At 37.9% G+C, this 57651-nt stretch overlaps 5 protein-coding genes and 1 long non-coding RNA gene across 8 annotated transcripts; 3 read left to right on the forward strand and 3 right to left on the reverse strand.

The window, feature by feature from the left end:
• Window positions 1–7756: 7756 nt before the first annotated feature.
• On the reverse strand, window positions 7757–10126 carry LOC122654964 (exopolygalacturonase-like). Its single transcript, XM_043849218.1, has 4 exons — window positions 10036–10126; window positions 9262–9350; window positions 8865–9173; window positions 7757–8503 (listed from the first exon to the last, which is right to left on the reverse strand). The coding sequence occupies exons 1-4, from the start codon at window positions 10124–10126 to the stop codon at window positions 7757–7759; spliced, it is 1236 nt and encodes a 411-aa protein (XP_043705153.1).
• Window positions 10127–12766: 2640 nt separating this feature from the next.
• Window positions 12767–20267, forward strand: LOC122654492. The gene is made up of 2 exons (XM_043848608.1): window positions 12767–12879; window positions 19862–20267. Exon 2 carries the CDS (start codon window positions 19901–19903, stop codon window positions 20189–20191), a length of 291 nt encoding a protein of 96 aa, XP_043704543.1. The 5' UTR covers window positions 12767–12879; window positions 19862–19900; the 3' UTR covers window positions 20192–20267.
• Window positions 20268–21104: 837 nt separating this feature from the next.
• Window positions 21105–50658, reverse strand: LOC122654491 (protein TIFY 10B-like). Its single transcript, XM_043848607.1, has 6 exons — window positions 50638–50658; window positions 23642–23833; window positions 23449–23557; window positions 23173–23305; window positions 21500–21557; window positions 21105–21317 (listed from the first exon to the last, which is right to left on the reverse strand). Exons 2-6 carry the CDS (start codon window positions 23827–23829, stop codon window positions 21197–21199), a joined length of 609 nt encoding a protein of 202 aa, XP_043704542.1. The 5' UTR covers window positions 23830–23833; window positions 50638–50658; the 3' UTR covers window positions 21105–21196.
• Window positions 28703–29315, forward strand: LOC122654493. The gene is made up of 2 exons (XR_006331921.1): window positions 28703–28746; window positions 29124–29315. It is a non-coding gene; the product is annotated as an uncharacterized LOC122654493 (long non-coding RNA).
• On the reverse strand, window positions 29141–34348 carry LOC122654489 (probable sodium/metabolite cotransporter BASS2, chloroplastic). The gene is made up of 7 exons (XM_043848602.1): window positions 33933–34348; window positions 32455–32595; window positions 31777–31932; window positions 31567–31688; window positions 31318–31479; window positions 29570–29630; window positions 29141–29326 (listed from the first exon to the last, which is right to left on the reverse strand). Exons 1-7 carry the CDS (start codon window positions 34323–34325, stop codon window positions 29141–29143), a joined length of 1221 nt encoding a protein of 406 aa, XP_043704537.1. The 5' UTR covers window positions 34326–34348.
• LOC122654490 (rRNA-processing protein UTP23 homolog) lies at window positions 37052–54243 on the forward strand. Of its 3 annotated transcripts, XM_043848604.1 has the most exons (8): window positions 37092–37139; window positions 37414–37466; window positions 37679–37869; window positions 37974–38054; window positions 38263–38383; window positions 40280–40585; window positions 50388–50453; window positions 54055–54243. In XM_043848604.1, the coding sequence occupies exons 3-8, from the start codon at window positions 37679–37681 to the stop codon at window positions 54145–54147; spliced, it is 858 nt and encodes a 285-aa protein (XP_043704539.1). In that variant the 5' UTR covers window positions 37092–37139; window positions 37414–37466; the 3' UTR covers window positions 54148–54243. The 3 variants fall into 3 exon arrangements, with proteins under 3 accessions (XP_043704541.1, XP_043704539.1, XP_043704540.1); XM_043848606.1 differs by lacking the exon at window positions 37414–37466 and having other exon boundaries at window positions 37052–37123; XM_043848605.1 differs by lacking the exon at window positions 37092–37139 and having other exon boundaries at window positions 37387–37466.
• Window positions 54244–57651: the final 3408 nt, after the last annotated feature.

Genomic DNA, 57651 nt, shown 5'->3' on the forward strand with positions numbered 1-57651 from the left:
AGGACGCCATCTACACAAATAAGAGTCACAGATAATGGTCTATGGTCATCCAAAACCCTACACCAATCTATCAACTCAGTCATACAAATTACCATCCCTAGCAAAGGTAAAAGGGCCAATTCACTTCTTACTTCATCTACTTGGAGAATTTTTTATTGCAAGAGGTCTAATTTAGGCATCAGAGTGATTCCGTCAGTTCAGACCAACACTCCTTGTCTAATTCTGTTCTTCTATGTTGATTAGCTCAGGCACAGAAGAGCATGGTTCGAATCTTGCAGCAACACCCTTACTAAAATTTTATTATGGGAAAACAAAACTCGATCTTTTCCAAAGAACCGACGATGAATGTGGAGAAAAAACTCGATCCCATTTCCTATGTCCTATATATAACTAACGAGAGTTTGTATTAGAGTTGAGTGGTAAGTGGTAAAGGGTAAGCAGGGATTTAGTAAGCATTATCGATATTGGTATCCTTCTTTATCGATACCGATCCAGATCGGGCATATCGATCTAAATCAATCCTGTTTTCTTAAAAAAATAAAACTTTAATTATATTTTACTTGTTAACCGATCAAACTGATATGGGATCGGTTAGATATCGATATCTCCACCGATGACGATACGAATCGATCAATCAAACCGATGTGATACCGATTCCTCAAACCATGCTGGTAAGTGGTACGTAGAAAATAACCAATGGTGGGTGGAGAGTGGGTGCGAAGAAATTCATCATGACCACAACAGCAACTTCTATAAAATTGATTTGAGGATCAGCTTTGTTTTGAGCCACAAAAATTAAACTCCTCAGTACCGAGGTGTCAGTATCGCTGCAACTCCATGTGCAAACCTGTTGCGGCAATTGCGAGGAACTCTTCCCTTTCTTTTTTCCTGCTCAAAGAGATGCTCTATTTATATTTATATCTCCCCCTGTTCTAAACCACCGTCAACAAAACAGAGAAAACCATTTTGAATCCCTGAAAAAGAAAGAAAGAGAATCCATGTAAGGAGATCTCAGTAGCTATGACAGAGCTATATGGCTGGGCCTCTTCCCCTTCCTCTGCCTCCCCTGGGTCTGTAGATTTATGGGCAAAGCAAGAGAACCCCTTGTTTCCAGAGGAAGTTGTAAATAGGTAACCAAGTTTTTATTTTTCTCAGTTTCTTTTCTTTTTCATATTTTAATGAAGAAACTTATGAGATCTGTAGTGTTTTCTGGTAGAGAGTTGCTAATTTTATTTCCGATATTAGAAAACTTAGGGTTGGGTTTTGATTATGAGTGATTTTCTGGTTTGGTGACTCTTCTTTTTTTTTTCATATCCCTCTCTCTGGTTTTCCTAGTTATGTGATTTCTCTCTGTTCAGACTAAATTTAATTTAATTAGTTTTTGAGCTTTGTTTTCAATTCTGCCAATACTAGAAACTTGAATAGAAAAGGATCTGCATCTCCTCTTTGTGCCTTAAGTAGGTGATCTCTATCATTCTACTTGTATTACTCAGATCCCTATACCTATCAATAACATCTCCAACTTTGAAAATGCATTCCAGTCAACCTTCATTCCACTGATCTAACTGGATATGTGGATGTATCTATAGGGCCTCATAAAGCTCTGTGAATCCAGCCCATAATAATTGGTGTTAAAATAACCAGTTTGGTGAGGAGCTTTATAAATGCAACTTTTTAAAAGAAATTTGTGGTCCAAACCATTAGAGGTTTGGGCTAGAAATTTCTTGCTTTACTCTTAAATATTTTCTAAATTTAGATTTCAAAATCATCTCAAGGAAACCAGTTAAAAGGAAGATCCACAAATCGAAGATTGATTTCTTTGATTACTGCTTGAATGAGTAGAATATCCTATGACCAAAGCAAGCCATTAGCAGTCCCAAATTTTTAATATTGATTTGGTTTTAGTTTTATTCTTGGTATGTATAGCTGATTTTCTTGGTTTTAGTTTGGTTTCTTACTTTCTTTTATTTTGTTATCTATGTGTCTTTGATTACCATCACTAATATTAAAAGGATTCGGTTCATCAATTTCATCCAACTAAATCTCTTACCATTTTTTAAGATTAGAAGTAAGAATTTAATATTCGAGTTTGACTACCCTAGCTTCTTTTTTTTTCTGATTTCCTTTATGCTTTTACTATTTGCAGGGACCAATCGAAAATTGGTATTGAAAGGGTATGTAGTAAATTGAAAAATGCCTCCATGGTTGATGTCAAGGATCTTATCACAATCAAATCCATGGTAGAACAATTATTACCTTTGTTGAATTTCAATTCTATACATGTCCAATTTGTGGTAATTTTGGAGTGGGTGGACTCGGCAAGTGAACTAATGCAAAAGCTGTCTATAATCAAATCTTGAGAATCTTAAAAGGAAGTAGCTTTCTTACAGATATCTTAAGAAAGTATAAAAAAGATTCTTATTATTCTTGATGATGTGACAGTTGTTTGTTAAAGTGCGTTGGCGGATAAGTGCAATTGATTTGGTCCAGGAAGTAGGATCATCATAACAACTAGAGATGAAATCAATCTCTTTAACTCTAAGTTGTTATACGAACTTAAGAAATTCCGCCTAAGAATGTTAAAAAGAAGTTGAAGATAAGCTATGATGGACTAACGTGCATATGAAAAACAATATTTCTTGATATTGCATGTTTTTTCATTGGAATGAATAAAGATATATTATTTTGCTTATGGAAGCTTCTTTCTGTCATCCAATAATTTGAATCATCATTCCATGCATGATCAAATTCGAGACATGGGAAAGATCATAAGGCATGGATACATGATCAGATTCGAAACCCATGGGAAGATCAGACATGGATGCATGATCAGATTCGAGACATGGGAAGAAACATAAAGTGTGGATGCATGATCAACTTCGAGATCTGGAAAAGAACGCACGACCAGATTCGAGACATGGGAAGGAAATAAAGTATGGCTGCATGATCAGATTCGAGACATGGGAAGGAAATAAAGTATGGTTGCATGATCAGATTCGAGACATGGAAAAGAACATAAGTATAGATGCATGATCGGATTTAAGACATGGGAAAGAATACATAAACTAAGGATGCATGATCAGATTCGAGACATGGGAAAGAACATATAAGCTATGGATGCATGATCAGATTTGAGACATGGGAAAGAACATAAGGTATATGGCTCTTGAGAAGTGTGATAAATAATTTTTTCTGCTTGTTATTGTTCAAAAGAAGTTAAAAGTAGGTACGAGGGATTAAATACAAATGGAATCAATATTTCTTGATATTGATTCTCATTACATTGGAATGGATGAAGAAGATACAGTTTACTTATTGGAAGCTCGTCCTTGTCTTCAGTCACAAGTTTTTACCCAAAAGGCCTTTGTAAATGGTGATCATGATGCATAATCAACTTCAAGACTTGAGAATACAAGTGGTCTAAGAAGGCGGCCTTGAAGAATCGTGCAAGAGTATTAAGTTATATTCTCATGATGAAGTCATGGAGATGTGGACATGCATGGTAAGAGCTAATGCACGGTTCTTATTTTTTATTTTTAATTTGCAAAATCCTAAAAATAATGCAAATAAAAGATCCATTAATAAGAAGTTTCTTCATCTTCGTGCTGTTTATTTTTTGATTTCTAATTTACTTCGTTCATCTTCTTATTTAGGATACGTCATTGAAGAAATTCTCCTTAACTTCAAGGGAGGCATCCATGGGCATTAAGCATTGATCACTTTGCAGTCATGTAAGGTTTTTTTGAGTTAATGGTGAACAGTTGGTGAGATTATTTTTGTATCTACCTTGGCATGGTTTGCAAAATGTCCTATGGAAATCCTGCCATTTGATTGCTCCATCATGATAAACTAATGATCCTCAATTTACCCTACAGGAAGGTTTTAAGGAAAAGGTATTGCTATGTGGTTATTTCTCTGTCATTTGATACTTATGTACTATAGACAGATTGGTATCTTATGTTTGTTGCTTTGTTTCACAGATCACCAATGAGTTGAAAGTTGTTGACCTCAGCAGATGTTTATACCTAGATGCAACTACTGGCTTGGTTTTGTTTCCATCCTTTGATTAGTTCTTGAAGGTTACTCTTGGGTATTCCGGTTAATATCTGTAAGTGATGATCTTAAAAATCTCTCTTTCTGTGGTAAATCAAATGTTGAAGTAAAAGATTTGAGGAATTACCTGATATAGTGGAGGAAAATGTGAGGAATCAAATCCATTATAACATTTACAGAATGGCTGGGTTTTCAATCTTTATGACATTTACAGAATGGTTGGGATTACCTGATATAGTGGGAGGAAAATGTGAGGAATCAAGTTGCTGTCTCTAGAGAAAACTTTCCAACATGTCGCTTCTAATGATCTGAAATACTAGAATTCTATTTATGATTTCTTCACATCCAAATAGAAGCATGGGAAAAACCCTTGAACATGCAATAATCCCTTAAAATATTCATTTATTGCGACACTGACTATATTGGTAAGAAGAGGGTGCCTCAATCAATTATAGACCGTTGATTATTAGGGTTATCCCTGGTCATGCTTTTCAACCATTGTATGGTGGTAGGGACACTCCATCTGGTCGATCCCTCGCCACCAGCCCTAGCGATTCCAGAACACGGGCTGGAACCCCTTGCAGGAGGCCCTCTACCACTGCTACTCCAACATAACCCTCTTCCTTTGCATCTTCGCCTGCTCTTTGTAATAATTCCACCATCAAGGATTCTTTTCCCGTTTGAACCATATGATAACGGCAGCAAAAACAAGGCATCAAAAGGATGCCGTATTCCTGTTTGCACCCATGTATGTTGGAGAAGACCCGTTAGATTTCCCCACGAAAGACACGAACAAAATCCTTGATTGAGGTTGTTCACAATTACAATCTTCTTGTTCCACTAGCAAACAGATAATGAGATCAAGAAAGGATTAGTATACCAAATAAGTTAAGATATAATTAATTAAGCCCAAAATTCTAGTAATATCTAATCTTGACGAATACCAGAATTTATTACAATTATTGTGGCCATTGGAGAATGAGCATTGTCTTTTTCACTTTTAGTGTTGTCTTGCATTATTAGGGTTTAGGCTGCTTTAAGTATGAAAGCACAATTCTTTTAATCTCACATTGGCGACTCTAACATACCTGATTGATCAAGAAAAAGAAAGCCGAATCATGGCCGGGCCACAAAAAAATAAATTAAGAAAAAAAAGGTATAAATTTAGAATTGAGAAAAAAAATTAGAAGTGGAAAAAAACAGTGCCACAAAAAAAAAATTATATTATATTTTTAAGGGAAAGTTATCATATATGGTCGTGTAAACCGTGTATGTGAGGGTGGGAGTTTCAAGGCACTAATTAATGAGTAAGGATTTATGATTTTTCCAACTTTTTGTGAGAGACCCTCCCATATACACGGTTTGAACAGCCGTGTATGAAAACTTTCCCTATATTTTTATATTAAATAAATAAATTTTAGCTACTGTAAAAAATTACCGCCACTAAAAAGTGTACATTTAGAAGTGAAAATTTCCTACACCCTCTCATAGGGCACCATGAGATGACACCTCTGCCCCTTGGGTACCTAGGCGTGTACAAACCTTTAGTAAGGATCAATAAATAGCTTAGTATAGTTGCTGTCTCTAGAGAAAACTTTCCAACATGTCGCTTCTAATGATCTGAAATACTAGAATTCTATTTATGATTTCTTCACATCCAAATAGAAGCATGGGAAAAACCCTTGAACTTGCAATAATCCCTTAAAATATTCATTTATTGCGACACAGACTATATTGCTTCATTCAATTATAGACCGTTGATTATTAGGGTTATCCCTGGTCATGCTTTTCAATCATTGTATGGTGGTAGGGACACTCCATCTGGTCGCTCCCTCGCCACCAGCCCTAGCGACTTTGATGGCTCATTCCAGAACACGGGCTAGAACCCCTTGCAGGAGGCCCTCTGCCACTGCTACTCCAACGTCACCCTCTTCCTTTGCATCTTCAATCGTTTGGTCTGTTTCAAGTGGCACTACAGCCAACCCCCCTCCCCCACCCCCACCCTCACCCTAACATCACCCTCGTCCTCTTCCACCATCAAGGATTCTTTTCCCGTTTGAACCATATGATAACGGCAGCAAAAACAAGGCATCAAAAGGATGCCGTATTCCTGTTTGCACCCATGTATGTTGGAGAAGACCCGTTAGAATTCCGCACGAAAAACATGAACAAAATCCTTGATTTAGGTTGTTCACAATTACAATCTTCTTGTTCCACTAGCAAACAGATAATGAGATCAAGAAAAGATTAGTATACCAAAAAAGTTAAGATATAATTAATTAAGCCCAAAATTCTAATATAATCTTGACGGATACCAGAATTTATTGCAATTATTGTGGCCATTGGAGAATGAGCATTGTCTTTCACTTTTAGTGTTCCTCTTGCATTATTAGGGTTTAGGCTGCTTTAAGTATTAAAGCACAATTCTTTTCATCTCACATTGGCGACTCTAACATACCTGATTGATCAAGAAAAAGAGAGCCGAAAAACGGCCGGGCCACTAAAAAAAAGAAAAAAAGAAAAAAAAGGTGTACATTTAGAATTGAGAAAAAATTAGAAGTGGAAAAAAACAGTGCCACAAAAAAAAATCATATTATATTTTTAGGGAAAAGTTTTCATACATGGGCGTGTAAATCGTGTATATGAGGGTGGGAGTTTCAAGGCACTAATTAATGGGTGGAGATTTATGACTTTTTCCAACTCTTTGTGAGAGGCCCTCCCACATACACGGTTTGAACAGCCGTGTATGAAAACTTTCCCTATATTTTTATATTAAATGAATAAACTTTTAGCTGTTGTAAAAAATTACCACCACTAAAAAGTGTACATTTAGAAGTGAGAAAAAAAAATTCCTACACCCTCTCACAGGGCATCATGAGATGACACCTCTGCCCCTTGGGTACCTAGGCGTGTTCACTCATTGATCGAAACGCTTGTGTATTTTCCCATTGTGCCGCACTTATATTATGAGCACAAACCTTTAGTAAGGATCAATAAATAGCTTAGTATAGTTGCGATGAAAATTTTCTTGCTTAGAGTCTCATTGAAACATTTAAGGTAGGAGGGATTTGTTTACCTTAAAAAAGTGTCTGCCACGTACAAAGTCAATAATACCCCTATTCCTCTTCCTGATACCCTCTAAACATCATCCAAACTTTTCCCTTGAGCTTGGCTAAGGGAAAACCATCCTCATTTTAATTTCATCTAATGCCGCTTACTAAACTAAAGATGATGCTACCTTTGCTTTATAGCCGAGCTTCGGATCAATGCCCACAGAAGAAAGGAGTATGCCCTCATAGAAGACCTAAGCGAATTCAGCTCCTGTTGAAAGAGAGTACTTTATTCAAGATCAGACCCCTTGCTATGAGCCTAAAACGAAACCGAGGTTTAAGTAAGCAGATGAAGTCATTACACGAAAACTTTTAGGTGATGATCGCCCACAGGTTTCTGTTCGGCCCGAGGATCAACCTCATGACCCCAAAAGGAGTGGTACCTCAGTCTGCACTCTATGAGTCTTACATTTAAGTTAAGATTGCATATATAAATAAAACTTCACAATGAGAAAACATAAGAGAACGTCCCTTAACCAGTATGGGCCGGGCAAGTTTCATTGCTTGTTAATAAAGGGCAATACACGCAAGAGCCAGCCACGGTTTTACAGAAAACTGATTACAAAAACTATAACCCATTCATTGGTCATTACCTAAAACTTACAAGTAGGAGGGTTTTGCCTACCAGAAAGAACAACCTTGGCATTAGAACATATTGATGTAGCACCACTTCCATCCTTTCCATAATACAACAAATTGATATCTCCAATCTCCAATTCACATGGCACAACTCTGCTACCCACAATATTTGCCACAACATTTGAAGATGATGTCCCTCTGATGTTCTTGAGCTTAATATTTTTCAACTTAACAAGTGATGGTCCTTTCTTATCACATTTCGAATAAGGGCAATACTCTTGATCTACTACCACTGGATTGTAAACATTTTTCATTATAATGTTCTCAAAAGTAAGATCAGAAGCAAGACCAGGAGGAGAAGAAGGCCATGTCTTAATCCTAACACCATTTGAAGTTCCACTTAAGATACAATCCCTTACTGTGATTCCTACAACATCTTCTTCATTTGGGTACTTACCTAAACTACCAACACTAATGCCATGTCCTGGTCCACAGAACACATTGGTTATGGTTATGTTGCGGCTTCCTGGACCAAGGGAGATACAATCATCGCCGGTACCAATCACTGAATGCGTAATAGTAATGAAAGACGAGACTCCGATGTGAATTCCATCTGTATTGGGACTGTTCCCTGGTGCTATAATCTTAAGGTTTTGCATTGTCATACCTTGACATGAATAAACATTCATGTGGAAATTTTTACTGTTCAAGGAAGTTATGTCCTTCACCAATGTGTTGTTGAGGAAGTCAAATCTCAAGTTCTGTTGTTAAGAGACAATACATAATACACAACATTAAAACCCTAAATTGAACATTTAGCCAAACCCTTGTTGCACCATTCACTATTTGGATGGGAATTCAGATTCTCTATCCATGTGGGGTGTGGGGTGAGGGTCAATGAAATGGAATCTCCATCACGTTGATCCTTCCCTCAACGTGGGTAAGGATCCAAAGTTGATGGATGAGTCCAGTTTCTCTACCCATGTGGGTTGACACCCCTCACCCCACATGGTGAGAACAAATGAAGATGAATCTCCACCCACAACGAACACAGGGTTGAATGGGTGGATATTCCATTTCTCAAACTGAAGAGTAGAGGAATTAAGCAATAGGAAAGCTTACAACAGGGTATTGTTGGCAATGTGAGTTTAGATGACAATCATTTTTAGTCCAAGCAATCTGTCCCTTGCCATCAAATGTTCCTCCACCAGAGATCGTCAAGCCATTGATGTACCGGAAACCAACCCAATTAACGCTTTTGAAGGCGGCGGGATCCATCGGAGCCACCACTGTGCCTTCAACCCGAAGCTCAATTTGATTCCGGCATGGTCCAACCAAAAGAACCGGACCCAAAAAATAAGTCCCTTTAGGGATTAGAACTGTAGAGCCTACATTTGAAGCACACCCATCTTTCCAAGCATTTGTGAGAGCCTGATTCAAGTATTCACCACATAAGCTTATATTATTGCTTATACCCAACCAAAAAAAAAACAGGTTTTTATAGGTTCAGAGTTCTTACCTGGCTGATATCTGTTCTGCCGTCAGCCTTAGCACCATAGTTAATCACATTGAAGAAAGGTCTACTTGATAAAGCTTCAACAGTAAATGCTGAAAGACACAATAAAAAGATGGCCCAAATGTTTGATTTCAAACCCATTTCTTCTTCTTCTCCTCTGTTTCATCTTCGTTAGGGGGTATTTGTAATTTATAGTGTAAATTAAAGGGGAGGAATGAGGAATAATTTAGGTAGGAATCCTTAATGATTTAGATTATTTTTCTAATGGTGTAATAGAAGAAATTTAAGGGCGGATTTGATTCCACTACCATAAGTAAGAGTAAAATGGTGATTTCTTATGGTATGGGTTGCTGATTTCTTTCTTTTTCACTCATCTACGTGAAATCAGTCAATGGATAGAGGTGAAAGTCTACCTCTATTATTTCCTTTTTCCTTTTTCCTTTTTCCTTTTCTTTTGGGGATTACATACCTTTTATATCATTGGGGTTTCTTGTTTTGGATGAATGACTCTTATAGTATCACGTTTTTTAGTTGCAGGAATATGAGAGAGAGAGAGAGAGAGAGAGAGAGAGAGAGAGAGAGAGAGAGAGAGAGATGATGTGGGCGACCGAACCCGGCCGGTCCTGAGAATTGGACCTCATGAGCATGTAATGGTTCCCATTTATAGGCTAAGAAACTCGGATTGGGCTCCTCTCCAGCGCACCCGGCACGTGGGCAGATGTCGACATGTGGATGGGGTGTTGATCGAATAGCACCACCAAGCTGGGAATGGTGCACATCGCATGTGCATTGCATGTCCATCATATGTGCATGTCAATGCGATGTACACAATTCCCAGCTCGGGGGTGCCGTTCGATTGACCTCCCATTCACGTGTCGACATCGACCCCCGCATTGGAGAGGAGCCGGATCCAAGAAACTCGGAAGATCGAAAATTAATCAATGGATCTACATAATATTATTATGGGAAAGCGTTCTTTGTGGGGGAGTGCAAAAACTACACATGCACGTTGGCATCTCGATGGTGGAATTTCCACCTTTCATGGGGGCGGTCATGTTGCCCCCACTGTGTTTGAAAGTGGCCTACACCCCCACAGAGAATATCTTCTCCTTATATTATATTATATATTTTTTTCATATCACTCACAAAATCTACTAAATTTTATGTTTAATATTTGGATCCTATCCAGTTATTATAGATCATGATCTTATATATTAGGAGGATATAAGTGGCAAGGTATCATTACCAAAAAAACAAAAAAGTGGCAAGGTATCGGGTGACCAAAGATTCTTCCATTCACACCCTTTTAGAACCACACATAAGAATATAAGATTCTTCCTAGGGCTGTAAACGGATTGGATTCGGTTCGGATAGTGCTATTTTCGCATCCGCATCCGATTAGCTATCGAACGGATTCAGATAGTGCTAAACGGATACGGATACAGATCGAATATTTTATCCGTTTATATGTAAATATAGCTTTTCGGATAGCTATAGCCTATCCGTATCCGCATCCGTTTAGTTTTTGAACGGATTCGAATAGTGCTAAACGGATACGGACACGGACACGAAAATGGATTTCGGCTATTCATTTATACCCCTAAATTCCTTCCTACTGGCTTGAAGTTGGAAGGCTATGGGTAGGGGTGACCATATGGGAGGATAAATTGTTTAAAGTTAGGGGCGCTGTTCTCTGTGCCACAGCGCAACCTGTGCCCAGGCACATGGGGATGGACGCAATGATCATCCTACCCTTTTGCACAGGCTGCCCATGTGCCTGGGCGCAGTCTGCGCTGCGGCACAGAGAACATTCTCCCTTTTACACAACAAAGAGAGTTTAAAAAACTTGGGAGATGCCTCCCATGATCAAACCAGACCTTCTGCTTTGGACACTATAAATTGCAACTCCAGAGAATTTTCTATAGACTGGGTTATGACAGTACATATATGCCCTATAGTCTATAATACAATATTGCACTCTAGAGGACTGATGCATAATAATCTACTTAAATTGAGAGTTATTGGTTACACTTGCTTGGCCGTGTACATATTGATAAATTCTACATTAAGAATATGATAGTTGATTGATACTTGGTATACTAGGTGGAATCCCAATGGAAACCTACTCTTTTTCATTTTGTGTAACCTATTATGGTAGCTTACAACCTTGATTGACAACTTTTATAGATGATTTCATTAAAAATGAAATAATGGTACATTGGATAAAAATCTTATATCTCATATTCGGTGGGAAGAGAGGAATTGTCTCATTACTCCTATTCAATTTTGTTTGAATATATGCCATATATGAGATGGGATCTCATAAGGAATGATTAGATTGTTTGACATACTTTTAGATAGTATGTAATGCAATCCTAATGAGTTAGGATTATTGAATGAGATAATTTAGTGAATCAACATCATTAACTTGAGGCTGCAAAAGGAGAGGTTTGATGACCCAACTCGAAATGCTTATTGATCATCAATTAAAATCTCTCATATTATCCAAGATGATTGGAGGTTCTTCAATTCTTGACTGTCATGATAATAATAGGTCATATCTAGGGATGTAAATGAATCGGATTTGGCTCGGATAATGCAATATCCGTATCCGCATCCGTTTAGCTTTCGGATGGATTCAGATAATGCTAAACGGATACGGACACGGATATGGATCGGATATTTTATCTATTTACATGTAAATATAGCTTTTCGGATAGCTATAGCCTATCCGTATCCGCATCCGTTTAGCTTTCGAATGAATTCAAATAGTATTAAACAGATATGGAAACGGATTTTGGCTATTCATTTATACCCCTAGTCATACCATGAGGTTGACATTACTCAAGCCAATTACTCAATAGTGGCATTTTTAATTTAATGTCTTAAACATGTGACCGGTTACATCTAATGTAAATAATGGTGGAATTGAGTTTTAAGAAAACCAAGACAATAGTATATGGTGTCGATTGTGATCTCATGTGGAAAACGTTTCATCCAATGGTGTGAGTTCGATTGACCCAATTTTTTTCTTTCTTGCTTTCTTCTCTAGCTTAGCATAATTGGATGTTGCGTCTTGGACATGTCTTGAGCTCCAGACCCCGAACTATACCGCACTCTAAGATTACAGAATTGGAGAAGATTTTTTCCCAAAAATTTCAGAGCCTGATTTGAACTTCTTTTTTTTTTTTAAATACTTGACTTGACTTGAACTCCCATTTGCCATTGCAATACATTTCTTTTCTATCTTTTCAATTTCAGGTGCACCTTCACCATCATTTCCGATTGACTTTTCCATGAAAAGGATGGGTGATCTCATCACTAATCACTCATCACTAATCACTCATCACTATCACTTGCTCTATGGTTGTAATACTAATACTAATACTAATACCAGGTAAGCTCTCTACCCAAAAATTAAAACCAAAGCATGAATGATTAGATTGGCATACGTTAAAGGAATCGTATCTCAAATCTTATATTTTTATACACTTCTTCTTCTACAAATACTGATACGATCTATTTCTCTTCTCTTTTATGCAAATTCGTCTCACCTCCGTTTAACTTTCTCTGAAGACTTCCGCAGAGACTCAAAAAAAAAAACAGTTGCCGGGCAGTGAGGTTTGTTCTCAGATCTCTCTCTGAATCTTTTGAGCTTCAATTATTTTGAAGAAAATCATTGATTTTATTCTAGTTCTTATACGAGAAAGAGATTCTACGGCTTCAATACACATAAAAGGACTTTTCTTTTCTTCGTAGTTAATGTGAGTCTATGATTAAATTGAATATGAATTTACTAGGTCTCGTGATTTCCGAGATCTGCTTAAATGATGGGAAATTTGTTCCTCGCTTTCTGTCATTAAATTGCATCTGTTCAATGTAATATTTTGATGGGTTGATGAATCTTGTAGTTTAGTGTTTCGTATGAGCTTGAATATTTGGTTGTTCTAATTTTGGGAAAGCATGTTTTTTTTTTCTTCTCCCAATTCTCTGTTTCTTCTGTAATCTTTTTAGGTTTGAAATTCACAGTTTGAAGATTCGTAGACAGTTGGGAAGGAGTTGGTCCTATTAATCTTGGCGACTGTACAAGGTGGTCGATTATTCGATGTATGCATATGGGTACAGTCATTGTGCAGGTTGTGGAAGATCTGCAATAGAGAGAATTTGCAGGAAAGTTGTGATTTGCAACACTCACTTTCAGGGTGCGGCCACAAGTAGATGTGTATTGGCTTAGATCATTAGCAGTTGGGATAGAGGACATGGTGAAGGTCATTACTTGTGCTTGCGTGTTTCTTGGGTGCATTCTAGATGAGGTTTGCTTAGAGGGTTGTTGCTGTGTAGTAGTTTGCTTTTTTGTTTTTTGGCCAAAGAATTTTATTTTAAGGGTTTTTTTTTTTTCATAGATAAATTTATTCCATTTTTCATGCTTTTTTGCTAGTCTTGGTTTCCTTGGTTAAGATGCTTCTACTAAATGGAGAGGGTGGGTGCATGGTTGATATAACTTTCCCATTCTATTGGCACTTCACTGCTTATAAGTTTGTGTCAGTTTCCTAAAAGTCAGAAGCTAATCATGCTTGATAACATCAATATGAATTTGGACTTTTAGGGACTGAGTTGATTGAAATCCCAATCTTCAACCTCCTTTTGTATCATCTTTCCAATGCAAAAGAAAAATCCTGGATGGGTTTTGGTTACACACTTATTGGCTGTGTTTGAAAGACCAGCTTGAAGAGCTGATAGATAGATAGAAGAGTGTTGAGAATTGATGTCTTGTTTTCTGAGGAAATGGATCAGCCATTTATGGACACTCTTGTGGACAAGGGGTTATGAGTCACCTCCAAACGGTCGTGGACATAGGCATCTTGCTGAATCATGTATATCTTTGTGTTGTGGTTGTATTTTGTTTCCTTTCTTTGTGTGTTTCTTTTTTTTTTCTTGCTTCGTGGTCAGGTTTTCAGTTTTCAACAAAGTGATATATATATGGGAGAGGGTTCTCTGAACAAGTGGCATAGAGGAGCACACCAATGAGGTGCGACAAAACGGTATCATAAATTGGAGGGCAGCAAGGTCATTTCATGTGAGGAGAGAGATAGACACAAAGGTGTTAGCGTTCCCTGCCCCAGTGGCTCAGAAAACCTTTTTCCCCATATGTTGGGCTGTCATACAAGTGTAAATGTGCCAAGCGTTGAACAAGGAAGAAAATATTAAAATTCATATGGGCGTCGGGACCTAACCTCGGCGACTCTGGTCCCCCAACCTCTTCCCTTTGCTTGGCAGCTTTTAGGTGGGCTGTTCATAGTAGATTGAGTTCTAAGTTGTTTGTTTTGATCCAAAGATTATATGTTTATATCTGTTTGTTCTTGGTATTTTTGAAATATTAGCTGAAAGACTTGGGATATTGGGATTCGTAGTTTAGGCTGTTTCAGTTGTGGAGACAGAACATAAATTGATGTCAAAAACATGAGCTACTTGTGGCCAGAGGCAGGGCATTCGAGTATATATATGTATGTAGGTCCAGAGAAAGAAATAGTTTTGGCAACTCAGCAGATAATAATTTATCTGATTGCAAATTCAATAAACCTTAAGAAATAGCATTCGAGAAACTTTTCCAACATCCTGATTCAAAGATCAGGAGCTCCTACCTAATTTTTGTTTGATCGAAGATTTCATTAAAAAGGTGAAACTAAAATTCTGCGTATAGGTAGAAATTTCAGAGTCTGACTCAGAACTCTCATTTGCCATTGCAATACATTTCTTTTCTACTTTGTCATTATGAGGTGCTGTTTTATAGTGCTGTTTTATACTCGTCTTTATTCTCTAGACTCTCTTCTTCAAAGGTCCTAGCACGTAAAAAAGTGTGTACCCAGTGCAAAAGTCCTAGCACGTATTGAGGCTTTTTTTTTAACCATCAATTCATGTTCATAGTGCAATTGTATCAGAATGCTTTTTTTTTATATATCCTTGGCCCTGGGATATATAACTGTTGTAGTTTCCTTGCCAACCAGATATAGAGAGATAACTGAGGATTAAAGCTTCTGCATTTCCCCCGGATAAAATTATTTGTTTCCATCCTCCTTTCCCTAATTAAACAAGAAAAGGAAAATAAAAGATCGAAAGTTGGGTCATGGAGCTACATAAAACTTCTAAAAGAAAAATGTTAAAAAATAAAATAAAATAAAATGTTAATGCATATTACAACTATCAATTGCTTTTTGGATCTAGAAATGCTTGTTGATATTCTTTCTCATATTGCTCACTTACACACAGGCGTGTTCTGCTATAATAGCCTGTTGGTAGCTTGCTAAGGCTACTAGTGCATGACAGTGAACCTCGTTCTTATGGATATTGAATGGCCAAAGAGGTGGCTGAACATGAATTTTCTTGGTCATCCAATATTAAAAATAGTCTTATATTTTTCAGTTTAGAACACTAGAGTCTTAGATTTTCACTTTGGTCATTTATATGAACTTTTGTCTTGAAGAAAGCAAGTAGGTGTATTTTCTGGACAGAATCTCTAAATGTTTTGACCACTTTAATGTTTTTAAATCTCAGACCTTGAACTGTATTTCTAATCTCGGAAACATTTTAATTGAGGAAGAAAATTTTCTGCACCAGGTAGTCGGGAGCAATCAAGTACCAAAATCTCCCCCCACCATTGTTTGAATTGCCCGAAAGGCCCCTCCTAAGAATCTTGACTCTTCATTTCTTTCCTCCGCCAATGAGAGAATTTCCCCACTTTAATTTATAATGGAAATGGATAATTAGTTGGGCATGCTACAAAATTCTTGATGATGGACTGATATTTTGCAGTTAAAAGATCAGTAATTTGTTGGAGAATTAATTATTTTCTGTTAGTGGAGGTCCCAAAGAAATTAATATAATGGTGGAACTTGCGAAATTGCTACAATTTCTGACTAACGCCCTGTGACATTTCCATGCTTTTTGAGTGGATCTCAAGTTAGAATTTTTATGCAAAGTTATTGTTTCGAGGCAGTGTGTGAATTATGTTACAACCTTCGATTTTTTAATGGTTGTGATTGAATCTAAAGAGTAGTGCAGATTCTCTGTGAAGTTCTTACTTTAAGTAGTCCCTTGGGGGAAGGGGAAAAAAGGTCTTTTGGAGGGGGGGGGGATCATACTAAATATTCAATGGCTAGTGGTTGGATTGGATGCATATCCATGGAATGAAAGCACACAGAGATAATTTGTTTCCTGCAATTGGAATTTCCAGATTGGCATGTAACATAGTTTAAGGGAGCAGGACAATTAGTAACCACCCAAGTGAAGTAATGGGGAGTACGTATGAGGCTGTGACCTACACAAGCTGAACTAATGACATAGGCCCTCTAAGCTAAATGCCTAGAAATCTCATGTAGCACAATCATGGTAGAAGAAGATATTAATGTTGATGGCTCATAAAATTATATAATCCTAGTCGAGTCATCCTGGTTCAACCATCAGGCTGAAGCAGGTCACAACCCAAAGACATCAGCAATGAGTACATTCACCTATAGATGTTAATATGTCATTACAGTAGCCCAACAGTCCTTGACTTTGGTGAATATATGTCACCATTTAGGAGAAAGGCAATAGATTTGGAAATTTTGGACATCACCAATTTAAATAATTTCCTTGAAGGATACTTTTATTTTCGTTTATGAACTGGACTGGTTGGTGGAGTCTTCCATACTTTATCTTCTTTATCTCCAATATTTTCTCCCTCGCAACTTTTAAATTGATATCTTCTCTCCCCTCTATTTTCTCTATCCAGCAGCTTCTTCTTCCATACTTTATCTACCCCATAAGACCTATTGCTCACCCTTTTCACTCTCTCAGTCTACCTCTTTAAGCTATTTTATACCTCAATTTTATCTTGGAAGTAAACTATTGAAATCTGGAAATTATCTTATTAAATTCTGGCCATTAAATCGGAGCAATCTTAACTATTACATTTGATTGGTAGATCTGGGCTATCTCAGCCCTTGAAATAGAATCTTAGAGATTGGAGCCCATCACCAGAAGATTGATATTAATCAATCTGTGCGTATCACTTTGGAAATCAATCGACCTTCTGAGGGATTACTTTAGTCCACCTTGACAAGAGAAGGGGAATTGCTTTAGAGATATGTAATTTGGCAGGGATTTGGACTATTTCAGGGAGAGCTGCAATAGGATGTTCAGAGAATGGTGTGACTGTGATGGCGGAGCATCTCAAGCTTCAAAGATTGTCGAGCCATTATTTTGGTGTATTTTCATCACCCGGCTTTGGGTCACTTTTTTGAGGCTGAAAACCAGTTTGATTGGCATGATTTAGGTGCCATTTGGAAGTTTATTTATCTAGCTCTCCAGCAAGACGACATGTCGCAAATCAAAGCCGTTTTGGGAAATTTATGACCATGTTATTGAAACCGTATCATACTCTGGCGGGGATCCTATTTTAGAAACCAGTTGATGGAAAGTTCTAGCTTATTATTATCTTTACTTGGGAGCACTCTAGGGAGTTGCTAATTTGTAGTTGGAGTCTAAATAGTAAGTTTGCCATATGGATCACAATAGAAGTAGTCTTGGAGTTTGGTTTAGTGAGAGGGAGTCTAGAAAGTTTATATTTTACTGGTTTCTATATTTCAAGAGTACTGTTTAAGCTAACTGCTATTTGCTTCTTCTAAGGTTTGTGTAATGGATCACAAATAAAAAGTGGTCTTGAAGTTTGGTTTAATATGAAAGAGTCTAGAAAGTTTCTGTTTTTCTGGTCGTCTTCTTCAGATTCGACTTGTGTGTGGACTCCCCCCCACCCACTCCAAATGTGATTAAGTTGAACATTGATGGCAGCTAATTGGATAATCCAGGACCTACAGGTATTGGAGGGGATCTTCTAGGCCATGATGGTAATTTTAGGATGGTATTTTCGGGTCTGATTGGTATATGTGACTATATCATGACAAAAGTTGAAGGGTTGAAAAATCTTTTAAATCAATGACGGAATGATCTGAACATTGAACGGGACTCAGGTTTGCTCATTATGTGGTTACCTACCAATGATGGGGACCCATGGAGGTAATTGCATCTCATCAGGAAAGTTAGAACCCTTAGTTCTACTGGTAATATTTTTTTGGAGTTGATGTCTGGAATAGTCCAGCTGATGAATTTGCTAAGGCTGGGGTGTCTAGGCCGCAATTGTATATGGGGACTTGTCCTATTTTGTAGTCCATATGTCATGTTCTATGGTCCTTCATGCCTCTTCTTGTTGTTGATCTTGTACTAATGGTGCTTGTTTGGATAAGGTTCTTGGGCTTCTACTCCCTGACTTCTAGAAACCAACTTCTGGTTAATATAGGGGTTAAAAAAATATATAAATAGGATTATTTCGTTTGGAATCTTTACTGCCAAAAGCTGGAGAAGCTCAAGAAGCATCCTTCCCCACCTTCTACAGATTACGGTGCTTCTAGCAGTAAAGATTAAAAAATAATTATCTTATTGCACACTAGCTCGATTGTAATGTCTCTTGAAAAGCTGGTTGAGTCAACTAGCTGTTTGGTTGTGGAACATTTTGGTTTAATAGCTAGACTACTACCCATATGCATGCCCGGATGAAATTTGTCCAGTTTGAACCATTGGTGTCAGTCCAGGTCATACAAAACTGGTTCAAACCAGTAAAAATTGAAATGCATGTTGGTTGATAAGAATCTAGTTAAAAGCTATCCAAAGGTCTTTCTCTACATGGGCAATCATATGCACATGCACAAAGTCAAGACTTTAAGCACTACGACCTTCTTATTTTTGGGGTGAGTAAGCCATCTGGCAGAGGGTGGACCTTGGTGCAACGGTTACGGTGTTCCATTATGACCAAGTGGTCACAGGTTCAAGTCTCTGGAAACAGCCTCTCTGCGAAGCAGGGGTAAGGCTGTGTATATTATGACCCTACCCAGACCCCGCAGTGGCGGGAGCCTCATGCATTGGTACGCCCTTTTTAGTAAAGCCATCAGGCAAGGTTTTTAGTAGCAGAAAAATACATTCGTGTTGCCAACACACGCCAATATGTTTTATATTGTTAATGTGAGGATTCCCTTTTGGTTGGAGGGTATGCTTGACTGCTTATGCCTAAAATTAATTGTACAACCAATCTGGGATATTAGAGATTTTTTGGGGTAAACTTAATTGATTTTTTAATTCAAGAATAGAAAATAGGAAAATAGTAATAAAGGATATGTTTCTTTCGTCTTCCCCTTTTGTGACAGTATGTTATGTAGTTTTTCTTCTCTTTTTTCTGTTGTTCATCAAGACTTGTATATGCATTGCTGTTCTGCTTGCCGGGCAGGTCACTACCTTAAGTTTCACATTCTTTGAATAATGGTCACTTGGATATGCCTTGTCACAATGGTATGGCTTGCTTTCTACAACTTCAAACAGAAAACATAACTATTATATTCTCTTTTGCATAGCTGGTTTATTCTGTTCTATTACTTGTTCCCTTCTCCTCCACAAGGAGTCTATGCTTTCTATCTGCTTTTGCGTTACAAAACCCTCCCCCACAAAAAAAAGAAAGAAAGAATACTGTTTTGCTTATAATATGTTTTCTTTCTTTCTGTTTGCATTTTGATTGCAGTAAGCTAGTTTTGGAGTTGGGGTTGCTCCAAGATCTACAATGAGTCTAGCTTGTCTTGTTTGTCATAGTGCTGAAAGTCCTTCCCAATCTTTTAGGAGTTACTCTGTTTCAAGTTCAGATAATGAGGGACGTTGTTCTATAATCATCAATTGTTTGAACAAGAAGGCATCTCTTGGACCAGAGGCACCAAGTAGTGTGATCACATCAGCCAAGGTAAGCCCATACCCAATTATGGCCAACAGTCAGGGAGTCACAGGAACCCCAAGGCTGGTGCGGAGCCGTGCTATCAGGAGGGACTGGAACATTGATGAATTAGCAATGGAGCTTTAATTTGCACCTGACAGGGTAAAAGATTAGAGCGTTGTTGTCTTGGTAGACCTTAGAATGAAATAGAAGTTAGGACTGAGCATTTGTGCATATTTATTTCATTCCATTCCAAACTTGTGTAATGCATGGGCACTTGGGCAGAGTATTATCTCCTTGGTAGGAACTGTACAGGTACTGATGACTGGAGCAGCTTGTGTTATTCCTCTCTCTCACACGCACACACTCTGCTTCAATTTTTCTAAGGACTCCAAAACAATAATGGCACTATCATTGCAAAAGATGTTTCCCAGTTGATTTTTATGTTTCATGCCATTAGTCCACCTGTCCAAACTGATTCTATAGCTGTGACACCGGAAGTGCCTCTTGTTGTGTGACCCTTTTGTTCCATTTGTTTTTCATGAAATAATTGCCTCCACCATGGGTGAAGGTAAAGTATTTCCATCTAGAGTCATTATTACTCTGCCCCGTACTATGGTGAGTGAACAAAAACTGTATCTGTAGTTTATTGAGTTTGAGTTTGGTATGCATTCTCATAAAACGTTGAGGGTCTAGAATGATGCGTTCTAGAGTGACAAAAATATTAAGCGCTGCACCCATATTTGCTTCATTTTGAAAAAGCCTTTTTTTTTAATCCCTCAAACAGTTTGCGGACTACGGATTGCACATTATCAGGTTGACTTAGCCAATGAAACTATAGGGATTAGGGATAGCAAGCAACAAGCCAACCACCATTTGGTTTCCTTCAAAACACACCTCTTTGTGCTCTAGATGCATGGTCTTATTTAATCCCCTATCTTCATGTAAGAAAAATCAAGGTGAGGATTATGTGAATTTACATTATTCACCATAAAGTTCTGTTAAAAAAAAAGTTGTTTTGATCTCATCACATGTTGATCAAACATTAGGAGTGGTTATGTAATCCTAAAACACGAATGACCTAAACCAACCAAAGCAGAGGAACAATCTAATGAACCAATTTGATCAGGTGAAAGAGGGAGAGAAGGCATTCTAAATGTGAAGGGAAGTTGCTGCAGAAAAGGTTTCATTGTCAACCATGCAATCATCGGATGTTGGGTTGCCATTCTCTTGCTGTATAATGGGAAAGCCACAAGTAGACTTGTTTATGAACCTACAAAGTAATAAGCCAAAGAGAATTACTTTTCAACATAATCTACTATTGTAGTAAATCAATTCAAGATTCAACCAACTGAGTTGACTTTAATATACCAAGCAAATTCTGTAAGAGTGCTTTGCTTACAAGCATTATTTATTCAAATTAGTTACAATATTATTGTCAAGGCTTTAATGTACCTTTGCCGACGTTTCTCAAGGAACCGCTTAAGAGAATACTTTCTTGCAATGTCAATGCCTGCCAGAATTTGCAACAATTAGTACATGTTTATGATCTTCTTTCTGTTACTACTAAAGAAACTAAGTTGCATTCATGTTAACTTTATCACAAATGATTTCCTCTTGATCTGATACGGGTTAGAGTTTTCTTATAATATAGAAATTAAAAATTTATGGGTGTTTGTTTGAAATCTGACCAGCACTGACCCAAAGCATCTTCTGAACTCTGAAGTGAAGATAATAACACATTATATAGAGTTTACTTCGGATCATCAAGGATTCTACACCTACTATTTCCAACCTGATGCTGAGGTTGATGAGGACTTACCTATTTTTGAGCTTTTCTCTCATGAGAATCATGAGCTCTTTTGTTTGTTGGGTTTGGATTAGTTTTAGGCTCTTATTTGGACCTGGTTAGAGTTTTATAGTCTGAATAGAATAAAACCATCAGTCTTCTTTGCTCTAAAATAAATAAATGAACAAATAAAAGCAGTCTGAGATCTGTGTAATCCATCTGCTAAAATGTGAAAATGCCCAAAACTTGTTTCATTTGAGTAATAAACTCTAGCATCTGTAACACACAATCTGATTCTGTGTAGGGTTTATACATCAAAGTTGAGACTTCTGAATTACATTCATTATTTATGTGATTATAAACCCCAAGCTGTTGTTTATCTTGGTATTTCTTCTGTTTTTGTAGGTGCTGTTATTATTTCAGGACCATAGCCCACATTAATTTTCAGTTTGCTCTTAAGGATTTTTGAAGTCACATCACATTCTGTTTCTCAACATATGCCCATGCCATGCACAACACTTCTATTTTAGATAAACAACTCATATTGCAGTATTTTCAAGCTTCTGGTCAGACTAAGCTTATGCAAGTGGGGTGCACCTCAAGCCAGGCCAGTATGGGTAATTGATGAATTTTTGGTAGTCTTATTGCAGTTAACATTTCAACTCCAATATCTCATGGGCCAGCCCCAGTTGCAGCTCAAATTTCAGGTGAATCTGAATGAACCACTCTTGATTCAAAGCACAAGAAGGTGATAAAATTCCTCCCTTTTTCCTACCCCCCAAAAAAATTAGAAATATGAAAAGTAGTTACAGATTGCAATATTACTTATATTTACCTTTATGTATTTATTTTAGGGAGTAATCTCTCTAGTCTAGCAGGTCTAGAGAGTATCCCAAGACTGGGAGCAAATATCTCCCACAATATCTGTCACGTGGCAGATTAGATAGATAGAGTTGAAATTTTATGGACAGACACTCTCAAGGTCCCCCTGTTCACATGTCCAAGACAGGATTGGCCAAGTGAGAAAATAAAACTTTCAAAATCCACTGAAAAATGGAATTTTTCCATAAAAGAATGATTATTTTCTGGATAACCATATGGTTGAAATTGCCACATTGCCCTTCCATGCGGCAGAACTTAATTGGTGCTAGATTGGAGATGTACTAGTCTTGACAGACAGAAACTTTTTCTTTGTTATTTATTTTTATATAAACTTGGGTAGTTGCCTGGGGTGGTGAAGTTGAAGTTAGATATATGTAGTTCAGTCATGCATTCTATATGTTATCTAAGATAGAAATTTCCTTTGGAAAGAAAAAAAAAATTGAACAAGAAACATCACCTCCTTGAAGCTTGCAAATGGATAATAAACTGGAATTAGGAACAGATGGTGTTGTTACATGCATGTCCGGTGTTTCCGTGGTAACTGAATTCAACAAAGAGCTTTCTCCAGCAAGAAGTATAATTTCTTGGGCCTGCCATGTAAACCTATCAGCTTCCCAGCTAAGTAAAACCATAAAAAGATAGTTCTAAGAATAGATGAAATGGGACTCAAATCACAGCAGTTAAACAGAGGACATTACTCTAATACTGAAAGTAGGAGATGACACTTCAGTACCTTATCAGCAGGAACATTGTCATACACATAAACCATCCCTTGGTAGAAAATGGTGAGTTGTGTCTTTGAGGAACTAGAGTTAGACGATTCGGGTAGCATTATACTTGAACTGTGTAGATAGGAACAGATATTTGCAGATTACAAACATCAATAAATAGTTAAAACAAGTAAGAGATCTATAAGAAATGTTTACCTATCTGTGGGGAATGACCCTTGTTCCAGAAAGGGTGTGCATTGGGAAGTACCAATGACTTCAGGTTGTAATAAAGGGCAAAGTGGTATCCTTTTGATAGTGTCAGATCCTTGAGCATTTGTTCTTGCTGTATTATGTAGAGCTTTGTCGATGAGGTACTCTCTAAACAAGCAACTGCTCTGAGGCATGTTCCTAAAATAGATATCACCCAAAATATGTGGGATGTTTATGCATGTATTGCACAAGGTTCAGCAAAGAGTATTAGAAATTAAGGTGAGGGGGTAAACCTGTCCATTTCATATGTGTACCGAAATGTGACTTACCGAAGAAGAAGTTACATTCAAAAAAAAATTTAAAAACCCTTTTTTACCCTTGATTTAAAGAACTTTTGAGAATAAGACAAGGGGCAAACGAAAGAAGGTTATATGTTCGAAATACAACTATATAGGTATCATCCAACAATCCGTGCAATAATGATGCATTCCTTTTTCCTTTTCTTTTGGTCAGCAAACTAGGAAAATATCTATTAAGAAAATGGTATTATTAATAAGCGAATAATGTGGAGATGTTATTTCAAATGGTAAACTATAATTGTCAGTAGATTAGAAAAAAAAAAAAATTACACTTCAAGGCATAACATCAAATCTCTCATGATTAAGGTAGTATGAAGTTATCTAAGAAGAAAGGGGAGCATTATCAGGTCAAGCTGTTGGAGATGCCATTTTAGTAAATGATTGATATAAAATTACATAATTCATAAAAAATAAAAAACATTAACTAAAAGGTAGCTTTAACCTTCGATAATTAAGATAGAACATAAGTGGTGATCCAAGAATAGCCTAGCTACCTATAGTATAAGTAAAAATACTCATCATAAACAAATGAATTATTACTCATTTTAAGTTGAAATGAAATATAAATATAACATAAATATGAGAGCACTAGTGAGTATAGAATTTTTATTTATTTGACAAGTAACCAATAGGAACTATAGGGATATCGATCGGTCTTGGACTGATGGTTGGGACCACTAGTCGTAGTGATGCCTGGGATATGTTGGTCTCGAATTCATGACACCTCCTCCCGTATCACCTCTAGCAAATCAGGTTTTTTGTGGAATAAGTGTTGGTCCTTCATGGGGCCCTCCTGATCACTTGAGGACCCTTAGTGGGCTAAATTCTAGCCCCTCCCAAAAAAAAAAAACAATAGGAACTAGAAAGGAATAAAATATAAATTAATCTAATTACCTTTAATTAATGAGTTATGTAAGATTGAATGACATTTTTACAAGAATATTATTGTTCAACTGGATGTAGGTAATCAATCTTAGTAACCACCATAAAAAAAAAAGAAAAAAAAAAAAAAGACATCTTATGAATCAGTCATAGAGTTGTTTGGTCTCTCTTCTTCTTTATCAAAAAACAGGAAGAGATTTATTTGAGGTGGCTAGATGAAAGAAAAGGAAACTAAATTTTGACAGTATTAGAACTGAAATAACTGTTTGACTGCTAGTTTAAAAGATAAACTAAAGAATGAAGCATATAAGGAAATTGAAAAAACCCAAAAAGAAGAAAATCGAAGTAGAAGATTGAGAGAAATAGTGGGTCAAGTAGGCATAACCCAATCCAACTAGTTAGTTATTAGCTATAAATTGAGCTTGAGCTTGGTTTTATTTATCTTGGACAAATGGGCCAATTTTGTTGTGGCTTTCTATTAGAACCCAATCAAAGCTTGAGCAGACCAAGCCCATGAATGTATGAGATGAACCTTCAACCAGACCAGAGTTAGGCCCATGATTAGATAGCCTCAGCCCAACCCAATTTCACCACCTTCATGTGGGTGTGTATCATTCCAATTGGGATTATGGCTTTGAACTCACACTCCTATTATTCAGCCTATTTTATATTTTTAATCGTTTGAAAGGAATTTAGTTTGAGCGAGAGGAATCCTTAGAAAATTTAGAACACGGATTGCAGTGTAGACAACACTAAATTTTATTTTTTTTTTTGAGGGGGGGGGGGGGGTTCTAAGATAGATAGACAACATTAGTTACTCTTTATCTTCTTGTTGAATTGTTAACTCTAGGATGGGCTGATCATGAACTAAGAAACTAAATGATTCCTCAGACAAATTTAAGCTGGGTTCTCAAATGCTAATATTGTGTGTTTGTGTGTGAGAGAGAGAGAGAGAGAGAGAGAGGAACCAGATAATCGTCAACCATGACCAGGGCTAAAGGGGAGAGACTGAACCACACACATGCACACACAGAAACGGGGTTTGAGAGAGAGAGAGAGAGAGAGAGGAACCAGATAATCGTCAACCATGGCCAGGGCTAAAGGGGAGAGACTGAACCACACACATGCACACACAGAAACGGGGTTTGAGAGAGAGAGAGAGAGAGGACTTACTTGGAAGTTGGAAGGAAGAAGCAAGCGACTCACCAACCCAGGCCAGGGCTAAGGGGAAGAGAAGGGAAGCGGTCACAGACACAATTAGGGGTTTAGAGAGAGAGAGAGAGAATGAAGGGATTGGACAAGTGGTGATGAAGAGGCGGAGAAAAAAATGAGAGAGTTCAATTTGGGCACGTGCACATGGCTCTTCCATCTTCATGCAAACCTCGTGTCCCCTTCTGGAGAAGAAAAAACAAACACACAACTACTTCCGGACTCCGATCCTCTGTGGGGCTCGGCAGGGTGTCTTGCACACATCGGACGGTCAGGAACACCCGAGTACACAGCCCAACACACGGATGCTAGATGGGGCTACACGCCCTGCCTCGGAGCGCCACCCACTACTTCCCTGCGGCTACAATGCGAACGTACTCACTCACCTATACTACACACTCTGCATATCTATGCTTCCTCAGTCAGTAGCATTTGAGTTGAGTGCACTGACATCACCCCCCAAACCATTAAGTGGTGGGACCAGAAGTGACGAGATGTATCTTCGTATATGGCTCATTTACTTCATGCACGAGGTACCTGCGGTTGTAAGTTTGTAACTAATAAATGAATTCTCTAGTCTGTCTAGTCTTCTCTTCAAACTTTAAACTTGAAACCTCACCTTCTTTGTTACAACTCAAGTGTACGTTGATGTGAAAGTATGGTGAAAGTGTTAAAGAAACCTTTCATAAACTTTTGTTGGGGCATGCAAGGAACAGTAAGGACCAGAACTGAGAATCATATATATATCGGATTTGGAGCCCACCCATTAATTTATTGGTTCGGTTATGGATCTAGTATTTGGAACCGATTAGTTTATAGTTTTATTGATCCAATTAAGCTGGTTCTGATCCAGTTTTCCCAATAGTTTTAGAATCGATAGACCCGTTAAGAATCGCCCGAGAGATCCGGTATTCATTGTGTAGAAGCCTTGGATTTAGAATCTGTTCCTGTTGGAGCTTCAGATTGAATAGTGACACTTATGACTGAGCGCAGGTTTGTTGGGGGAAGATCCAACAAGTTATGAAGTGTTGTTGATACATTGAGACAATGATACACTAGATGCAAAAATACAAGATCCCAACTCCCACCCTTCTTTTGATTTATCTTCTACATATATTCTCTATACTTACATATGCTTTTATTTTTATCCCACTATACATCTAAAACACCTAGTTCTACTTTACATTGATTTTGGATATTTAAGTCATCTTGATGCTTATAAATAAATATTAATTATTTATATATTTTTTAAGGAAAATAAGTTTTGTTATTTGAATGTCTTAAGTAAAATTTTTTATTTTAATTTTGGATATTTACTATAGGCTGGAATCGATTAGGAACCGAAACCAGCCCACCCATTTGTAAACGATTATGGATCTCATGTTTAGAACCAATTGGCTTATTGGTCCAGTCTTGGTCTTCTTGACCCCTAAGGGTCGAAACCCTTGAGGAACCAGACTGATTGCCCAGAACTAGACCAATATCATTGAAGTGAACTTCAATTTTGATTCGTCATCAGTCCTAACCCCCAAGAGTTTTCATTTCCTTTTGTATAGACCTTTATGTCAATTTGACCGCATTTAATGTTGAGTATGAAAACTTTTATCATAATTATTCAAATATATTTATAAACAATTTATAAAATTACCACAAAACTCAAAATTTCATCGTATTATTGTCTTTAAATTCTCTCAAAATATTCTTCCTAATTGGGAAGTGGGTTTTATGTTGAACATCTCTTCTACTCATAGAGATACACATAATGAATCTAACTTACCAATATATAACCAGTGTAGGCATCAACTATTGACACATTAAGACGCACAAAGTATACCCACAACGATAAATACCTCACAAGTATGGGGTCAAAAATAATTTTTTTTAAATTTTTTTTTTATAGATTAACTTCTTGTCTCCTAAGATAGAACAAAAATAACTATTGACATTTCAATAAATATACAATGTGAAAACCCTATACATTTATCGTCCAATGTTTCAACTTAAACAAAAAGACCAATGAAACTATACAAAAGGATCACAATATATCCTAACATCAGCCACCGATCCTCTGTCTCCGCTGCAGATTCTTCAATGAAAATATTTGGGGAAAATTTTCATACACGACTGTGTAAGCCGTGTATGTGAGAGGTGGGAGTTTCAAGGCATTAATTAATGGATGGGGGTATATAACTTTTCCAACTCTTTATGAGAGGGGACACGACCGTGCATGCTTACACGGCCGTGTATGAAAACTTCCTCCAAAATATTTTTGAAGAGACTAAACTGAGAGTCTTATTGACGAGAGAGAGGCCAGCAGGTGGAGTGGGTAACACAAACTCTAAATTAATCATATTGTGACATTTCATGTCGCACCAAAAAAAAAATAAAAAAATTTGGTCCATGAATTACTCTTTGACGAAACTCTTTTATTTACTGACATGCTCATTTCCGGTTGCAGAGTAACACTAATGATGGAAGGAGAAACCTAATTGTTGTTTGTCTCAACTCAAACTTACAATTTCCTCCTTCACAGTTCACACATCATTTAAAAATTAAATAACAGAACCAACTAGAAAACAATTACAGACAAAGATCATAGAATTTTTTTTGGCCTAAGGTAGAGGCTCAATGAAGATGGTGAATTTAAGGCAAGAACATCTGGTATATACTTCCCCTTAGTCTGTTTCTCTGTCTTGGAAGAAGGGATTTGATCAGTAAGAAATAAGAAGTTGCAAAGATGTGTTGGGTTCTATCGAGGAAACCCTGCCTCACTCTCACAAGGAGATAGTTGGGATTTCTGCATGATAGCCTCCATTCTATTGATTGGAATATAGATAAGAACTTACACATGCTTGATTACATCACTTACACACCACTTCCTACTACTATCACTCCCCCATTTCCTACATAACCACCTCCAGTCCATAACTACCTCCCACTCAACATGTATTCTAAAAATAACAATTCAGCAACACATCGCACATAAAATAGAGACAAAGAATAACAATGCTACCCCATGCCATGCATGGCCCATGCAGGCATGTAACAACATCCCTCATACCTTCTCAACTTTAGGTGTCGTTTTGGAATCAGAATGATCAATATATCTCCAAATTAATCCCAGACTGCTACCCATTATGTTCATAATCACAGCTGACATTGCAGAGGGCAAAGCAACCATAGGAGAGGTGAAATGAGAGGTGGCAAGGACCACACCCAACGATGAATTTTGCATGCCGACCTGTGCGCAAGTGTGAAACAAGAAAAATCACTAAATCAACCTCAGCCCTATATATGGTTCAAGATCCACATTTGAGAACACCAACAAAGAATGCCAATATAGTTTCTAGAAAACTCAGAACTTTACATAATAAATGTCATATTTCTGATGCTTTTTCACTGTGTTCTTGAAATATAACTTGCCATGATCTGTATTAAAAGAGTCATTATAAACCAGGCCAAGCTAAATGTTAGCTGTACACACCTCAATTGAAATTGCTCGTCGTTGTGATTCTCTAAACCCACAAATATATGCTGAAAGATACCTGCAGCATGAGATACATAGTTAAATTGTTTAATAAAATTGTTAGTAAAACTTCTATTATGAAACTAGATATTAACCAGTAGCCTAAAATTTAAAAAATAAAAGGAAAGACAGACTGCAAATTCTCTTCAGATTATATTAAAATCATATCAAAGAATTAGTACTTCTCATTTCCATTGGTGCATTTTTAAGTTGACAAGATTTTCTTTCATGAGCATACACTGGTTTATCAAGATGCAATGCAGAAGTTATGCACCACAGAGTGGAGAGACACAATAAAGTTCCCACAACAGGGAAGTCAGAAGTGTCAATTACATAGAATCCAGGAGAAGTGGAATGAAGACAATACAGTTTCCATTTTCTTTGCTAAGCATACACCTGCTTTATCAGGATGCAATCCAAAAGTTATGCACATCAAAGCCATGGAGTGGGGAGACGACGATAACATTCCCACTTCATGGAAGTTAGAACTCTGAAGTGTCAATTATACAGGATCCACAAGAAAAGGAACAAAGACACTACAGTTCTGATTTTCTGTTTGAGAGCTGGCCTTCAATGGTAATTATGAGAGCCCGTCTTTTGTACTGTTGATGACAGGTACAGGGGATTAGAAATAGCATTCCTCAACCTTGATACCAACAGATACTGTTTTGTTATGTGCAACAAATTGACCACTATGGTAAGAAAGAGCATTCTAGGCAGGTTGTAACTCCTAAACGACTAGGGGAAGCCCTAAGAAGATGGAGAAAAAGATGCAAAGTAATGAAGAGAACTTTAGAAAACCCACGCTCTGATTCAAGATATGACATGATCCAACGTGATTATCCAAACAATTACCCTCATTATGCTAAGTTACAAAGGTACTCTTCCTAAACTATCAACAGGGGTTTTTTATTCATCTTCTTCTGTTTGCTCTTCCAATGATTTACATTTTTCAATAGGACAGTGATTCAAGTAGACCTCAAAAATAAATAAAAGGGGTGAAGCTCAACCGCTCCCAAATTACATTAAAGGAAATTGTAGAAGGTGAAGTGTGCCTAAATCACTCCCCTATTCCTACTGTCAACGTATGTGAAACTTCCAACAGCTACAAGTCGCACAATTGAGCACCAACAGTGCAAGAATCTTTCAACAAGGTTCGCAATGCCATGAAAGGATCTACTTTGCATCCTAAAGCTTGTCCGCCTCCGGCAGTTCTTCCCTTTTGGCTTGTCGGAGTGAGGCCACATGAAATATTTTTCCAACCGATAGAGAAAGGATTATAGGTGAGGGCCACAGTCAAGAAAAGGGGGAAAATTAGGGTTTACAGGCTGCTAGTGCTCATCCTTATCCATCTGATATACGAAGTGAATAGGTCTGGCATGAGCCTTACTCAACCAAGCAACTCTAGAGCGTGCAAGCAAGGAATGAGCTCCATAGCAGACTATATGAGAGTGTATAGTTAACATTTACGCACATCTGACATAAATTATGCTTTTACATTTCAGATAAATAGTCTTAACTCTTGTAACTAAATTCATGGTCATCGTTTGTGCAAAATCAAGAGTTCTAGTTTTAGTTGTGATGAATTCTCTACCCATGCCATGAATGTCGTCCACCAAACAGAAACAATTATTCAGTCATTCATATGTAAATCACAAAGCAGGTATTAACAGTTAAAATCATGGAAAGAAAAAGGTATATCTTACCCCACAAAGAAACCTCCAAAATGCAATAGCAGCACAGACAATATTACAACCCCCAACTCTCCAGAGAGTATTTCTTGGATGTGAAGCAGTGGAGACAGATCAGAGGGCCAAGATGCACTCAGTACAGTTGATTTGAGGTGAACAACATTTTCCGAAAATACACTGAGAATGGCCACTCCCCCCAAAAAAAATTATTCCTAATGTAATAAGAATCATGACAGTGGAAAATGAAATTTTATCAACTCAGACCTGCAAGCAAGCAACGATGAAACTAAAACAGCAAGGAGGGGTGCAAAAGGTGTGAAAATTTGTACAGCAGCTGGAAATGAGCTCTGCATATAAGAACCCAGCAGAATTGGAGCAACAACAACCTGGAGAAGTAGGGGCAATTAGAAAGAAAAAAAACTAGAAAATAAAATGAATGAATTGATAAATTCTGAAAAGAAAAGTTCAATACACCTGCAGGGTGCTGATGGAAAGCTTGATGGCATCAACAGGAACATAAGTCCCTGCTAGAATCTTGGTCAAGAGAGGAGTGAGAACTACTGCTCCAAGAGTGGTACATACAGTCATTACAATGGACAGTGGCACATCCCCTTGAGCAATTAATGTTACCTGAGGCAGTACTTCATAGAAAAAGATAAGCAAATGTAAAATAGAACAAAGATAGGATCTCATCTTCAAGAGTTTCTTACATCTAATTGATTTGCATTAATCTGTGGAAAGTTCTGCCACAGGTGTACAATCGATCATCAGCAATAAAAAAACAAAAGTTTGAAACCAAGAACAGTCTTCCTGAAACCAAGCCTGTTGATGCCTTTTATAAAATTAAACAAAAAGAAATCCCATTCCTATTTTGAAACTGAAATAGAGTTTGACTCTATCTTGAACTCAAAGTGAAACAAACTCTATCTATGACTCCACTAAAAGATAAGATAATAAAAACATTACAAGACGATAAGTTCTAATTCCTACACATAACTGCGTACATCTAAATCATTCAAGAAATAACGCAATTTGCAAATGAAAATGGCATTTGGCAATCAAATTTTTGTAAAATTTGACAGCTATATTCTAAATAATTCATTAGTTAAGGAAAAAATATAGGGATATAGAAAGAAAAGTTACAAATCTTACCACATTAGATGCAGTACCTCCAGGGCAACAAGCAAGCAAAATCAAACCAACTGAAATAGAAGGAGGAAGCCCAAGGGATTTACTTATAATCATTCCCAATGATGGCATAATTGTGTACTGAGCAACACATCCGCACAGTATCTGGCCAAAGCATAAACCACACCCTTGTGAACTAGAAAATTTGGCAATCAAGGGAAACTTCCGTTATAAAGAAATGCCTCCATTTTTCATGAAAATGTCCAAAGGAAACAGATTGACTCAGCAAGATAGACTAATGATATCATCATCATAATAATTGAGAACGGTCCATATATATATATAGAAAAGGCGTACCCAGTGCACAAGGCTTCCGCCATGCGGGGTCTAGGGAGGGTCATAGTGTATGCAGCCTTACCCCAGCTTTACAGAGAGGCTGTTTCCAGAGATTCGAACCCGTGACTACTTGGTCACAATGGAGCAACCTTACCGTTGCACCAATAATATAAGACATAAAAGACAAAACAGGAAGCAAAGGGGTTTGGCACTTAAATACCATACTAGGCTATATTACATATTCTGAAATCTTATTATACAGAATAATGTGAGGCCCATTTGTATAATTATTCAATGATTAAATTGAACAGAGAACATGGAATTGTTGAGGGTTGATGGCTTGTATTCTGTGGTTTGGAGTGTGGGCTGCCTCCGAAGGGCCATTAAAATCCCGCAGTGAGGTTAGGGTTTATATGGGGGTAATATCGGAATTGCATCTCTTTAGTTTTTCCTTTTATTTTTGTTAGGGATGAGGGGTTATTAGGGTTATGGGAATTCCTTGTAAGCACAGAGAGGCCAGAGGAACAGAGCTTGTAACACATTGCTAGAGAAGACTGCTCTCATCTCTCCGTGGACGTAGGCACCTTACCGAACCACGTATATCCTCGCATTATTGTTGCTTAATTGTTTTTGTTTCTGTTAGGTTGTGTTTTCTGCATCATTTATAGGTTATAGTTTCTACAGGAATCAATACCCAAAAGTAATCAAATTCGTCTTAAATAGATCGATAGTAAAATACACTCAGCAACTTTCATGCAATCAGAGTTTTGGTAAGTAAGGATCATGTGTTGAAATGAATAAATTTCGCAAATTGCTGTAGTTTCCAACCAAAGTATCAGTTAACTGAACAGAGTGATACTGACAAAAAATGATTCAACAAAACATTTCAGAGAGAGGAGATCACGGACAAGTTTAAAGGAAAGGGGGTGACGATGTATCTGGACAATTTGGTCTTTTAATTCCCATAAAAATAAAGCAATTCTTCAAGACTCCCTCACAAGTCGCAAATCACAGCAAACCCATTTCTGAATCCACGAAAGGAATTCACTTAAACTGCAATTTAGGGATCCCAGACCTCAATTAGAACAGGGAATCAATCAAAACCTGAAAAGAATGCAAATCAGAAACAGAACGAGTCATAGAATTGGTTGTGATTGGATACTCACTGAAAAGTGCCTTTGGATGAACAAGCTATAGAGGTCCTTGAGCTCCAGCGTGAGACCCATTGCCAGCATAATAAACCCAAGAGAGAAGCTGTACGAAGCAGGGGCTCTCTCCACAAGCCATGAGAAAGCAGTTGGTTTCACACAAGCAACGATCCCTCCAATGGTCACATAGAGTGGATACAGGCTTGCTGCTGTGTCAAGCACTTTTACCCACCTTGGCTTCTCAGAGACAGCAGAGGGAAATTCATGTTTTCCATGAATAGATTTTATAGGGGAGAGCTTCCAGAGCTTTGTTGGAACAGAGACTGTGAGCATCCGGGGTGTGAGAATTGAAGGGTTGGAGTGGGTTTCTGAGAAGGAAATGAAAGGACGAAGGTGGACGGAGAGAGACATGATTGCTCGACGGAGTGGTGAGTGGCCAGAGTGGGAGTGAGTGAGTTTCAGTGCATGATTTCCGTGGTAGGAAACTATAGGAATACTAGAATCTTGCGGGACCCACATCGGGGTGGCAGTTAGCCAGTTACTCTAGAACAAGGTGTTTGATCTGGACCGTTTAATCTTCACGGGTCTCTCTCTCTGGTTTTTTTTTTTAGTCAATGACGTCTCATGATTGTAATGGACCATCCAATCAGATGTTTTTGTTCTTTGGCATCTAAAGGCTCCAAATGAAGGCAAATGCTAAAGCAGCATGAGTGACACAAGCTCATGAGACGTGTCTCATGCGTGACTAGTTAGTAACAAATGCGTCCGTTTTATACGCGTCCCCCTTTTTTTTTAGTTTTAAAAACGCGTTTTGACGTAAATAAAAAGGGTTAAATACGCATACCCCTAAAATACTCCCAATCTTCCTCATGCCCCGCTAAGGTTCTGACAAATTCACACGCATTCCTTAAAAATTCCACGTACCATTTCTATTTTACCCACTAAAGCCATTTAAGTCCACACCAGGCATTAAATGCTAAAAATGACCAAACTACCCTCTTTCTATCTTTTCTAAAATTCGAAAAGACCTAATTGTTCTGACCTATTTGCTAAATTTTGAAAAGACTAAAATGTCTTCATCTTCCGCAAATCATCGTCTTCTTTTACAATTTAGATACTCAATACTACCACCACCACCTCCAACTCCTCCACCCTTACCATTTCCACCATCGAGTCCCCCTCCCTTGCCTAAGAAGAAGAAGAAGAAGATGAAGATCAAAATAGAAAGGGTGGTGGAGTTGGGGGTGGATTTGGTAAGGGCGGCGGGTGTTGGTGGTGGAATAGTCAAGGGAGGGGGGGCTCAGTGGAGGAGTTGAGGGTGATGCTGGAGGTGGGGCTTCATGGTGGTGATGGTGTTAATGGTGGGGTGGCGGTGGTGGTATTAGGTATCTGCATTGTAAAAGAAGATGATGATTTGGGGAAGATGAGGGCATTTTGGTATTTTCAAATTTTAGCAAATAGGTCAGGGTAATTAGGTCATTTTGAGTTTTAGAGAAGATAGAAGAAAGGGTAGTTTGGTCAATTTTAAGCATTTAATGCCTGTGTGAATTTAAATGGCTTTAGGGGGTATAGTAGCGCGAAATTTTCAAGGGGTACGCGTGGACTTGTCAGAACCTTATGGGGGCATGAGGAATATTGGGTGCATTTGAAGGGATATGCGTATTTAACTAAAAACAAAAAAAAGGAAAACAGTAATCATTTCTGTTTTAAAGGTGTTGGATCTCAGATTTGGATTTGAGAAGCTTATTGGTCCGGTTATGGTCTTGATGCCTTAGAGCCAGAGCCATTAATGATCCAGACCGATAGCCCAAAACCAGACCAATTGACACCCCTAATCAACGACTCAACGGGTAGCAATAATGTAAAATTATAATTGGGTGTACAATTGGAAAAATAAGTATTGGCAGTAAGTACGTCTGGCAAACTTATTCTCACTGTCTTTTGATTTAACCGTCCATTTAACATGAGATTAATCTCTACCGTCTATTGAATCTTTGCTTAAGCATCGGATTCCCAGCTCTACAGTGAGAGTCTGTTTCTTTGTTAACCCAAGGAGGAAGAAAAAAACGGAGGACTTGGGTAGCGACCAATTGGTACAACCAAGTAGGAGAGTTGTAGGCTTAAGACTTGGGTAGACACCAACTGGTACAACCAAGCGGGAGAGTTGGAATAGAGCGGCTCACCCCTCATGCATAGTCAGCCATCGAGGGTTGTTTCTTGGTGCAGAGAAGAGCAAGCTGGAATACCTTCTTTACTGCTCCGTAATCTTCACATGTACTGATGTACTAGTGATATCCAGGTTCTTATGAACGAGTTTGCAAATTCTTCATGTGGGAAATTGCTTTACGATAAACTAATAATGGAATTCTGGCATTCAGATCGTTCTATGGGAGACAATAAATTGCTTGGAACATACACTTTCAAAGCATTCCGTTTTGATTTACACCTAATCTCCCAAACCCATTATGGAATCACCCCAAGAAAAAAAAAATCACAGACAATCGAAGTAGCTCATGTTGGATTTATTGAGTTGCATTGAGAAATGGATTTTGGCTAAGAAGATAAACGGATTTAAACCAAAATCAGAATGTTTCGGAATTAAATCAAAAGCATAATGCTTTGAAAATCTAGGTAAAACCAGGAGCGTTCTTCCAGCTGACAGTTTCGTAGAGGTTGAGTTTAGGAGATAAAAAGTTAGGGTTATCTAGTGATTCAACGAAAAAGATGGATCCCGATGGGGTTTAGCAAAGGATGACCTGCCGTTATCGTAGCCTGTCTCCGATAAAATGAAATGGGTAATAGTTCAATGATTCAGATTTTATGTTATTAAATCAAAGGTTAGGATTGAAGAACGACTTGCCAACACGTATTTTGAAACTTTGAGACACGTACCGCTACATTTTATTCAAATAAAAATAGGGGCGCCGTTCTCTGTGTCGCAGTGCACTCTGCACCCAGTCACATGGGGATGGCGCAATGACCACTCTGCCTGTTGCACAGGCTGCCCATGTGCCTGGGCGTAGGCTGCGCTACAGCATAGAGAACATCCTCTCTAAGAATCTCAATTACAATTTCACAAACGTTGAGTGAGTAAGGGCATTTCGGTCTTGTTACGCAATATAAACCGGCAATAACCCCTCTCTGTTGCAGAAGCAGAATAAGATGAAGAGGGGTTGCTAGTCTGCTTGCTCCGCCGCGGTTGCAACCAGGTGAACCTCCCTCTCTCTTCCTCAGACATCGCGGCTAAAGAAACCGACTCTTCTCTCTCGCAATCAATTTCTCTCTTGCATTTCACCTTCCAGTGAGAGAACATGTCGGTTTCTTCTCTTCAGTTTCTTTTGCTGGAGAAGAATCAGAGACACAGCTTGCAGTGGAACTCCTGGCTTTGGTTTTTCGTGTTATATATCATTGTTAATGTTTTTTTGTTAATATTATTTTTCTTTTTGGTTGCAAGGAGCAGTGTACAGCTCCAATATCTTCGAATTCGCAGCCCATATCGCTTTCTCTACCCCATTCTGTTACCTCGTCAGAGGAGAAGTTTGTGATTAGGAGGTTTGTATTTTCCTCCACTCTTGTTTTCTTTTATCAGGGAAGTTGGGGACTCGGTATTTCATATTTTTCCCAATCTCTCAGCTTAATGATGAATTCATGCTTGGTTCCGATTGCATCGAGCACAATAGTGCATTTGATGTTATTCAATGCATGCATGGATGGAATGGATGATTCTTTAAATTCTTCTGTAGAGTGTTTGTTTACTTATGTAGATGAAGTTGAAGAAGCAAAAGCGTCACCGCAGGAGTGTGAAGTTCTACACGACTTGCTTTGGCTTCCGGGAACCCTTCAATATCCTTTGTGATGGAACTTTCATTCATAACCTTGTGGTTAATAAAATCAAGTCTGCAGGTGATGCGCTTTCGGATATCCTTCATGCCTCAACCAGACTCTTCACCACCAAGTTCGTCTGTTTTCTCTTCGTTTACCTTTTTTAAATTGATTATTGCCTTTACGTGAGAAAACTTAGTAAAACTAATAGAAACTGCTTTTGTATTTCTTCTGTAGATGTGTCATTGCAGAGTTGAAAAGCCTAGGAGACACTTATTCTGAATCTCTTCAGGCGGCCCATCATCTCATTACCACGAGGTGAGCCTCTGTGCCCCCCTCCCTCCTTCCCTCCTTCCCTCCTTCCCTTAGGGAAATTAAGACTTTTACTTTAAGAGGAGATAATAATGTGAATTGCTGGATTTAAGAATTCAACCTATGGACTCAGAATTGAGAAAGCTAATTCTTTTGGAGTGTGAAATTCTACTTTCCTGTACATTTTATTGGGTTCAAACTACTTAATGTTCAGATGTGACCACGAGAAGAGGAAGAGTGCTGTGGCATGCATTGAAGAGGTCATTGGAGAACACAACCATGAGCACTTCTTTCTTGCTACCCAAGATACTAGTCTCCGTGAGAAGTTTCGGAAGGTTAGTGTGCTCTTTCAAATCCCAACCCTTGTTATTGATTATGTACCATGGCATTGAAGCCTATCCATTTGAAGTTTAGAATCCCCCATCTTTTAAATATATACCAGTGGGAACTCACATGCAGATAGTGTGCCTACCCTGTGTGATGCCAAATAGAATAAATAAGCAGTGCATAATCTCCTTTCTTTTGAATGCTTTAATAACGCATCAAGTGGGGAATGGAAACTGATATTCACGGGTGGACACTAAGAGGCTCAGTGTCTACAAAAATTCTTCCAAATTTTCTTCCAACACTCTTTGCAACAAACCCTTGATATTCCAACACCGATGACAATATGTCAAACAAGCAGGGTACCAGATTTGAGAGAAGGTTTTGAATTCAAAATATGGTTTTCAGATTAAGGTTAAAAATTGGTCGAGTTTAGGTCTGAAACAACTGTATTAATTCCCAAAAGTTGGAACTTGGAAGGAATCCAATGGTTGGATGAAGTTCCACATGTACTCAAAATAGAAATTTGAGAGTTCTCAAATTTAGTTACTCCTCAAAACTCCAGATCTGCGTCATATCAGCACCCAAACCTGATCGAATTATCCCCTAAGAATAGAGAACAACAACATACCAAAATATCAGCCAAAGATGATGGCTAGATGTTGCAGATCAGAGAAGACAAACAGAATAGAATTATATGAGAAGACAGGGTATCACAGGTATTGTTTGGACATCAGGAGAATATTCTGTAACCAAGTTTTATTATGCCCCTTTTGAACAGAAATAATATGCCTTCAAATAGACACACAAACAGCAGTGGATAAGTCTAAACAGAACAGTTTACTTACTTGAAAATTGCAGTAACAGAAAATAGAGTTAGGGTAGAAGAAAGAAAGAGATGGCTTGAATCTCTCACCCTAGCCTTGACCAGCTTCCCACCAGTTAGCCCAGGTTCTCACTAGGTAGTTTACTGCATCTCACAGAACATCACAGCAAAGCAAAGCTTCATATGGGGTTCAAATCATTGGGAGAAATCTGTCTCTTCTTCTTATTTATAACTTTAGAAATAACATAATGGAATTCTCCCGTGCATAGGAAGAAGTTTCTTACAACTCAAGCAAATCTTTAAAATAGAAACTAATATAAATAGAAAATAACTAAAACTTAATTAAGAAGCTGGAATTAAAAGGACACCTGTTCAGCCTTCTATAAGCAGTAAAATAAAACAAAAATACAACTTAATGAGACCCCTTCCATGATTTGATAAGATTCCTATTTTTTTAGGAATCTAGAATATATAGCGACCGTAAGCTTTATGATCCCCATAACTGGGCCCCATCATGTGCTGATTTCAAGAAAAAGAACCATAGGCCAAAAGTGTTCCAAGAACAACCATAGGCGGTTCTCTTCTTCGTCCTTCTTCGATCTGTATCAAAACTGTACCATGATTGCCTGATTGGATCAGATTGTACTTAGATTAAGCCATTCAAGTTTGCTTTACTACATTTTCCTGCATTACACAATGAATTGAAGGTAGGAACATATTCTTCCTAAGATGATTTGGACTACAAGTGTATGAATTCAGTGATGCTCTTTAATTTCTTAGTATATTCTCTCTTATGTGCCTGGAGAGTTATGGAAATGAATTTATCACATATACCACTTCTATTTGTATTGCACAAGTTCTAAGTTAAGGTCAGGCTGCTATATAACAATAGGGGGAGCATGTTGCCTGTTCGTATGCGGGTGCCATGAGAGTGCGTGCAGAAGCATCTTGGGGGTGGGATTTTCCCCTTTTATAGGGTGTGGGATGGTCATTTCGCCCCCCCCCCATGTCTGGGCATCGTACACTCCCCCACAGAGAACTTTTCTCCATAACAATGTAAACTTTATTTCCTTCATTACAGATTGCTGGTGTCCCTGTTATATTTGGTCTGCGAAACTCCTTGTTCCTTGAGCAACCATCAGAATTTCAACGGCAATATGTTAAATCTGCGGAGGAGGAACGCTTGCATGTGACAGAATGGGAATATAAGATGTTACAGAAGAGGAAGGAGAATGAATCCAGCACCCAAATAGAAACAGACTCCCCTGAGGCACATGAAGGTTCAGCAGATGACATTGTGATGCCAAAAGCGGTGGCTGAGACCAAAGCACGGAGGAGGACATTGGGTGTGATAGACAAAGCTCAGTTTAAGAGAAAGAAAGCTAAGGTTATGATTTACACTGTGCCATTCTTTCTTTTGGTGATCTAATGGTTACTTTATAAGACAGGACTAGTATATTGATAAGAAAAGTTTAGCAACTGTTGTGTACCCTCTAGGAAAGGAAATCATCGCAATAATGAAAAAATGCTATAATCTTGCTTACTATCGAATTGCATGCATTTCACATCAACTAGTATTTCTTATCATCTCATGTTTATTAGGCTGAGATCATATTCAGTCTATCATTAAACTGATAACATCTTTAAAGTTATGTTGGAAGTTGTTATTTTATTTTTCATTCCTTCTCTTAGTACATTGTTTTCAGTTACTTCTGAGGTGTAAGCATTGCATGCTGACTATTTATGTTAGATATTCTTAGTTGAATCTCTTGTTGATATCAACATTAATGAAGTGGCTAGTGTCATGACTGGAGGGAATAAACCTTAGTAATCTCTGTATTGCACAATCAATGTCTTTAAAATCGGATGAGTTGTACCATGCTGATCTGAAGGTTTTACCCAAACAATCTGCATCATGATGTTTAAAAAAAGAAAAAAACCTTTATAAAAATACAATAAATATTCTAAAGCAAGAAATTGCAAATATCAGAAAAATAACTTTTTTGGGGCTGCGCTGGGAGTTGATTGCCCAACTGCTATGGAGTTGCTTGGTTCTTCTGAAAATGGTACTTGTGATGGCAACCGACAAGTAATTTGGAACTTCAATGCCTTCATCAGTCATGATGCTTTTAGTGAACCTTCATAGACTTTTGAGTGTAATTTACCTGGATTGTTTTGTGATGCAGGAAGGTCTAAGAGAATCTTTAAGCCCTACTGTTAATGTATCCTATTTGATTGGTAGAGTCCTTTAGTAACTAATAGCTTCCACAAACAATTGTAGAATAAAAACCTCAATTTTTAGAAATCCAAATCTGGATGGAATTGAATGGAACTACTCCTGCAACTTTAACATGCAACGGAACTACACAAAACTTTAGGATGTTACAGTAGATTTGATAATCCCTTCAATAAACGAAACTTCATTCTGATTATGGATGTTTAAGCAAACCTAGACAGTGGAAACATTTTTACCTACCAGAACTAGCAGTAAAGGAATAAATAGGTAGTAGATAAATAGTATCAAATTGAGAATCCACCAGGCTCTTGATTCAGAAAGTAGACTTTAATTTTTTTCCCAGTTGGTAACAAAAAGAAATTTTATTGAATATATCCAAAAGGTATGAACGATAGCATGAGCACACATACGAAAACGATACGAAAAGAATAGAAAGAGCTGCAGGAAATAAGTAAAATGATCCCGAGAAACAGTCATAAGCACCGCCTGAAGAACAAGGTTTTAGATCTCGGTTTCGCCAGGCCACGAAATCGAGGTCTTGTATTTTTTTTTTTCCTCAACTCGGTGGTTGGTTTCGGTGGCCATATGGCCAAGATAGGGGCTGAAACTTTACATTCCCCCTATTTTAGGCCTTCTAAACACAGTGGAACCATTAGTTTTTACAAATTCAAACCCAAAATGGTACTTTGACTACGGACCCTAAGTTGGTAGTCTACGGCGTGCATTAGGTCTACCCTAGGCTATTCCACACAATATGTAGAACTCATATAATTAAAGTAGACGTGTAAAACAATTTAAATAAGCATTAGGAACTAAAATACATCAAACCATTAAGCATTTAAGCATTAGGCATCATATTCATATTTCATAATCATATATGGTGATGGTTCGACGGTTTGTTAATAATTGTTAGAAACTTTGAAAGAAAGTAAGAGGCACAGGTTAAACAAATACAAGTGTGTAACAAGCCCTACCATTTGAGATTAGCTAGTACTGAAACGAGTGGCTGAAGGTAAAACAGATATTTTTCACTATTTTGATCATGTTTTTATGAAAAAAATGATCAGTGGACATTGTATCACTTATGATAAGTACATAATCAACAAACAAGCATTGATCATGATTCTATGAAAAAAATTATTTTTTAGATGAATAGTTACGTAACAGTGTTCTTGAGAAGCAAACCAACTCCCTTTCTTGATGTTGAAGCTTGAATGTTGAATCCAAGCTTGAAGAAACAGAAGGCATGATTAAAACCCAACCAAAACCCAAGGAAGAAAAACCGCTCTCCACCATCAGAAAAGAACACGAAGGTGCCTTTACAATTTAACAGAACGTGACTAGTTCTTTCAACTACAAAAGACCCAGCAAGTAAACATCAAAGGAGGCAGACAGCACAGCACTGCAACTCATGAGGATCAAGTTGCAGCCAGAGAATGAAGTGCGAACCATAATAGCCTGCAAGCCACTGCAGAACCAATAGAACTAAGACAATAAGGCCAGGGAGCAACTGTGATGTAGATCGATGGTGGTTGAAGAGAGCAAGAATCTGTTCAGTTGATTTCCCTCCATTGATCAAGCATATTTTATGGAAGATTCTCCAGATAGAAGCATGAAGGAAGAGAAGGGACGAAGGCATAATTTTAAAATATAAAAAAAAAAAAAAAAAAAACTGTTCACTTGAACAATACCACGAGTTACTGTTCACGTGAACAGTGTTGTGGGCCAAGCTTAGGTTATGTGTGCTTCTCGTTTTCCAATATTCTAGAAGCCTTGGATAAGAAGACACTCAAGGATCGATGGGACAGCTTCTAGAAGATTTTGTTTCCTTTTGTTATTTCAGTCCATATTAGTCTTAACTAAGTTAAAGTTTCTATTTTAGTTGCTTAGCTTTTATTTAGAAGTCTCTATTTCAGTCCTTTGTTAGATTTAGTTTCTATTTTGTAATCCTTCCCAATAGCCAAAAGGGGAGTTTCTATTTTGTAACCATGCTTTAACTATAAATAAGGAGCAAGGCTGAATACAGGGACGATTGAAGATTGCAGATTGAAGAATATAGAGAGTTATGGCTTGAAGCTGTGAGAGGCAGTGGCTGTGGGATGTGGCAATGGTGAGAGGCCGTGGGTGAGAGACCCTGGACTGAGAGAGCCCCCTATCCCCCTTCCATATCTCATTCTTCATCCATACCTTTTTATTTTCTTTCATGTGTAAAAGAAAAGACAAATAAAACATTCAGTTATTCAATTTGTTCTTCCTTATTTTATTGATCCTACTGCAATCGATCTCCTACTGGTTTTTCCCTAGTTCGAGGTCAAGTTTGTGTTAAACTGTCAACAACCTAAGGAACTTAACTTTGCTCAAGACCTTCTACTCTGAAACCCAAAAAAAAAGCACCTCTTTAAAGCACCACAGAGCCCCTAAGGTCAGAAAAAATGGTGACTCAGCCGGGAAATGAAGTGTGAACTATAATAGCCTCTGCAAGCCTGCAGAACCTATAGAGCTAAGACAATTAGGCCAGGGAGCAGCCGTCAACAACCAAAAGTACTTTACTTTGCACAAGACCTACTCTGTAAAAAAAAAAAAGCCTCTTTGAAACACCGCAGAGCCCCTAAGGTCAAGAAAAAAATTGGTGACACCCCCGCTGGCGCCAGAACCAGCGGAAGTTCCCCACGCCGATTCTGCTGCCGAACTACAGCAGTGTGAGGTACTCATCACTCACCCCACCTTTTGATCAATATTTCACCTTTCCTCTCATGTCTGACTCTTTATTTGAAACTTTCACTGGAATAATTTGACAAATTTCCTAGTTCTGCCCTTCTGTCATTGCCCCTAAACTTGTCTCCAGAGCTGTGCCTTGCTTCTTACCCCTTCTCTTTAGCTGAGTAAACACCATCCTAGCATATCAACCCCCTTATGAATCTCGAGACCCTTTTTCGACCTCCATTTCAATAGGCAAGGCAGCAAGGGAGCACATGCTTCATCAACTACTATCGACTCCTGTTTGACCCCCTAATGTAGTCCTAGAATAGGAAATAATCCTACTAGGAATCAAGTAGAACCAAGCTTGGGGCAAGCCTGCTGTTTCCGGCTTATTAGGGGCTGTTTGAGGGCAAAATTAGGGTTTAGGATGGGAATTTGGGAATGGGGTTTATAGGGTTTTAATCTGCAGGTTTAGAGGGTCATTATGGTATAAAAATATCTGAATTTGGTTAGGTTTCAAAATTCTGCAGATTTAGGGTTAGGGTTTTGGGTTTTTAAAATTAGGAAAATAGCCAAAACTAGGGTTTACAGTAGGATTCAGGGGCAGGGGTTAAGGTCGAGTGTTAGAGGGACTAGGGGGAAGGTTCGGCTGCAGCAGGGAGGTTTTCTGATGGCTGAATATGTCCAAGCAGAAAATTAGGGTTTTTTAGGGTTTAAAGGAGAAGAGGGATTTTAGGGTTTGGCTGGACAGAATGGGCAGCAGCTAGGATCGAGTCTAGCTGATGGTGAAGGGAAGCTATGGTCCAAATCTGGTCAGATTCCGATGGAGGAACAGATCTGAACAGGATTTAGGGTCTCCTAGAGTTTATGAAAATAGGACAGAAGAGAAAGGGATCGATTGGGGAAGGGAAAGGAAAGGTAAACAGGAAAATTAAATCCAACTTACACTGGATTCCTCCGGCAGCAGCTTGGATTGTTGAAGGATGAAACCACCTTCGAAATAGGGATCCTCCCAGCCGTCACGGCGTAAGGAGTCGCAGGATTCCACCCACCCTTCCACCTTGATAAGCCCACAAGGATGCACACACTCTTGGAGAGCAAGGAGCAGCAAGCAGCCACGAAAATCTCTTTTTTTAAATTCAAATCTGTTGTGGGGGAGCCTCCCACGATCTCTTATTTTATAATAAAGGCCAATGGCCAATTCCTAATACAACTTAATGTCTCTTCCTTCTAAAATCGTGGAAGGGAGAGAACTAATCTAACTTAATTTGAATTAAACAGTAAATTGTCCTAACTACCCCTACTTAACTTAAATTAAAAGACTCTAACTTAAACAATTAATTTAAAAGAAGATTCCGCATTAGCCAATAGGATATAAGGACCTATTAGCCAATAGGAGCTCTTCACTTAAATTAGACCCATTTGACCCATTGAACCAATTGGATGCAACCAATTCTAAGCCGGTTCAATCTAAAAAACATAAAAATAAACTAAGTTTGAAAATATAACTCCTAACCTACGGCTCCCTATTCAAACCCTAAGTTCAGGGTTTCTTCTTCTTCTTCTTCCTTCTTGGAGCTGCATCACCCCCTTATGTTTAGATGAAGAGTTTTTCTTTATATATCATACAGGAAATCTACTTACCTGAGGAGAATTACATGAGCCATTGGCCAGAATGGTTTCACTGCTGAAAGCCTGAAATAGGAGCCAAAGACAATTAATCCTCACCACCTTGGCTTGGTGATAGCACAAAAGGTTGATCTACAGCAGGAGCATCCCTTCTAGCACCAACAATTCTCTAACATCTACAGCATGAGTGATGTTAATGTTTACCCCATCTTTTTATATTACTTGACAAACTTTAACTCAACTCAACTCAGCCTTATCCCAACTAAATGGGGTTAATTACATGGATCCTATTTTTCCAATCAGCTCTATTCAAAGTCATACAAGATTCCAAGCTTAAGCTATACATATCTTTCCTCACCACTTCTCCAATGGTTATTTTAGGCCTACCTCTAGCTCTTTTAGCTCCTTCAATTTAAAATTAATCACTTCTCCATACTGGAGCATTCAAAGGCCTCCGTTGCACATGTCCATGCCACCTCAGACGAGTTTCCTGCAACTTATAATGAACAGGGGCCAAGCCCAGGTTTCCTCTAGTTTGTTCATTCTTTATTTCTCCAATCTGTGCTATTCAAAGCCATACAAGATTCCAGGCCTAAGCTATACATGTCTTTCCTCACCACTTCTCCAATGCATAGTTGTCAAGGTGGCAAAGCGACCCAAGGCGTTGGAGGGGTGTCTAAGCGCTTAGGTGACAAGGCACCCGCCTAGGCGACAAAGGCGCCCCAAGTGTTATTTTTCATTTCCCCTTTTCTAACATTATTTAGTATGCTACAATATATACCTTATATCATCAAAAATCAACATTAAGACACATTAAGTTACATCAAGTCATCAAAAATCAATATTAAGTCACATCAAGTCATCAAAAGTCAACATAGAACTAGAAGACAACAGAATTGAAGAAGCAAGCTATTGGAAGTTTGAAACAATCAAACATTCATTTGGTTTATACTGTTCTTGGAAAATATGAACTTATCTATAAGCAATTAAATTGTTCTCGATTTAGAGAAATGTTCTTGTTCTCTAAGAAGTTTGACTAGTCAGATGATTTTATTTTTACATGAGACCTTTAGTATTAAGTAGAGCACAAAACCAGCTTTCCAACAAATCCAAAATTGTTTAAATCTGATTTATATTGAAGAAGTTATGTTCCGGTCAAACCTTATTTGGTATGCGTGAATGCTGTTAAAATTTTCTGAATGAAAATATTTTTTTAGGTATCAAAATAAATGAATATTTTACCGAACTTTTGGATTTAAGCAATGTTTTACCATATTAAGATTTATAGAATTTTTAGATTTGAGAAAAACCCCAGCATTAGAAAGTTGAAAATTTTACCTACCTTCGAAAATCCAGTTTTTATTCTTGAACAGGGAGGTTGACTTTTTTTCCTTTTGGAATTTGATTTTTTAACTATTTTTATTGGATTCAAATAAGGGGTGGGTATTTGCTTATTTATGAATAATATGTCAAGTAAATGAAATACCAAATATAAAACATTTACTTAAATGAGGGCCAATACCTGGTTCGATACTATTAAAAAGCAGTGCAAGCTGGCTTGCAATAAGGCGGAGGTCGCCTAGACCCCAACAAAACCGCCTGGATGCCTAGGCGACGCCTTGACAACTATGCTCCAATGGTTATTTTAGCCTACGTCTAGCTCTTTTAGCTCCTTCAATTTAAAATAAATCACTTCTCCATACTGGAGGATTCAAAGGCCTCCGTTGCACATGTCCATGCCACCTGAGACGAGTTTCACGCAACTTATAATGAACAGGGGCAAAGCCCATGTTTCCTCTAATTTGTTCATTCTTTATTTTATCTTTTCTAGTTTTACCACTCATCCACCGCAACATCCTAATTTCAGCTACATTAAATTTGTTTAAATGTTTTTTTACTGCCCAACATTCAACCCCACACGTCATTGCTGGTTGTATAGCTGTTCTATAAAATTTCCCTTTTGAATTGTAAAGGCATACATCGATCATACAACACTCCGGATGCACCCCTACATTTCATCCACCCTATTCTAATTTTTTATATCATCATCTATTTCTCCTTTTTTATTCATGATTGAACCTAAGCATCTGAAGTTATCACTTTGCGGTAAATGCCTATCATCAATTTCACCACCCTACTCTCAGTCGTATTATTATATACTCTGTTTTTGTTCTACTTATCTTAAAACCTTTTGATTCCAAGATTGATCTCCAACCCAACTTGATAAACCTCAAGAGATTCTTCATTGTTCTTCACCGAGCCACATCGGCTACAGTTAAAGGAGGAGTGTGAAGACTGGCCAGAGCTAGAGCCCAATCCTCTATAGGGGCCTACTGTGCAACTGAGATTGCTGCCCTTCTTGGTTAACTTCGTGGTTCATAGTATCATTCAAATCAGCTGAGGTATGATAGGTAAGTTAGAGTTGCAAGTTGCAACTGGATTGAGATGCATCCAGATTAGAAGAATAGATTATGTTCTCTAAACAGACCCAAAAACATGCAGAACACTTGTATTCTTAACCAACCAACTAACCTGGGCTTGAACTTTGTAATAACACCCAAATCTGTAGGTAGGGGTAATAATGCAGTCGGATAGCAAATCGCTAATGATTGATCAGCTATGACAGCAACCCTGGAAGTGGCTTGGAGAAGCATTCCTGACCAAAATACCAATGGAAGGAAAAAAGAAAAATTACCCAACTCAAACTAATGTCATGCTTTGATTTGACTTGGTAAGTTTGATTCAAACTATACCCAACACATAACTCAAAAATAGCAAATAAATTAAGAAAACCAAATACATGAGGTTGACTTACCGCATCTTGCCTGGGCTTTATTACATATCCCATTACTGCTTAAATTCATTAGATAAAAAACCCAAAATCACACTAAGATTTACTTGATCTGCAAGACTTAAGGACTCATGAAGGCTTGTTGAATTGCATCACCAAGACTTCTGTACTCTTAATGCTACTTCTCCAAATAATCAACCCCTGCTACATTCTTTAATTTCTAAGCTGACTAATCCCAATGTGTGAAAAAAATACAAAAACATCCCTCCAAGAAAAAAACCAATACCAAATAAGCTAAATTAAAGTACCCAAAACTCTTAAATTGGATACTATTGAAGACTTCTATTAATTAGACTAACTTCTATGTGGCAATTACCAAAAAATACCATTGGGTGAAAATCCCCAAAATACCCTCAGATCTTTAAAACCTCAACTCCCTCTCTATCTGCAGAGAATTTGAAATGCAACATGCAAGTAGGCCTGTAAACGGATCGGATTCAGCTCGGATATGGATTGGATGTGATCGGATCCGGATATTCCCTGGCCGAATACAGATACCTCTTAACGGATTCGGATGCATTCAATGCGGATTGAATTCGGATTTTCGATCATCCGTTTGCATCTTTGCCTTGTGTAACCCGGACCTTCCTCCCCTTAGCGGATACAATTCACTCTCAATCCATATCTCTTAGATCATGATTCTGTTTTCCTGATATTCTAGAACCTGTTGAATCTTGAAAAACCCTCAAGATCATTATTTACTTTTTTTTTTTTATTATTAAGCATTCGGATTTTTTTTTCCAGACGGATTTTTATCGGAGTATTCAGATTTTTTTTCCGGATATCTCTAAATGAATATGGATGTCCCTAAAAGGATACAGATGCGGATCGAATTTGGATTTTTGGTTATCCATTTACAGCCCTACATGCAAGTTTAGGGGCCACGAGTCCTTGGAACTTTTACTTTTGAATGCTTTTAAATGGAGATGTGCTAGTGAAACTCTCTCTCTCTCTCCCTGTCTTTTGGGGTTAATCAGTGATCAATTAGATTATCTTTCAGAAAAAGATGGACATAATGCCCTTGCATCAGCTTCTGTGCTGGTAGACCTCAGAAGAAGTAGTTTCTCATTGCTGCAAAACCAACGGGCTTATATTGTTTGTACTGACATAAATTTGGTGTCATTTTTGGTTTTTTGGATATATCGTCATCGGGTGACCTTGTTGTCACCAAGGTGGTGAAGTGAGAAGTTGATAAGTTGTAAGCTTCTTTTGATTGTCCTTGTCTTGTTCTCAAAAATTATTTCAGGGGTAAAAAAGGATTTTCAAATTTGAAAGTGATTTTTTATAATGTTATTTTCAAGAGCTGTCATTGTCCATGTGAAATGACAGGATTTACCCTCATTAAAAAAAAATGTCATACTAAAAGGGCAAAAAAGTATGGTTACAACTTCTTTTTCACCAACTTTGTTTACTAGAAGATTTTCCCATCATCATTTGTTTGTTTGGTCGCATGTTCTACTTTCTTAGTCTCTTGGCCTCACTCCATTAATAAATTACCTTATGGAAGGAAGGAAAAGCCAAAAAGGGGGTGTGGTTGGAATTTCATGTATCCATGAGTTCATGACTAAGGTTTGATGATTATGTTATAGCAATGATAGTAGTGATGAATTGGGGCATCAATTCTTTAATCAATTATGTAGAAATGCTTAAATTTGTTCCAGCGAGTTCCATCTATAGCATTTTAAGTATGTCTTCAAAATTTCATTTTGGAAGTTGTATCTCATTTCTATTAGTTAGGTCATTTAATGCTGTCTACTTGCTTGAGATTTGCAGGGACCAAACCCACTTTCATGCAAGAAGAAACAGAATCTTGGTGATAAATCACGTGCTCCAACTCAGGTTAATCTTTTCTTATATATTTCTGTTTTTCCTTTGGCTGTATGATTCCTATTTTCATTTCTGTGGGCCAATGATGTTTGCTTTATTACCATGTTGTGTTAAGTTATGGCTACAGGATGGTGGATAGAAAGATATGATTCCAGGGAAAAAGAAGGCTGCCAGGCTGCGTGGCATACACTAGCACCTCCCTGTGTCTATCTCTCTCCTCCCCTCCTATGAAATGATGCATCTGCCCCCTATTGTGGGAGGAGAGACAGAGAGAGGCGCTAGTGTACACTACACAGCCTTGTAGCGTTCTTTTTCCCATAACTTAATTAAGTAGTAGTGTAGTACTGGCTAAATGACATCTGTTCCAAATGTCAACAACAATGTGAGAGCACACACACAACCACACAGGCTACTCAAACCATAACTATTCCATTCTATTCAATCTATCTCCAACGATGGGGAATTACGTCATATATAAAGAGAAATAAAAGACTCCTAAAAATAAGACTCTCTAACTAGGAAACTAAGAACAATTGGGAAACCAAATATCCAACGTCGCTAACTTTTAAAATAATCAGAATAAAATAAACTAACAGACATTATTTCCCCATATAACATAAATTCCTAAAATCCTAGGAAATCCAAAAACTCAAATTGGACCCAATTCATCTTCGGCTGGATACCCAACTAGGTTTGGGTCGGTCCAATGTAGTGTATCTGCATCAATTCCCCCGGTGTTGAGAAAAACTTGTCTACGAGTTTTGTAAAATGAGAGAATCAGTACCACTCTATCGGTATCCACAAACATCGGCTTTGATGGGGCGATGATCCAGCGCATCTTATGATCAACCATCAAGATCATCTGATGGTCGTTAGCAAATGACATCTCTTCAATGGGAATCTGATCATGGGGTTTTGCAACTAAAACCGGACCGTCGATCAATTCTTCAATTGCAACCTTGATCGGACCGTATACTTCAGTTTGATCCTCGCTTTCATTGTCCACATTTTCTTCTACATCTCATCCGCCTTCTAACGATTGTATCTGCTTGACACCTTATCATAGAAATTGTTGTTAATATTGGCAAGCTCCCGAAAACCTGTCTTCAAATTATAAAGTTCTGTTTGCAATTTACGAAACCCATCTCTAATCGAAAGGACTAAATCATATTGATCAACGTCCATGATGTAGTGGGTTTATGACAAACAATGGCAGAATTGTAATTTATTGGACTGCAAACTAAAGAGAAGAAAAGAAGTCTAGTGTAACGTATTGGTGGGGAGGTGTAAACTTGGAAGAATGGGGTCTGAAAAACACAAATTATAAAGAGACTAAAGATAGGGATAATTCTGAAAAAAGGGGGGGGGGGCAATTTAGGAACAAAGGGAAAAATTATAGAACAAAGAATAAAAGGGAAATCAGGGGAAGGAACACGATTGAACAAAAGAAGAAAGGGAGGAGGGGTTTTCGTATGTGGTGTAATTGGAGTATTCTGCTCCAAACCAACGAGGATAACGCTGTGCTGCGACAGAAGAGGGTTGGAACACGTCTTCTACCAGAGGCAGGAGTTGAGGGAAATCAGCGGAGCTTAGGAACCAGAGTTCAACTTCTACCAGGTATGCTCGACTCTCTCTGAAACTCCTCTTTCTCTCTTCTCTTCTCTTCACACTTTTTTTTTTTGGGCAGAATCCTGGGCGAGAGAGGGGGTTGATCGAGAAAGGACAAAAAATAAAGAAAGGCTGTGGGAAGTTGCAGTTAGAATCAACATTGAGCTTTTTATTTTTAGTCGAAGGGGTGGAGTGATTTTCAGTGAAAATCGAAAGGAGTTTGGCTGAAGGGGGAGGGGGGTTCAGTGGAAGTTGATAAAATGGGATGATGTAGGGTGTCAGCGGGAGATGGGAAAGAGAGGGTTGCCGCAGGAAGGGGATGGGTTAGGGTTTTTTGAGTCAATATCTCTGTTTTGCGACAGAGACGATAAAATGGGATGATGTAGGGTTTCAGCCGCATGTGAATCAGCAACTAACTCTCTTTTTAGCGCTGACTCTAATTTTCCTTTGGAGCTCAAGCGAATATTGCGCAAAGGATGGTTCTGGACTTCTGGTCTTCCAGTTTTGAGAAAGCTGTAGGTGCCTTTGTGGTTTTTGTAAAGGAGTGAGACTCTTCTTCTAGTGTGTGTTTTTTTTGCTTGTTTGGGTTGGTGTAAGGCGGGAATGTCCCCCCCTTGTATTTGTTCTATTTGTCTGATTCTGATTTTAATAAAAATCTAAGGGCCAGCCCGGGTCCTAGAGAATATTCGGGTTAAAAAGAAAAACTATTCAATCTATCTCCAAAGATGGGGAATTACATCATATATAAAGAGAAATAAAAGACTCTTAAAAATAAGACTAACTCTCTAACTAGGAAACTAAGAATAATTGGGAAACCAAATATCCTACGTAGCTAACTTCTAAAATAAACTAAAAGACATTATTTAACCAAATAACATATATTCCTAAAATCCTAGGAGATCCAAAAACTCAAACTGGACCCCATTCATCTTCGTCTGGATACCCAACTGGGTTTGGGTCGGTCCAAGATAGTGTATTTGCATCAACTTAATCACCGAATTACTCAACAATTAAAATCAAGAGTCGACAGAAAATGTCTCTGTTTTTTTTCCTTGAAAAATATAATTGCTAAAACATGTCTATCCTTTTTTTTTTTGGAAAAATATAATTGCTTTCAAACCTAATATAATCTTTAATTTCTTTCTTTACTAGTCAATTCTTATCACAGATTTGGTATTTTTATCTAGAACATTAAATAGTCAGTTACTTAATAAGTAGAACTTCAGAAATAGGTACATCACATTATTGATTATTTATTGAGTAGTCATTTGGGGGGGGGGGGGGGGTTGATGTTGGTTCTCAGAGGCCTGGTATCGCAGATGGCTGGACCAACATTTTGGGCTTCCTCTTGGGACCTCTCTTCCTTACTACAGAGTTTCTCTGTGCAGTGGCAAAAACCTGGTTGATACTAAGGCCATCACATTGTAGTGTTCTGAAATCTGATTCCTGAATAATTACTGCATAGTTGAAAAAGCATATGAGCAGAATCTATTTAAAAAAATGAAAAGAAAATAAAAGAAAAGAAAAATGAAATCAATCAGTACTCAGGAGCAAAAATGTAATGCATTTACTCCTTGCTTTGATCTTATTTTCTCGATGTTATTAAACAAGTATATTGTCTTGACACTGATTTCTGCTCTCAGTTAATGATTATCGATGTTCAAAAAATGTGGGGAAGGGGAAATCATGTCTTAGAGATCCAGGGAATGAATATATAAGATCTTTTCCCCCTGTATGTGGCTTTGGTACCAAAACATTTTGAAAGTGTTTTTCAAACTCATGACAGAACAAACACAAGGTAATACCAAGATATTTCGAAACACAGTTTTCAAACTTGACACAACAAAACACATGTTAATTTTTGTTGCTTGGTATGGCAGATTCTCATAAGTGATGATCCTGTCTTGTGTCTATTGTTTGTGGGAAAATTTTGTACTTTGCTCCGTCTCTGTGACTTGGAATTTCTGTAGAGAAATGTCTCACTATTCTGGAAACTTGGTTTCAGGGTAGCAAGGATGGTGAGAATGTCAATGGGAAGAGAAAGAGGAAAAGGAAAAGGTCACGCAAGGGTACTAATCATGCAGAAGCTGATGCTTAAATAGTACCATGGAAAATTAGCCCATCTTCAGGACAGTGGAACTCATAACTTCAGTGAAATGGTTTGAACCTTTCTACATATGATCTTTCTCAAAAATTGCAACCGAAATCGGAGAGGTGGTATAGCTTGCCAGGTATCAATATTTGCATTTTTGGAGCCAGTGGATAAAAAAAATGTTGTCCAGAGGAACTATTTTTTTTCCCTTCGGGAGGAAAAAGTAAAGAGGGGGGAGGGGGGGGGGGTTGTTTGTTCTCAATAACTGCTGTTTTATTATTTCAAAGGAAAATATGTACAAGAAGAAATGTCAAAGCATACGAATTAAAGTTGCAATGATTCTCATCAGTGAGCTTTACCAGCTTGTCCATCATACCATTACTTGATTACTTCTGTTTTATTTTCCTGATTTACTTACCTTTAAAAAAAAAGAAGAGATTCCTGGTGTGGGTGGGAAACCATGTGTGTACCTTTAACAAGTTCATGCTTGTAGTATATGCAATGAAGTTGAAATTCAGTAAGTAGGAACCATGCTATGGATCCAGAATGGCAGAAAGCCAGTAGCAGGCTCCCATTGAAGTGATTTGGAATGCTCAGAGACTAGGTTGTGTTTGGTATGCATTATTTTAGAATGCATTCTAGGTCGATAATGCAATTCCGGTTCCGTTTGATTGTAAAGGGAATTAAAGGGAAGGGAAGTGAAGATTTCAAACTTAAATAAGAAACTATTGTAATCATTATCCCACGTGACTATATCACTGTTGCAAATTATTTCATATTTGGTTATTAAATATCACTTTACTTTGCATCCAATTCCCTGTGGTTTAAAAAGTAAAATAAAAATTACATGTAAAGAATATCATTAGGTATGAAATTTAAGTAGTTTATACAATCATATGTGGAAATAATTACAAAAGTTTCTTTTTGAAGTTGAAATTCTTTCCTTTAATTTCCCTCGCAACCAAACATAACCTCCAAGAAATCATACAAAATGCAAGTTTGAGGAATTAAGTCATAATCGGAGAATTGGGTGAATGAATCATTGGTTGGCTCTCATCCCATCTGACAAATTTACTGGCCCAACTTAACGGCCGGGCTGATGATAATCGAATACGACTTTGACCCCAAGTCACCCCATTATTGGATCTTGAGAGCCCATACATACACAAACCACATAGCCTATATCGATTTCGGACCCAAACAAATCCAAACTCTTATTTGAGGCCCAAAACCCAAAATCACCTAGAATCGGTCTTATTGAAGGCTGATTGCATTTGTTATTTGTGTAATGAAAAGGGACATTTTGCAAATGAATATCCAAATTGATCTAAGAATGCTCGTAAGATGATTCAGTATCTAGACGAATTAAATTACGAAGTTTTATTTTATTCTGAGGTATTTGACCCAACAGAACTCCTCTATGAGTTAGTTTCTGAATCTGAAAAACAAACATCTGATGACGATTCCGATTTTATTTTTATGGAAACTGAGACACAGGAACCCCCTCCTTCAGAGATTCCTCCTTTAGACTCATCTACCCCTATTGAGATCATGCCTATTTCGGCCTCTAAACTCGAATCTGTAGCTCTCAACGACCTTATGAGAGAAGACGTTTCTTTTGACCCTAATCTCTTTAACAAACTAAAAGAGGTTACTCATGATGAGGTTTACAAGCTATCTAAGCTTAGAAATCTCTGGTCTCGGCGTTATTTTGACCAAGCTTGTGGTAATACCACCGCCTAGTCTACTGATGACGCTAGTCTTGAAATTTGTTTGTTTAATCTTGACCAAATCAAGCGATTGGTTAAGAAACACCCTAAGTTGAGATACATACACATTGGTCTCATCCAGGTTGAACTTACAACTCTTTTTCGACAAGGTATCGACACCCCTATTATTGTTGCCATATTCGACTTTCTTCAGGAACCACTCAATGCTCTTATTGGTGGAATTGAATCCAACCTAGTAAATGGTTCGGTTTGGTTCAAGTTAAAACCCAATTTCTTTATTTCTATCCATGACCCGAATCTTTGCGATTCCGTGGTTTTAAAAATTAAAACCCAATGGACCGGCATGAAAGCTGACTGTCACAATTTAGCCGTTAGTTGGAAATGTTTACATGAGTTAACTAATGTTACCTCTACTAAACTACTGCCTCCTCCTGATAAGAAGTTCATGGAACTTTTTGAACCACGACCCTATGAACACGAGATACAACCTCGAGTGCTTAACTGGCAAGATATCAAACTCCCTAGTGAATGGTTAATCACTGATATTTTGGATTCCCCCCAGAATATTAGCGAAGTACAAGCTCCCATGTTTGACCTCAGTCTTCAGGTAATAATCTTTACTTCAAAAGACGAACACCTGCTCCTAGCATGCTGTCGGCTAATCGACCATCCCAGTCTAACCAAGGTTCGACATCCTCTAGAACCCCAACAGCTTCTTACCCTTCACACATCAGGCCACCCATGCCTAGTTATTTTCCTGCTTACATCCCTCCGCGGTTCTCCAAAGGACCTCAATATCAAGATTACCCCCCCTCTTCTTATGATAATCCTTCTTCTCAAGATACTGACTCAGCTTACGTTGTCAGTATCTTCAACCATTTTATATCATATGGTTCCAATATAATTTTTGCGATGAAACAAAGTCCTAAAAATTATACGTATGTTCAAGGACACTTCACCTTCTTTGGATTTAAGCCTTATACCCTTGACATCCTTATGGATACCAGTGCTACTGGCTGTATTTGCAAACACACTGCAATACCCGGCCATTACTGGCAAAAGATGAACGCTCCCCTCCATGTCAGCGGCATCTCTGGCCCCTCCATTACTTTAGAGTACAAAGCTCTAAGCATCCCAATTACCCTCGGAAACAAGGAATTTATCATTCCAAAAATTACTTGTTTTCCTTCTATGCATGATGATTTTATTTTAGGCACCAATTTTCTTTTTAATTATATGCCTATCACCATCCTTCCTCGAATGATTCAGCTCCAGCACCCGACTGGCCCAGTTGAACTAAAATTGCTCACTTCTCATTCTTCTAAGTGTGACGATGGTTTTACCCACATACCCATTAATGTCACTATTGAGCAAACTCACTGGCTTCTCACACTACTTAAACCAAATTTTAGTAACTTTTCCCTTTTATGGTGGGATAAAAGTCCACGGTTTTGTACTATCCAACTTGATGATCCACACAAGATTATCCGTGTCAAACCAATTCTTTATCTCAAAACAGATATTAAAGAATTTGACAAACATGATGGTGTACCTACCAAATGGTATCATCACATTAATACTTTGTGAAAGACACAGTTAGCTGGATAAAAGAAGCCCTTCCGGACTACTCTTACCACTTTCTCTAAAACCCTTGGTTTCTTTTACTAGAAACAACTGGATTTGCAAACCATTATATTGGACTCAATTAAACAAATTGATTGAGACGATATTACTTCGCCTGAGAAAGTACAACGCTTTCTTCAGATTTTTGAATGCATTG

This window comes from Telopea speciosissima, chromosome 3 (assembly GCF_018873765.1).
Source record: "Telopea speciosissima isolate NSW1024214 ecotype Mountain lineage chromosome 3, Tspe_v1, whole genome shotgun sequence".
NCBI classification, from domain to species: Eukaryota; Viridiplantae; Streptophyta; class Magnoliopsida; order Proteales; family Proteaceae; genus Telopea; species Telopea speciosissima.

Bases quoted from the DNA above. Each gene is read 5' to 3' on its own strand.
- LOC122654964 (XM_043849218.1), bottom strand. From the start codon at position 10,126: ATGGGAGGTCAATCGAACGGCACCCCCGAGCTGGGAATTGTGTACATC. The intron at 9,351-10,035 runs GTGCACCATTCC...TGTGTCTTTCAG, and splicing joins ACATGCAATGCACATGCGAT to CATTTACTGTTGAAGCTTTA. The intron at 9,174-9,261 runs GTAAGAACTCTG...TACTTGAATCAG, and splicing joins GCAGAACAGATATCAGCCAG to GCTCTCACAAATGCTTGGAA.
- LOC122654492 (XM_043848608.1), top strand. From the start codon at position 19,901: ATGAGTCTAGCTTGTCTTGTTTGTCATAGTGCTGAAAGTCCTTCCCAA.
- LOC122654491 (XM_043848607.1), bottom strand. From the start codon at position 23,829: ATGCCTCAGAGCAGTTGCTTGTTTAGAGAGTACCTCATCGACAAAGCT. The intron at 23,558-23,641 runs GTAAACATTTCT...CTATCTACACAG, and splicing joins GGGTCATTCCCCACAGATAG to TTCAAGTATAATGCTACCCG. The intron at 21,318-21,499 runs GTACATTAAAGC...ATTACTTTGTAG, and splicing joins CTTGAGAAACGTCGGCAAAG to GTTCATAAACAAGTCTACTT.
- LOC122654489 (XM_043848602.1), bottom strand. From the start codon at position 34,325: ATGTCTCTCTCCGTCCACCTTCGTCCTTTCATTTCCTTCTCAGAAACC. The intron at 31,689-31,776 runs GTGTATTGAACT...CTACTTCTCCAG, and splicing joins TTTCCATCAGCACCCTGCAG to GTTGTTGTTGCTCCAATTCT. The intron at 29,631-31,317 runs GTAAGATATACC...CTCATGCTGCAG, and splicing joins TTTGGAGGTTTCTTTGTGGG to GTATCTTTCAGCATATATTT.
- LOC122654490 (XM_043848606.1), top strand. From the start codon at position 37,679: ATGAAGTTGAAGAAGCAAAAGCGTCACCGCAGGAGTGTGAAGTTCTAC. The intron at 38,055-38,262 runs GTGAGCCTCTGT...CTTAATGTTCAG, and splicing joins CATCATCTCATTACCACGAG to ATGTGACCACGAGAAGAGGA. The intron at 38,384-40,279 runs GTTAGTGTGCTC...CCTTCATTACAG, and splicing joins TCCGTGAGAAGTTTCGGAAG to ATTGCTGGTGTCCCTGTTAT.